We start from the raw sequence: 67,361 nt of genomic DNA on the forward strand, positions 1-67,361 counted from the left end.
CTCGTATATATCGATCTGGCCATATAATGCCGAAACCACAAGCCTACAGCAGCTCTATCTCTATCTGTGGGAGGTAGATATTGTATACTTCCTGTCGTCAAACGTTCCAAGCACAAGCATATGAGAGGACCATAATCCTCTCTGGCTCCCTGCGTTTGTTGTGGCGCAGTCTCGTCTCTGATCATTATAATTTTGAACTTCTTTGGCTTCTGTTTTCCAGAATTTGTCCAATAATCAATCACATTCAAGTATTTAGCCAAATGATCGCTCCATCTCTTTGTAATAATATCTCTCAAATCAGAAAATGGTATGTAATTCAACATACTGTCATATACCATTGTCTTCAGGGATGGGAGCTGAAGCTCGACGAGAAGCAATGACGATGTTCTAAAATAGGGATAAACACCTGTAATCATAAATAATTGCGCACATCAAATAAAATTTATGAAAACCTTTAAAATATTCAAAAAATAAATACTAACCTTATCGACCTCCCACCACGCAGGATAAAGTTTAGCCTTTCCATTAGCCAACTTATATGAAGCATCTCTCTGATCCTTCAAGTGAGCTGCGTAAAAAGATGTCGGCATAATAGTCCATCGAGTACCTATTTTCTTCAAATTCCATATTATTAGAAGACGTGACACTCATGCATCAATATGTTGTTTTATAAAAAATAAATATATTAGTGAATTTATTAATAATTTAAAAAAATTAATCAAAATGCAATATAAGAAGAATATAATACTTACATCCCCTTCGAGGTAGCCATTATCTTCAACCCCTAATAAAATACCCCACCAAGACCGATCAAGAAACAAATGAATAGCATCGTCGATTTGGCATAGGTCATAATAACACCCCTTGCTCCGCTCATGTAGATAAAAATCAACTGCGGTCTTAGCCCAAAGGGTATTATCCGTAATTGTGTCTGGTAGTGTTTCCATCTCCTACTGAGGAATGGTATTGGTCGGTAACTCATACGAAAGCCAACACGCATCCATCATATCGGGTATGGGAGGAGGTTTATCAATATGTCGACATATGATGCCAAATGAATAGGGCTCTTGAACGGCGGGGGGGACCACTTGAACGATTACAGGGGCCTCTTGAACTGTGGGAGGGGCTTCTTCGATAATGAGAGAGGCCTCTTGAACGATAGGAGGCGCCTCTTGAATGATGATAGGTGCATCGGGCTTATTCTTACGGAGTCTTGGCACTAGTGGGGTGAACGGAGATGTAATGGCACGTGCACAACGTCTGATGTGTGAACCCTGTCGTGCAAGAAAAACCCGACGTAAAGCATCTACCTTATCGGGCTGTTGAAAATAAATTAATATATAAATCAGTAAATAAATAAATAATACTGAAAAAAAATTATTTGCATTTTTAGTATAGTATTAAACAAATTTACCTCATTGCGTAGAGTATTAACCTCATTCTGCAACAATGAAACAATCTCGCGTAGAGCGGCAACCTCATCACGTAGCACACCATGGTCATCGCGTAAAAAATCCACCTTACCACATAAAGATCAAACCTCATCACGCCATACACCATTATCTTCACGTAAAGTACCGACCTCATGACGCAAAGCACCGACCTCATCACGTAATTCCCCTAACTCATCCCGTGGAGGTGGAGAACAGGGAGATAAATGTCGTGGCCTATTTGTCGGTCGCCTATCATGAGGTGATTGTGGAGAAGAGGCTCGATGATGTGATGGAATAGGTGATGGTGGAGGTGGAGAAGAGGCTCGATCAGGTGATGGCTCCGGGTGTCGAGCTATAGAATCGGCCCGATCAGGTGATGGCTCTCGAGGTGGCGGGTGCTCATCATCCGTCCCATCAAAAAACCGCTTACTAGCTTGCCACCAATCAGTGGCAAACTCAACCTCTGTGGGTGTCAGCCTCTGTAATGGATAGTTGGCCACATAACAATATAAAAGCTCAAACAAAGTTAAACTTGTCTAGTAATAACTTGTTTATATGGTATTATTTGTGTGTTAACTTACATAATTCATCGTCGTATATGGGAGTAACTCTTCCCAATCCAACATGTGGATCCTCTTCCAGGTAATAGCCCTAGGAATATCTTTTGATCTTTTTATCGCATATGTCCGCATGCTGGGGAAAGCCTCAAATATCCAAATCTACAAACAATATAATACACAAACATTATTAATTGTTAAATAATTAATTATAATTTTGGAAACATTATAATATAGAAATTCTTACCTTAAAGGCCCAAGTAAAGTCTGTCAAAGTGTATTTAGAACCATCGCCCCGCAAACTTTTTTGGTCCTCAAAGGCAGACGACAACTTCTTCCAGGTAGCTTTCCATAAATATGAACCCCACGAAAATAGATTCCATGCATTTAGGTCCTCTACCAATAATATTAGGTCCTCGGAGATTGGTTGTCTGCCCTCTTTGTCTAAAAAGCCGGTATGCAAAAGTAATAAATGGCATACTCGGACAACATCAAGGTCATCCATCTGAGTAAAACCATCTTTATCAAATAATCTCTTCAAGTCGTCGACGTGTATACTCGGCTTCGACTTTGCCAGCTCAGGAAAAACCTGATATAACCATGATGGGCGGGTGATGTGACTAGTGTACCGACCTACATCATCGTGTCCGAAGCGTAGACCGGTGATTAAGAAAAACTCCTCCCGCCCAAAACAAGTATACGCCGGTGCCGGAGGAAAATGAAACCATATCTCCTCATCACCACGTTGTACCCCCTCGGGTAGATCGTTAGTCATGGTCTGAAGAAACAAATGTGTCAACATAGCATCTCCACTCGTATGTTGCACTTTCAGCCATGGCCCGAAGCAAGTATCCTCAAACAATTTTCTTTGTAGAGGTGTAAGCGTCGACGCAATTTTAGTGGCTAGGCTTAATTTATTCCTTAAGGTCAATGCAGCCGAAAAACATTTCTACAAAAACAATAAACATACCATGTTAGATATACAAAAAACTACAAATTATACACTATAAACAGACATGATATTAAACAGTGAAAACAAAGCAAAATACGTTTCAAACTAGCACAGTATTCACCCAAGTCATTATTCCATCATAGTTCACAAAATGCATCAGATAACATTCCAGAAGTAAGCACTTATATAAACATTTAAAAGGACAACATATAGGTTTAGTGCAGGTTCAAGGACAACATAAAGAGTAATAGTTTATTCTTGAAACTTAAATTAGCAACACTGTGAAGTTAGTATTTGTCTTTGTTTTTTGGTTGAAGTAATACAATTCATTCAAGTTTCAATTTGGCGAATAAAAGAAGTTTATGAAACTTAAATTTGCAATGCTAAAATGAAAATCGCAACGCGATTTTTGTTTCGTGTTGCGAATTTGGTGTTGCGATTTAGGGTTTCTTCAACAAAAAGACAAAACAAAGACAAATACTAACTTCACAGGGTTAAAGACTAAACAGTTTAGCAGTATTGGCAGCAACCAAATGAATTTAGCAATCTCAGTGAAATGGTTAATCTAATAATAATACAAAAATTTCAAAATAAAAATAAGAGATTAAAAAACTAACCCTCGGTGGTTGATTTTCCATTTCTAACCGTGAATGGTTGTGAGAGTTGATCTGAGAGATGGAGATAGACGGATTTCGTCGGAAATGGGGACGGATTTCGTCGGAGATGGGGACAGATGTCGCCGTAGAGAGTGAGAGATGGAGATGAGACTGAGTTGTGCTTTAGGGTTTTAGGTTAGAGATGATTTACGATAATACTGTTTACATTTGTGTTGCGAAATTAATATTGTGTTTCGCGTAAAAACATTTGACTTTTACGTTGCGAATTTGGAAAATCGCAATGCGATTTACATATTCGCGTTGCGAAAATTAGAAACTGGGTTGCGAATTTATTGGTCATTTTGGCAAATTCAAAAAAAGTTGATTAAATTTTTATATTATAAGGTATTTTTTGTCACTGAGGTTATTTTATCTTTTCTGGTAGGTTATAACAATACAAAAACAAATATTAAAGACAAAGTAGGACAATATTGCGTTCTCAATTTTTATTCATTTTCATAATTACCAACCATATTCTAAATTTACTACAGATTTCGGTTTCTCATTCATCATTAGTGCTTCACACACATATAAATAATTACGGTCTGCTTGATAAGTATGTCGATATCGATTGGTACATAATAAAACAAAAGAATGAACACCAGCAGATTAATTACGTAATTCAGACTTTATTTATCTCCATTTTTTAATTTTTTTTGTAATATGACTTTAAAAGAGATGATAAATATTTTCGTTTTTAAATTTTAATTCGTCTGACAACATGTAAAGGAAGATCATGTATATTTTTTAAATCATGTTCTTAAAGGAATGTTTCATAAAAAATAAATTACAAAATATTATGCTCCTAATATAAAATAATTGAAAGTGTAGGGTTTTCAGCAAAAATAAGTTTAATATATAGATCTACGTCTTTATATGATAATTCGATATAGAAATTTAAAGATGTTTTTCTTTTCGAAAACGTTTATTCTTTAAAGAAATATGGGCTAATGTATGATGTATGGTTAGATGAACATGCTTCTTCCTTATCTAGTAAACATGTCACAATGTTTAAAATGATGATGAACCTAGGAGTAAAAATTACAAAATTAATTCATGTTAGTATTCGGAGAGTTGTCATTAACGATAAGTTAGAATCCATTATGCCTAATCACACTTGGAAGTTAGTTGATTAGTCAAAGATTAAAAACCTATTAGTAATAAACGAGCGTTTAGGAAATAAATAAATAAAAATTAAAACATACGCATCAATTCAAATGTATAAAGTAAGACTAATTGTAAAGAGATTTACTGTGTCTTGTTAGCACTCTACCTTTTGATACGTTTTTTGATTTTCTTTTTTAATCATTTGATTATTCTTTCAGTTTGAATTTTTTACTATTTGATTTGACATCGTCTCGATTGAATTGGTCTTTTCTATTTTGGGACCTTCTGATTGGATCCAGATACGCGATTTGTATTCAGAGATAATTTTCTCACGATACTCGACTCTGATTTACTTTATAGTCCATGTTTGATTTTAAGTGATTAATTAATTATGACTATGACTATAATAAATATTCTAATTATATATTTATAGCTATAAACATTCATTATAGTTTTAAAAAGTTTGTCTTTTATAATAAAACTAACAGATCCTATTTGAAAAAGAAAATCCTGCCACTAAAATCAACCAAATGGTTGATTAGAATTGTGATAGTACAGATAAAACAGGCGAAAAGGAAAAGAATAATACAATACACGTTTAAAATAAGTCACATATATTCTTTATTTTTATTGAAATTAAATCATAGGAATGATTTATCACCTACTCTTCATTAAATGACGAACAAGGAAAAGGAGATAAATTGGAGTTTAAAACAAGCAGAAGCTGAACCCGGAGAATCTACAGCTAACTCAGAAATAAAATAGCTTTAAAAAATTGTTGAAACTAGGAACGAATATATAATTTTATGTTACGAGGTAAATTTTAAAAAATTTAATAAGAAATAACTTTATAAAATTTTGGGGAGAGGAAACATATTTTTAATAAAAAATAAATAAGAAAAAAAATAAAATATATAATAATTTTAATTTTTTTTGTCCTGCTCAAAATAAAATATAGGAATGTTTGGAAGCTAAATTAAACTGAAATGGTTAATGGTCTTGATTGTGCGTGGGTTAGTTATTTACATGTGATTGGATGGTTTAAATCAATCTAATATTATACTTTCAATTTGCTCATATTTTGATCATTCAAGTGTTAAATCATAAACGATATAGTGACATGGCAACCACGTGCTCTGGTGCTAACTTTTTTTTTTTAACATGAAACTCATGTGTCATCTATGTCATTTTTCATTTTTTTTCTTTTATTTTATCTTCTTCCTCTAAAGATAAAAGTTTTACAATTTCTTCTATATCTCATGACTGCACTGCAATTATCATTCTACGACATATTCTTCAAACACTCAAAATATTGATGAACTCGTCTCCTTGTCTCCTACTACTTTATAAGTTTAAATTTTACATAAATGAAAACTCATAAAACACAACTATAAACTCAAAACTCATAAAACCCTAAATCACTTTGATCTATATCCATCATTAAATTAGTGTGAAATCAAGATATAAATTTGCTCCGTCCTTCTCTATATCTACACCACTGAAATTTGGAAGAAAATATTTAGTCGAGAAATCAAGAGGAATTCGAAATTATGATTTTTTTATAAAAAAAATAAAGAAAATTTTGAGACCATTTCATATTTTTTAAAAGAAAAATGTTCAATTATAACGTCATTAAGTATTTAACGATGGAGGGATCAGAACAGAAACAAATAGAAAGATCAATAAATAAATTTTAATTTTAATTATCAAAATAAGAGAGGGAGAAAGTTGAGTGATAAAATTCATAATTCACCCTTAAAAGAGAACACTTGTAAGCATAATTTTTACCCTGTCATGACGTTAGGGTTAGCTCAATCATACGCTTTGGTGTCTATAAGAATAGCTAGCTTATTAGAATTGAACATCAAGGAGTTAAAGTGAAAGAATGGCATTTTCAAGTCTTCCACTGCTTGTTGTACTACTTGTTTCAGCTTCCTGTGCAACTTCAACATCTGTTCAAGAAAACTTCATCCGATGCTTAGATGCCAATTCTGATCATCCCATTCCCATCTCTGCTTTTTGCTCCCAAACCAACTCTTCATTCACTTCTGTCCTCAACTCCACTGCACAGAACCTCCGGTACTTGTTGCCTTCGGTGCCCAAGCCCGAATTCATCTTCATCCCTTTGTACGAGTCTCATGTCCAAGCTGCTGTTATTTGTGCAAAAAAGCTTGTAATTCACCTCAGATTCCGCAGCGGAGGACATGACTATGAGGGCCTCTCTTATGCATCCGAGATCGAGACACCTTTCATTTTGTTAGATCACGGGAAGCTCCGGTCTATCGATGTCGATATCGATGACAACAGTGCTTGGGTGCAGGCTGGTGCCACGGTGGGTGAAGTTTATTATAGGATCTCTGAGAAAAGCAAGACTCATGGCTTCCCCGCTGGTATTTGCTCAAGCTTAGGCATAGGTGGTCACATAACAGGAGGAGCATATGGTTCCATGATGAGAAAGTATGGTCTCGGTGCGGATAATGTCCTCGATGCTCGACTCGTTGATGTTAATGGCAAAATTCTCGACAGAGCATCGATGGGAGAAGATCTTTTCTGGGCAATAAGAGGAGGTGGAGGAGCAAGCTTCGGGATCATCCTCGCGTGGAAGATAAAGCTTGTTCCGGTTCCGGAAACCGTGACTGTTTTCACCGTGCCCAAGACCTTGGAACAAGGTGCCACTAAGACCCTCTATAGATGGCAACAAGTTGCAGATAAGCTTGTTAATGATCTTTTCATCAGAGTCCTGATTCAAGTGACAAAAGCAGGCCAGAAAGGTGAGAGAACGGTTACAACATCCTACAATGCCCTATTTCTTGGAGATGCCGAGACGCTCCTCCGAGTAATGAACGAAAGCTTCCCGGAGTTGGGATTGACGCGTAAAGATTGTGTCGAAACGAGCTGGATAAAATCCGTGCTCTACATAGCCGGTTTCCCTAGTGAAACACCTCCGGAAGTGCTACAAGGAAAGTCTTTATTGAAGAATTACTTCAAAGCCAAATCCGATTTCGTGCAACAACCGATCCCCGAAACTGGCCTCGAGGGACTATGGGAAAGGTTGTTGAAAGAAGACTCGCCGTTGATGATATGGAACCCGTACGGAGGAATGATGGCTAACATTTCGGAATCCGCAATCCCTTTCCCTCACAGGAAAGGTAACTTGTTCAAAATCCAGTACGTGACGTCATGGTACGACGGAAGCGACGTGGCCAAAATAAAGCACATGGATTGGATCAGGGGGCTGTATGATTACATGAGTGCTTATGTTCCTACATCTCCAAGGGCAGCATATGTGAATTACAGGGACCTCGATCTGGGAATGAACCGCAACAAGAGCAGCAGCTTCACCGAGCCCAGTGCTTGGGGAGCTCGGTATTTCAAGGGCAATTTCCAAAGATTGGTGCAAGTGAAAAGCAAGGTTGATCCGGACAACTTCTTCAGGCATGAGCAGAGCATTCCGGTTGTCCCAGAGCAGGGCCAGGCTTAAGATCAGATCAATGATTTAAATAACGGTCGTTGTATACATGACTGCGATACCTATAATCACCGCAATAACACCTGTTATATCTGCAAGATAAACGTTACGCACCCGTAATTTAAATCCCCAGATTAGATAGATTGTCCTTGTTCAGTGCTTTCGTTGCCGATTTCAAAAAAAGGCAAATTAAGAGAAATATACAATAAGGCATGTATGTCCTTTTGCTTTATTCTATAAAGTTTTGTTCTACGTGTTTCTAAATCTTTGATTGTTTCCTCCACTATTTCATGAATTGTTAATTAAATATTTTGGACTGCTTTTCAAATGGAAGGGATTTGATTTTTGTTTTGTAAATGCAGGCCTAAAGTCACACATCAATTTCTATTCAACTCTTTTTCTATTCAACAAATGTTGGTAATGTTCAATCCCACATAGTATTGAAAATATATTATTTGGAATGGTATTTAAGGCTTGGTTTTCCCACTTTCTTGTTGAGTGATAGAAAATAAGGGGGACTCTCGCGCGCCGCCGCCGTCTCGTCTCGTCTCGTGGTCGTGGTAGTACGTGTCTTCGATACGTCCACGCGAATACTATCTTTTTAGAGAAAATTCTTAAGAAACAAATGCAAAACCACCAGTCGATCGCATTGCGATTTTGGCAAATCCAATTTTTTTTTTATATATTTTTAATTTTTCTAAATATTTTTATTGATAAATATATTTTTACCTCTTATAAAATTTTAGATATTCGTATTTAACATAAAATTATATATTCATCCTCGTAAATCCAGCTCAGTTGGTAGAGCACAAGGTTCTTAACCTTGAGGTCGTGGGATATGGAGGGCATTTCATAATTCGGAGGTCTCCTACGGAAGCTGCTCTCAACCTAGTGTTGGAGGCAACCTACTATCTTACCTCCCCTTAGCCCATTACATATGGGAACAAGGGACAGCCAGCCAACAAAACTAATAATGCAGTTTAATCACTCATAAATTAGACAAAGATCTATCTCTCACGTGGATATGAATGTGCTCTCTTAATCTATTTTATTTTGGAGCATTTTGGTTCTAATGTTTCACTGAGACAAAAAAACCCTCTTTATATATATAAAAACTATTAATTAACACAATAGTGCTTTAAAATAGGAATATTTTTTAACCTAAAATGAAACGCTGGAAGATAAAATATCTTAGGAAAAAAAGAATAAAGAATAAAGTGGTTATTTTGTCAAATATTAAGAAACATTTTACATTAAAATAAAACGTTAAAGGCTAAAATATTCAAAAAAAATAGAATAAAAAATTAGCATTTAATAAACATTAAAGACTAATTTTAACATTATACCATAATTTAAATCCTACCACATGTTTCCTTTAAATAGATATTATAAAATTTTATGTATAAGGAATAGAAAATATCTCTAAAATATTTTCTCAAATAAATATCGATCATATGGAATGAAATAACGATGAGACATATAACCACAAGAGCCATGATTACAAAATTAAACGGTCTCAATGTTATACAAAATCTTTTTCCAATCTAATTTTTTAAATATTTTTTATGTCACATTGTTTTTATAATTTTTATTTAATTCACAACAATAAAAATTTTAATATTGGTTGTTAACTACCAATGATTATTAGTTTTTTTTCATATGATGTCATTAGTTTTTTTTTGAGTTTTTTTTTTAATTTTAAATAAAAATCTTAGTTTTTGTGAAATATTTTTCTTTGATGTTGTGGTATTCGTTTTTTCTATTCTTGTGGCACGTTCCTTACCGCTTTTTGGTACATACATTTGCGGTCATTTTGATGTTCTCATAGAGATGCTGACAACATTTATTTTTTGATATTAATTTACTAGTGGCTAAGTATAGTCAAATTTTTTCTCTGGTAAAAGGTTGTTTGTCGATATAATCAGAATTGTGTAGCGAAGCAGCCTGCCAGATAGTTTGGTTTGCTCACCATTCTTTTATCACTTTGTAAATCATTTCGTTCGACAGAGACAATGAGTTTTTATGAAGGTTAATGGGTTCTTTGGATGTTGGTCGTCATTTAAAGGAAGTTGTCAGTTTTCTTCATATATTTAGATTTAATATTTTTGTTTTTATATGAGTTTTTTAGTTAGTTCCATTTTTTTAATAAAATTCAATTTTTATTGTTAAAAAAAATGAAACAAGTGTCTAATTCTCCCTTGAGTTCTTGGGTTCGAACAACTACGTTTGTAGAATGTGTATATATTGTCAATAACTAAGAAAGATTATGAACAATTATTACTCTTATAATCGGCCCAAACTACTAAAAAAAACATTCTTCTTCAATTAACCATGAATTATATCACCAAACTTGTAACGCAAGATATTTGAAAAGGTTGCACAAAAGTAGGCAAGATAGCTACTAAAAAATAAACGTCAGGAACCAAGAGGTGGAGGATGCAACGGTTAAAGGGAATGATGACATTCATGACCTGCGGATGGATAACAATATATATGTTTGAAGGTGACCAACACACAAGTTTAACTGTCTCTTAGCCGTATTTATAGTTATCTTAGGCCCTGTCTTTAATCTTTTATTTTAAGTCTTTGATGAAGGCTCAACAATCTGATATTGTAGCGTTGTCTGAAACACGCATTAATGGAAGATAATTTTATTAAGCAACAAAAGGATAGAATGACAGGAATACTTTGCTCGTTCCAAAACAAGTTGTGAGGATCAGTTGAAGTTTTCACTTGAACCAGTCTGTTTAAATTATTGTACGTTGAAGTATCTTCTTGCCCATTTGCTTGCTTCCTCATAGCTTGTACGTGGGTGACTGTTCTTCCCCAAATCAAGATCCCTGTAGTTGAAATACGCTGCCCTTGGAGCTGTCGACACATATGCTTCCATGTACTTGTACATCCTTCTCATCCACCCTATGTGTTTCTCAATTTCCTCTGCAACTTCCCATGTAAGGATATACTGTATCCCACACAAATACCCACTTCCATGAGGATAAGGAGTTTCTGAACTGCTCATTCTTCCTCCGTATGGTGTTAGGATCAATATCAACCTCTCTTCCTCCAACAACATTTTCCATAGTCCTTGTAGCCCCGTTTCTGGAATTGGTTTCTTCACGTAGTCCGACTTGGCTTTGAACAGCTGCATCGATTGTATTGTCCTGTTGAGTGAAACATCTAGGGGTTCAGTAATCGAGTGTCTGGAAAAGTAAAGGATAGATTCAATCCAACTCATCTCGGTGCAGTTTTCCCGAGCTACACCTAGCTCGGGGAAACTACATTGTATCAGAGGGAAGAGTCTTTCGACAGTCCCGAGAAACAAGCAGTCAAAAGAAACTTGAACGGTTCTGTTTCGAATCGAATTCGGACTTGTAACTTCTATAACCGCATGGATGAAAAGGTCCTGATGAAGCTTGTGTGCAACGCGTTGCCACTTTTGGACAAGTTTGGTTGCTCCCTCTTCCAATGTCTTCACGGTTTTGAAAACAGATACAGTTGGGGGAACATGCACCAACTTAAGTTTCCATGCGAAAATAACTCCGAAGCTCGCTCCTCCACCTCCTCTGATTGCCCAAAACAGATCCTCTCCCATTGAATTTCTGTCGAGAATATTTCTGTTAACGTCGACCATCTTGGCATCGATAACATTATCAGCTGCTAAACCGTATTTTCTAAACATAGTACCAAATCCGCCTCCACTGATGTGTCCCCCCACCCCTACAGTAGGACAACTCCCCGCAGGGAACCCATGAACATTACCTTTGGTTGCAATGTTGTAGTATAATTCACCAAGAGTTGAACCAGCTCCAACCCATGCATATTCATGTTTTATGTCGACGATGATAGATCAGATATGGAAGAGATCGATAATTATAAACGGAACACCAGATACGTAGGAGAGGCCTTCATAATCATGTCCACCACTTCGAATTCGAACATTCATTCGGTATTCCTTGGAACAGAATATGCTTGCCCGGATATGAGCTTCGTTGAAGGGGGTGACCAGGTAGCATGGCTTCGAAGCATTCGAGAACCTTGAATTTCGAATGGAAGATTGCAAAATGGATGAATACTCAGAACTGTTTTGACCGAAGATAACATCATAAGTTATGTTGCAGGTGGTAAATGAGATGAAATGCATTGCGGAAAACCTTCGTCTGTTGAAGAGCAAAGTGGTATGCAAAGGAAGAGAAATAATATTGGCATTCCAGACTTCGGAATCGCCATCTCTAAATCGTCTGATAAACGATATGTGACTAAATTCAGGGATCTAAATCGTCTGATATGCAAAGGAAGAGAAATAATATTGGCATAACAAATGCCATCGCGGTCAATGCGAGTGTCACGGTCAAGAAATTTTTTTAAATTTCGCATAACTTATCCTAAAACATAATAATTATAATTATAATGATTCATTTTTAATAATGTTTAGAATGTTTTCTAAACGAAAATGACATATATATATATATATAATATAGTTTAACCAAATATAAGATTTTAAAAACCTGATGATAAGGTAATATAATTAATGATGAGTTAATTACATTGTGAATACATTATTATTTAAAAGAAATAAGATGTTCAATCATTAAAGTAAGAACATAGAACTATAATGTATAATAATTAAAGCAACAACACGACTAAATTGAATAGAATTAAAATAAAAGTATAAACTTAAAGAACACAAACTTAGGATTAAATTTAATAAAAACTAAAATTTACATTCTAAAATAATGATTAAATTATAAATTTTAAAAGATAAAAGGGATGAGAAATTAATATATCCCTTAAAATATTTAAGAATTTATTTAAAAAAAATGGGTATTAGGAGCGGACAGCTGACTATGCTTATTGTTTTATTAATTAAAATTCAAACATAAAAACAAAAGAAATATTCTGAAGTTATTTAATATTCAAATATAACTCTCCTCTCAAATCCCAAGTCTTCTCATTTCAAGTTTCAACATTTTGTGACAGAGCATGCACTCTACCATTTTCTTCGCCGACGACGAATCTCATCACGCTCAAGATTTCCCCCAAAATAAATCCCTTCTCGATTTGATCTTTACCTTATTGACTGATGATTGGTGAGTCTTATCCGACGATGTGCTCTTCATTTTTTTTAGATTTGTTGAGTTTTTTGGGTGATAATTTCAATTTTTTTACTTTTTTCGCCTGATGGTGAGTCTTTTATGGTTTTATCTTTGTGTTTTTGGGTGAGAATTTCAGTTTTTTTACGTTTTTTTTTATTTTTGTCGGTAATGATTGAAAAATGACAATAGTGTTCCGTTATCGGCGCTATCCATCGTTACCCCGTTAAATTACAGGCGCGACGGACCGCTATCGGCGTAAATTCGTTACCTAACACTAAACTCAACAATATCAGTTTAGGATGGTGACGCGACCACGAAATAATGAACGTGTTTGCGTTTTGCTATTTAAATCCTTGACTAAATTAACACACGCATATATATATATGATAAATTACAAATTTACTCTATAAAATTTATTTTCTCTCATATTTCACTTATTATAATTTTAATTTATTTAGTACAAATATTGGTATTTGTTCTATTAATCGATTAATCCAGATCGGTTACAGCAGAAGAAAGGACGACCCTCCCAACCCAATTTGCTCCATTCATAAACGTCACGATTCGAACACCCTGATATTGCTTAAGGGATCTAGTGTCTCATCCCACTAGACTAAGTGATTGTTGGTATTTTTAATTTAATCGTTGAACTTTATACATTGAATTTTTTTGTCACTCGATCATTAAATTTACTCTTTTCCTTGATTTAGAGGTGCACAAAAAATCCGAATATCCGATTTTGAGTAAAAAATATCCGAAACCGGATTTTGGAAAAACCGGTTTTTTTTAAACCGGATCGGATATTTAAAAACAGGATAGTATAACTGGTTTGGGAAAAAATTGAATGACCGGTTTTTTTACCGGATTAAAAACCGGTTTTTTTCAAACCGGATAAAAATAAAAAACCGGTTTTTTATCCGGATAAAAAACCGTTTTTTTAAAAAAACTGTATTTTTATCCGAAAAATCCGGTTTTTTTTTTAAAAACCGGTTTTTTGCAAACCGAAACCGATTACACCATCCAACCCTCCAAACCGGTTAGGATCCGAACCGATTTTTTTAAAATCCGGTTTTTGGGTTGAGAGAAAAAACCGGATCGGTTTTTATCCGATCCGGATCGGATTGAAATCCGGCTTCTGTGCATCTCTACCTTGATTTGATCTAAATTTGTTTTTCTATATGATTCAAAACTACGTTGTTTTGGTATTGATTATCACATCATTAGCAAGTTAACGACTGAGTGACCAAAAAATTCAATGTATAAAGCTCAATGATTAACTTTAAAAAAAATTAAAATACAGTGAATAAAATAAGACAGAAACTAAAATTCAGGGAATAAATTTATAATCTACGTGCGTGTCTACATATATATTCATGTACGGCCACATATTCTCGAAGTTCATTAAGTAAGAAGATGGATTTGAAGATGTATTTGAAGATGGAATTTGCAAGCTCTACATAGTAAGAACGAAGAATTCAAAGTAAATTGTTGATTTCCAAGTGAACGTAAGACGATTCTCAAGATACAATAATTATCTGGTCAAGATCAAATATATGTTGTATGATGAATAAAATTGATGAAATATATACTTACATAAAACCAAAAATCAAATATGTGACTTAAATGCCATAGGGAAGGACGAATGACTCGAATACAATTACAACATATAAGCTAACATCCCAATGTACAATTATTTACCATTCGATGCATCAATAAAAACAACCAAAAGTGCAAGGCAGAAAGAGAAAATTACAGTAACACTGATTGTGGGCTCTCTTTAAAAAACGAAGCAAAGAAATTGAGTATATTAGGTAACTCTATCTGCCTACTCATCACTTATCTCAACATTACCACCCTTGAGATGCAAGTGCTTTTCTCTTTTCTGGAAATCTGTCAACCCCTTCCCACTTCCTGTCAATCTGTCAACCCCTTCCCACTTCCTGTCACACCAACCTTACCCTGAGGATCATCCGGTGACTAGAATATGCTCTCATGCTTACGACCCGAGAAGAAACCAACCTGTCAATGGAATTAATATATCTCAGTCTATGTTCTTATTAAATAATTTGTTCTCGGTTATCAGCAAACAAGAAAAAACTTGTAAAGGGCAGCCTAAAAGATCTATAATATTCACCAACACATTATCTGATACATTTATACCCTTTTCCAGATTAAGTTAACACCATCAAGAAAATCAAACTCTCACCAATGTAATAATAACTGATTTATTCAAACACTACTAAAGGGACATCTTATAAAAGAAAACGGGGTCATGCTAGGCAGGCAAAAACCTCCCTTCACCAAGGATTTGATGGTATACTATAAAATGCTTGCTATACAGACCTTTTTAGTCTTGCCTTTGGTCGTCTGAAACTGCGGCCATGCATTCGGCCGCTTATTTTGTGCAACTTCAAGTTGTTCAAGTCGCATCTTTGACTTGAAAGCATGTATCTTCTTTTTGGCAGCTTTCTACGAACCACGGGAAAGAAACCATCAAGTCAGTAGAAAATAAACTTCTTCCAAATTTTCAATAAAAGGTGGTAGGTAAAAGGGATTTGATTGAAAAATACAGCATTGGAAATCACAAATAAATGCATTACTAGCTCAAGAATTTTCAAGAGTGTCAACTATAGCTCCTCTTTAGATGTAAACCATAAGTTTAAAATCAATTCATACAGTATAACCAAGTACCATTATACATAAACTTGCATGTTAAAAGACATTTATAGGAACATCAGAAGTCGCTAAAACATGAAAATAGACTGAAGTTCAGATTCCCCTCTGCAAAATCTAAAAGTCGTATGGAAGCAGCTTAGAGTATCTAAAAGTCTTTAGATGTGCAATCTTACGTTTGATAGCTTGTTTTGTAGCTTCAGCAACCTTCTCAGCTTCCAGCAAAGCGTTGAATTCGACCGCCCTTACATTGGCAATATCCACCTGGGATTGAAGTTGAACTTTGTAAGAAGGTACATAATTGTATTGACAAGTAGCAGAAAACATAAGTTGTGCCGTTGTGGTCAAAAAATGCCAATTTCATCACATAACTTAGATGCAAAAAAATAAAATAAAAAAAAAATCAAGGAAGAAAACTTGGATCAAATAAACCATGGAGACACTGCTAAAAGCTTATTATTATGTTTACCCATTTGAATGTTAAATTAACCAAACCATTTATTTGCTAAGCTAAGAAGAAAACAGAAAGAAACCCTCTGAGATGAAAAGATCAAAAGCACAACCGCAAATCAGACATAAAGGGCTCTTCACTTATTGTTGCATCAAAAGTTTGCTGCCACTCTTTTCCAGTCTCCTTTCAGCCTCCTATATTAACTGCCCAGAGTTTCACTAAAAAGGCTCCCTATTTCACCATGTAATCATCTAAGTGTAGCTCTGTGGATTATTCACTAGCATAAATTGACAAATTATCTAGTTATGGGATCAAAGTTCAAGTAACTTAAGCCTCCCATTTTCTTTGTTTTGAAAAGATTTAACAGGATTTTTTTTAAAGTTACTCATTTGAAAAATCATGCGCCGATAAACATGTTATTATTACTTTCTTTTAAAAAATCTAATCAAATGCATGCCATTATCTGTTGCAAGTCCTTTTAATGGTTCAAGTTTTGAAAGATCCTCCATAGAAGTGAAACCAATTTTTTATTCTAATCAAATGCCTCAAAAGAAATTTGACAATTGACAAATGATCAAGGGGGAAATATACACTTTAAAACTACAAGATGGAAAGTGCAATTTGTGAGTGTTTTCTGTTAGAATATATTTGCAAATCCTTATTTCAAAACTTGTAACTAGTATAAATAGACTAAAATAAAATTGAACGACACAAACTTGTTTCTTACAGCAAGCATTAGGGGAGGAGAAAAACTTAATGTGCATTTTACTAATAAAGCTTTTTAATCAATAAATAGGTTAGTTCAACTCACTATGTTCATCAACATTTTTTATATTTCTCAATAGCACATTCAACTTCTTACTAGTCTCTTCTCTTTTATCATTCTACCTTTCTATACTAATATCTTCACCTAAACACATCATCATAGAAACGAATTTTGTTTTTAATTTTCCCATGCACGACTCATCCTTCTTTGTGGATACTTCTCACTCATTTTTTCCCTCCATTTCCCCATTCACTTTGGGACTCCCAAGCCAATTTTCCATCTCTTCAGTTTTACCTTTTCATCTCCACATCATTTTCTAGCCTATATGCATGCGAACTACTTTTTTTTTTCAATTTTCAACTTGTGTTACATTGTTTCTAATTAATTTGAGGATCTTGTTTTCTAGAATAAATTTTAACTTGATTCTTTTGTTAAATACAAATTAGTTCCAACCAAGGTGAAGCACTGCTACAGAGCTGAAGTCAAAGATACATTGCAAGCATGATTGGAACGCATACTCACAGCTCATTTTCAGTAAAATGAGCCCATTAGAGGCACAGTAAAGTTCAGCTTGGCAATGTTTATTGCATCTCTACCTGACAACCCCCTCCCCCCCCCCCCCCCCCCCAAAAAAAAAAAAAAAAACTAAAATGTCAAACCCGGTCAAGAATTTCAAATTTCATGTTGTTGTAGGGAAACTAATGCAATAGTGTAAGATGATATGCAAGTAACTAGGATAAAGAACATAATTGGAATGCTATATCTATTTATGTAAGAATCTCGTGGCAACCAGAATATAACCTCTTCCTTGTTTCCCCATCCATCATAAGTGACAAAATACCCATTTGGTGTAATAGCCTCAATAGTTGCATCATACCTAAATGTAAAACAAATCCAACAGAGAAAAGTAGGTAAAAGATATGGGAGGGGAAGAAACTACTGGCTAATATATATATATATATATACAAATCCTTGTTCTAAGCATACCATTATCCATCTTCACTCCACACAGCCTGAACTTTTGTGCCAACAGGAAATTTATCGTCATAATATGATGTTCCCACTCTTTCCTAGATAAAAGAAAAGCATTTATCAGATGTTCATAACTAAATGGATAAAGAGAGACTCATGCACCAGCAAGAATATACATTTGAAGAATGATTCAGGTTCACTGCTAGACCAAAATGAATTTTCCAATACACATATGTAATGAACTAAAACCAAGGAAATGGTTAGAGATTAGGAAGTTCAAATTCCAGTATATATATATATGTTTTCCAATTAGTTGTCCCGTCTACACAATTGTATGCTTCGACAATTATGACATCCAAGAACTTCTTGCATTAAATACATTCATATGGCAGGACGGGTTATGTGACAAAATAGAGCAGTAATCTGTCACATCCGACATTTATACATTTACAAAAATTGTAAAAGAGGAAATAAAGTTCTTGTTTCAAATAAGAAGCTTGCCTTTGTGAATAAAGCACTGCTTCTGACAAACAAAAGTAACTACAGAAGTAAATTAATGATTCATTAGGCAATTTAATCACCTTTGATTGAGCAGCGGGTGCACTAATACTAGCCCCAATATCTGATCCAGAAATCTCATTTTGCTTTGCAGTTGCAAACAGTTCCTCTGTCAGAGCAATCACCTGCATGTCAAGGTTTCAGCACAAGAATACATCTAAACAAGCCTATATATTAGTAACACAATAAAGGGTGAATTTTATCATATTTCAAACTTAGAATCTCAAGATGAACATCGCAAATCAGGTGAATGAGAAGCAGGCTGGCCATCACGACACATAGCACACCTGCAAAGGAATCAATATGAAAGTGATGGGCAACTTGCCAAAGCTATATATTTCAGAAAATTCTTTTTCTCACTAAAGTTCACATTCTGCAGCTGTGAACTCTTTTAATATATGAACCACCCTCACCTTTTCAACCCTGAAATGAAAAAAACCCTCCAGCAGTGTCATTACCATTAGCAGTTAATTGATGTTGCTTCTTTGAGCAACATGTCAATTCCTTCAAAAGAGGGAAGGAAGAGTAATGATATTTTCATCACCTTATCAAAAAGCTTCACATCTAAAATACACCCACAATCTAAAACTGATATTTAGATCACTTTTTAGTGCCGGTAAGTCTTGGATTCACTCGAAAGAATAATCATATTGTAACTATGACATGACAAAACATGGTAATGAACAAACAAGAAAAGAAGATAAAGCTACACTAAAAATAAATTAAGAAGAAACAAAAAGAAAATAGTCATAAGAAAGAATCACCTCAGCGAGTTCCTTTTCCATGTCCACATATTCAACGTTTCCAGGTTCATCTGCCAGAAGCTGTCTAACCTGATTTTTACCAAAATCAGCTAATTAGTCGGTTCTTGCAAGTCCCCTTAACCAGAACACGTGAAATTCTTCCAATTTTTCAGCAAGCAAGGTTAATCATGAAATGCCTCTTTTAACATAGTACTAATAAAAACAAAACCCTAAACACAAATTATTCATTCGAAAACAAGAATCTAATCCAAACAAAAACATGGGCCGTAATATGTTTAATTTGGAAGAAAATTGCAAATTAAAGCTAATTGCGAGTATTGAGTCGAAAATTTGAAAAGAAAAAGTCGAAACCTGTTGAAGCTGTTCCTTATACGTAGAGAGATTCGAAGCCAACTCATCTATGCTTAGTTCATCTGTTCCTTGCATCTAGAGGTAGGTATACGCGCTAAGGCCAGCAGGCTAATTCATAGAAAAAGAAAAAATTACTATAAATATGTTGTTACTTATAATCATTGTAGTTCTTAAATTTATTAAGGCATTTATCATAATTTTACCGTTGCTTGTATTTTTTTCCATTTACAACGTATCAAATTATTTTTTATTTAAAAAAAATTAAAAGATTTATATAGTATTTTAGTCTTATGAAATTTACATCATTATCATTTTGGTATTTAAAGATTTTTTTATTTAATTTTGACCTTTATTTTTTTATGAAATATGTATATATTCGTTCTTTTTATAAAAAGTCACGTGATATTTTATAATATATCACATGACACGTAATATTTGGTTTAAAAATAAGAAAAAGTAAATAAAAAATTGAAAACATACTTTTCAACTTTTAAAGGTTTTACAAAAGAAAAATTGTTAGATTTGTATAATGTTTGATTTTATTGAATTTTTCTGTTTGAAAAAAACCAAAGAAAAATTGTTAGATTTGATATGTTGACTTGTTGAATTTTCTGTTTGAATTTATGCTTGCAGAAACTTCAGTGTCTTCATATTTGCCTTGATAATCGTGTTTTATAAAAGTATAATGTGATTATTGTTTATTTGTTTTTCAATTTGATAATATAAGTGAATATTTTTTTTAAATTTGAGTTTAATTATATCGTATATATATTATATATATATATATATATATATATATATATATATATATCTATATTATTAATGATTAAAAAATTTAAAAATATTATTTTATAATCATTTCCGGCTATTTAAAATAAATTTTAAATATTATTTATTATTTTGACGGTGTTATCTTCCTTTTCAAGTTATTGAATCATTTTTAAAGGTGTAGCAAGTTAGAACATTATTTTTTATTACATTTAAAGCATTTAAAATTATTTTTATTTAACGGGCCGCGGGTTAAACGGACGGGCCACAGACCTTAAAATTTTAAACCATTTATGATTGCGGGCTTTTTAAACCGCTCCGTTTAAGCCCGCTACGTTTAAACCCGTAACGTCAAAACCCACGGACTAAACGGACGGTAGCCCGTATATCCACCTCTACTTGCATTGTAGGGTTTCTTTTTCCCTAAAATTTTCAGTTTTGCTCTCGGAGTTTTTGATGTTTTCCTCTACTTTTTCAGGGTTTTAATTTAAATTTGGCTATTCGCGAATTAGGACTGAAGTTTGGGGACCCTTCCCTTAAATACTCGGCTAAAAAAAAGATAGAAGAAGAATTTGGAATAAAAAAATAGATTTTATATTTCTTATCAAATAAATAAATTACTATTTGATATATATATATATATATATATATATATATATTTTTTATATATATATTTTTTAAAAAAGTTATTATTGATATAAATAAAGTTACAATTTTATAATTTATTTGCTTCGTATTGTGTTGAAATATTATAAATTATGATGACTTTAAGTGAAATAAATGACTTAAATTTTACAAGTCACCTATATAGTTCAATATTTCACTTTCGAAATCGTTAAATTTTCGGAATATTGTTTGGAGTGTTACAAAGTATTTAATAATCCTTCCAACAAATGATTTTCCCACCACACTGGTCTTTAATAATCCCTCCAAATATTGCCTCAACGAAAACAAAGCACAAGAGCACAGATGAAACTGCACGCACTCTATACAATCTAATTACACAATGTAAATTTAAAAAAATTACACAGATTAATAAATCATTAAATAAGTATAAATTGATAAAATTGCACAGGCCATTAAATGAATATAAATTGACGATTAGGATTAAAAGTTGAAAATGAGGAGATTTTCATTAACAAAAGATAATCTCAACTCTCAATCTACACTCATTTAGTAATCTTAAATCTGTGTACATTTTTTACATTGTATAAGTAGATTTTATTCATATATATATATATATATATATATATATATATATATATATATTCCTAGTTACCAGCATCAGTTTAAAACACAATTTCTAATAAAATTAAAACATAGCAAATGCCAGGAGTAGCAAAACTTAATAAAATCCCATCTGCGGGTCATCAACTAAAAGAGCTACTCTGTTTTACTTCCAAACTGTGACAACAAAAGCTATGAACCTTGCCTGCTTCATTTCAACTAGTTATAACTCCATTTTTGGACCTACTTTCAAACTCTAGCCCTCTTGCTAGTGCAACTTGGGCACTTATACTGCTTGATATGTTCGGCCTTCGCAGGTGTAATCTTCACGCACTTTCCATGGAACCATCTCTCGCAGATATCACAGCAAATCCAGAACTCATCGGTGCCATAGTTATCCCCACATGCACCACAGGTGGCACCCTGTTCATCATCTTCCCCACTCTCATCCTCGTCCTTTGATGGTTGAGACATCTTTACTATCTTACTCTGGGGTTCAGGTTGGCGAGACTGCAAGCAGCAAGTTACTAATGTGACATTAAATAAGAGAGGTGCATATAAAAGGAATACAGACAGAAAACAATCATTACCCCCGCCTTAACACTTGATTTGCTTTTGCTGTTGCCATTGTGATTGGCAGATTGGTCTTTCGGTTGCTTGACATTTCCTGTGACAACTTCAAATATGGTTGGAAGGTCATTTATCATCTGGAAGAGTCTTTTCCTGCAAAATAAGACAATATGTACATGTATGTAGTCTTTCATTTGTGTTTGTGTATATATATAGAAAATAAGCTTAAGATATATGATTGATAAACTGTAAAGAGTCCTCCAATTTATCCTACAAAACATAGAGGGTTTTCCTTTTCTCTTGGCAGAAATACATGATTTCCTGATGACCCCATGTTTGTTATTGAATGATTAACTATTATGAAGTAGAGAGTTCACTTACTAGTAATGGTATAACAAATATAAAAAAAAGTGTACTTATATGCATTAAGTGTGTACCTGATAAAATGTGCCTCACCCAAAAGGTTCTGAGGCACTTTTATTATCTGGCACTAAGACGCAGAATTTGACAACACTGCATAACAATATTTAAGAAGTAAACGGGAGAAGAGCATCTCATTTAGCATTTTTTTTTCATCCAGAATTCCCTCTCAGGGCCCAAACTGTGTTCTCAAACCGAACAAGATGTATTTACACAAAGCGAAAAAGACAGTCCCTTTCTCAGTAAATTAAAAATAAAGCAGAATATCTCAGAAGTCATCTATTACCAATTCCAAAACAAAAAGAAAAAAGATTAAAGCCAGAAATGAAGAACAAACAGGCTTTCCACAATTTTGTAAATGTACCATTGCAAAAGATGGTAACCTTGCAAATAAAATTTTAATACTCATTCGAAGCGAACTTTTTCTAAATTAGAATTTTAAGATCCAACAATAGTCAACCTAAGAACATAGAACTAGCATTTAATTATGGTAGACAAGGGGGAAATGCAGTTGGCATTAATTGAAAAATAAACCATTATACTGCAGCAAGAAAGTTGTGTCAACTGAGACTCAATGAGCGATATTTGAAAAAGAAAAGCCAAGCATACCTCTCATTCTTGCCAAACCCAAATCGTGCGCCAAAATAGAAAGCAACAGCAAGCAACCATGAATCACTGTGAACTGCAACCAATGATAGCCAGTCCTTTTCCTGCATTCCATCTCTAGCAAAGTTTATGCCCAATGCAGGCTCTGGAAGCTCTGGAGGCACCTCCTCAACAGGCATGTTAACTTCCCATGTCTCGTTTGGAAGTCCGTATAGGCATAAGTTCTCCTTCTCTGAAAATAAATTTAATACATTCAGGAAAAAATGTAAACCCATAAATTTGAAAGATATAAGCTAGCGGAGATGATTTATAACAAACATCTAAGACATTATCAAGTCTTAATTCATAAAGAACGAATCAGGATAGTCTCAAAATTTCTAGTAAAACATAAACATATTCAGCAACACATTCCAGTTGTGATGTGTTAAACAGAATCAGAACCCAAACTGCTCCCTGGAACTGAAATTTAAGAAGATAGAATTACACCTGAGATATCATGTGTAATCAAGGAGAATATGAAAAAGCAGCGTATTGAAGTCAAAGAGTAATCTTCACTTTTAAATTAAGAGAATGAAACATTTCATTTCCACTCTTAGTTCAAACTAAGGTACATTCATTGAAAGCAAATCTAAAGCCATGATAAGTAAGTAGTACTGAAAAGCAAATCTGAAGCCATGAAGGACGTAACCATAATGAAAACATGATAAGTAGTTCGGAGTGTTACATCAAAGAGGACAAGCAGTTCCAATACACAAGAGCAGTCAACGCTGCCGCACCTTTAACAACCAGAATGGTGAAATAGAGTGGGGGAGAGCAAAAGTAAACCTACCGGGATCACACTGTTGGTAGAACTTGCAAACATCTGCCATAAGAAAACTCAAATAAATTAATCGAATTTCATTGTAATTTCCAAAACCAAATCATAAAAGAAAAAGTAAAGTAATCGAACCAGTGGTGAGAGCCTTGATCAAGCCAGAGCGTCTGCCCTTGAAGTCATTGTAGACCTCTTCTACCGTTCTGGGTATTGGGTGTGGTATACCCTCCATTCTCTTCTCAATTTCTCTTTAAAAGTAAAACTATATGAAGGTAGCAGGTTGAGGAAACGCAAAATACAAGGGTCTTTGTTTTGAAAGGAATTAGAGAGCAGCAAATCAGAATTATAGCAAAATCTAAATTTGGGATTTTGTTGTAGGGTTTGGGTAAGAGGGGGAAATTAGGATTTGCTCTAATTCGTAAGATTATAAGACACTCTAATACTTTAATTACATTTTCTATTATAGATATCATCACTGGCGAATTTAGAAATTAAAAATGGGTCTACAAATTACTCAAAACAATAGATCTAAAAGTTTTAATACTCTTTTTTTTAATAAAATAAATATGTATTTATTTTTTATTTTTTTCTACTTATATATTAAATTATATTTAATAATTTATTTAAAAGACTTAATACAAAAATAAGTGCCCAAACAATATCTTAAGTTAATTTTAGGTGGTTGTTAAAAATTTATTAAGTGACACATGTTATGTTTGTATTTTTTTGGAAATTTTATTTTAGAAAAATTAATATTATTATTATTAAAAAAAACCTATTTTTTTTTACTATACAACCCTAAAATCTCTCATTTCAATCTATTACTAGTTGTCGTCGGACATCATCAATGTCCTTCGTCATCGTCGAACGACCACTCATCCATTGTCGGATTTCCACTACAGATCATCCCTCTTGTTGTTGTCTCAATCTCCTTAAATCCATAAATTCAAACTTAAATCCCTAAACTTAATACCCATACCTCTAACTCAAATCCTAAATTTATCATTTTCACCTTAAGTTAACTTTAGAGATTTATAGGGCGATAGCGGAGGATTTTGAATGCAACTAGGAGGAAGAGAATTTTTGCACAGGCGGAATATTTTGTAAATAATGTTTTAATTTTTAAAAAATATATGTCTTAAAAATATATATAAACACAGTTCATGTCAAATAATGATTGAATTTAACGGTCATTACAATCTAGGCACTTAAAAGTGCAACGTTAAAAATATTATACACATATTCTCAACGAAAAATTCTTTAGGCATCTAAAGCTAACTTATAATATAATTTTGATACTTATTTTTGCATTAATTTAAAATATAAACATGACACGTATCACTTAATGGATTTTTTAATGGTTGTTGCATCTAAAAATATAACGGAAAAAATAGACATATAAAATTATAACAGAGTAAATATTAGACATATGTTTTTAATGATTTTTTTTATAAAAAAAACAAAAGTTAACTTAATGTATAACTATATTAAACCTATTTAAAATAATAAATATACGCTTGATCCTTATATATCATCATTATCATCTATAATAATTTTACAAATCGGCCAACGTGGACGACAAAGTGTTGTTTGTCCCCTTAATTTCTGAATTACATTGCAACTTTAACTTTTGTTGAATCTTATTTCTTAATATTTATAATTAATTAATTAATTCAGACTAAATTTTTTAAAAAATAATCTATTTTTAGTTGTGACCAAGAGACGGAAAGTCTAATTTTAGTAGTTTTTTCACTTCTCTTTCTTATCATTTAATGTTGGTCTGTTGTGTTCCTCCAAGGTTCTGCCCCGTCGTTTCTTCCGTCTCTGTTTTCTTCTCCTTTCTAGAATTTGATTGACTTTATCTGGAAGTTACACTCTAAAATTAATCCCCCAAATGCATATGAATTTCAATGGTGAAGGTCCTTAAACCATTTCAATGTCAGGTCTGAGGTTTGCCCTTCTATTTTCTTTTGGAATTCCTAAAATTCTTTCATATGCCTTGGTCTTTGTTCCCCTTCACAAGTATTTGAAGATTGTCGATTTCTTTGATATCAAATTAATAACTTGGGTCTTTCTTGATTTCTGTAGTTTTTCTGAAAGTTGTTTCTTTTTCATAATTGAACTCTTTCAGATTTTATTTTCCTGCACTGTATGGTTTTTGGGTTTTCGATTCTCCTCTTTTGATTTTCTTTTGTTTTTATGCAAGGGTTCTTGCTTGTTTGGTATGGTAGGAAGAAAAATTAAAAGAATCAAGAGATTTACGAGGGAAGAGAGAAAATATATAATCTTTGCAACTTCTCTATGGAACTTCTTATTGGTTCAGACCCACATAAGAAAATCTGGCTAAGTTATTTTAATTTTTATATATCTGGCTTCGGAATGGCCTCTCGTTTAGTTCCTAGTTGATTTAGGATTTTATAGGATGTTTGAAAGCAATTTAAAATGTTGATTGCCTATTTGGTGGTGTCATCTGCATTCAGTGTATTGGGAGACCTTAATTTCTCATGCAAGTTATGTTTATGGATTTGAGTAACTTTGTTTTCCCCTTTTTTTCAGGTTCCTCGTCTGTTATTGAAATGTGCAGTGGGATTCATTGCTGGGGCAATGATCTTAACATTATAGTAGGGATACATTATTGTTAGCAATGCAATTAGTATCAAATGATAGTCGAAAGGAAGATATTTCAGAAAGAGAACCCATCTTAAGCTGCCCTGACATTTCACCAACATCTGAAGAATGTGAAATTTCATCTGTTTGAGGGGATGGCATTGTTGTTGGTGAAGATTTGGAAGAAATTAATGTTGACGAAACCAGCCATCTGGTGAATGCAGACCACCAACTATGCCGTATATGCCTTGATAATGAAGGTCTTACCACTTAAATACATGTTTCTATTTTATATGTTTTCTATAAGCATTTCGGAATGGTGCTAACTTGAGCCACTTGATTACTTATTTTTCAGGGGATGACTTAATCGCACCTTGCCACTGCAAAGGCACTAAAAAGTATGTCCATAGATCCTGTCTCAATAACTGGAGGTCAACTAAGGTTAATGCTTGTTTCTTTGCTGTCTTCTCTTGCACTTGAATAGAAAATTAGTGTTGGAAATTACTGTAGCCACTTGTGGAATATTCATGTTTGACTTGAGCAATTAAAGGAGGTTTGGTCACACTTACAATTTGTGTCTCGCTTTTGGCTCGTTTAAATTTCACAATCTTAAGTCTTGCAACAAGATAATACAACACATATTAGAATTACAGTGTCATGTATAATTTTTTTTACACAATATAAGTTTGACTTGTTTAAATTCTCGAGTTGTCTAAGTACTCCTTGCCATTTTGAATGTTAAATGCCTATGAGTTCATCTACTTTTGCACATCTAGCTAAATTAAATGGACACTTTACTATCTTTTTGCAGTGAATTATTTGATTTGATAAGTAATACTATTTATTGTTCTCTCTTTTGTTTCTACAGGAGGGCTTTGCATTTGCCCACTGTTCAGAGTGCAGGGCATTGTTCATCTTACGTGCGAATGTCCCACCGGACCGATGGTGGTTAAGATTAAAATTCCAGTTCCTTGTTGCAAGGGACCATGCATTCATCTTTGTAATTGTTCAGTTGGTACGGTGATATCCCATGCCATTTTACTTGTCTGGCACTTTCCTGGAAATGTTGATTCGTTTGAAATCTATTGATCTAATCACCTGCTATTGACTGCTAGATGTTTAAGAAAGTCAAGACCAAGATTGAATTCTGTGATTATTGTCAACTAAAACTTGTTTTGTCTTTATTTGCTGAACCCCGAGTCTTACACCATGTTTGATGAAGTTACCATGCTATATGTTTATTTTATTAATCTTTTCATCAGTTTTCATGATTCAAGGATACTTAGGTTGTGATTCTTGATTTAACTCTTGTTAGCCTCTTCATTCTAGAGGGAATGGAAATTATGGAATTAGGTTTTCGAGTTGTTACATGTTAATTTAATTAGTTTATGGTTGTAATGTTGATAAATTATAACTGTTCTAACTTGTAAGTTGAGTCTTAGTGGAATTCAGATAGGGTTGTGTCTATGAAACTCTTTTGTACATAACAAATGCACAGTTGAAAGAAAAGGCTATTAATAGAAGCTTTGAAACGATGTGGCATCATTAAGGTCTGATTTCTGCCATTTTCAAAGTTTATTTGCTTAAGAAATGTGACTGCCTAGGGAACTCTTTTATCGCTTACTTCCCTTTTGTTCTTAATTTATTTGCCTTCACACTGGATGCTGCAACTATAAGTTCTTGTTTGCTTGATCATTTTCTGCCTTCGAGTCTAAAATCTTCTCTTTACTAGACTGTTAAACTCCAAATTATTCCTTAAACCTTCAAAAGCATATACCAATCTGTGCTAATCTGAAGACCTTGGTCTAGATTAGCATCCATGATATTATCTAATAGTTGCATACTTCATCCATCTTTTTACTTTGAAGTCAAACCTCGGGAAACAACTTTGTGTCTAGGCATGCTTCGATATTCTCCCAGCATTCTTCTAGGTGGCGTTTGGTTGGATGGAATCCCTTGGAATTGGGGGGAATTGGAATCCAATTCCACCACTTTCCCATGTTTGGTTCAAGTTTTCCAAGGGAATTGGAATCCCTCATGGCTTCAACCATCATTAATCGTTTGGTAACTTATTCGTATATTGAATAAAAATATTTTTTTATTATTTCGGGTCGGATCGGGTTTCTAATTCATATATTCGGGTTGGGTCGGGTGAAACTTTATTTTGGTCGGGTCGGTTTTTTTAAGTGTAATATTCGGGTCAGGTTAAGTTCGGGTTTAGGGTGAAAAATACTCGACCCGAAAATATATATAATTTTACCTTATATATTTAGGAATAATTACAATAATACCCCTCTCTATATATATTTTTTCAATTAAGTCACTGTTTTTATTGAATAAAAATATTTTTTTATTATTTCGGGTCGGGTCGGGTCAGATTTCTAATTCATATATTCGGGTCGGGTGAAACTTTATTTTGTTCTGGTCGGATCGGGTTTTTTTAAGTGTGATATTCGGGTCGGGTTCGGGTTTAGGGTGAAAAAACCGGATCGACCCGAAAAAAATATATAATTTTACCTTATATATTTAGGAATAATTACAATAATACCCTCTATATATAATTTTTTCAATTAAGTCAATGTTTTTATTGAATAAAAATAATTTTTTTTATTATTTTGTGTCGTGTCGGGTCGGGTTTCTAATTCATATATTGAATAAAAATAGTTTTTGGTATATTTTTTGGTAACTAATTAACATACTCCGATTGGAATGTATCGAAATATTGCTTTATCTTTTGGTAACTTATTAACATATTTTGATTGCGATGATTTTAACTTATAATGTTTATTAGCATGATTTTTATAATTTATTGAAATATAATATCAATTAATAAAATGAAAATTTATTTTTTTTAAATTTTTTTATAATATATTACTACATGTAAGTTGTAAAACAAATTAAAATAAAGCAAAAAAAAAGGTAATTCTGTTATTTTACATTATTGAAATCAAATTCATATGGCATGTCTGCGAACCAAACATAATATGGAATTGGATTTCAATTTCATTTCCTGCTAACCAAACAGAATATGAAATTAGATTTCAATTATTGACAAATTTTAATTCCTTTACAAATATCAATTCTCTCATAAACATTCCAACGAACCAAACGTCACCATAGTGTTTGCACAAGTCTTTTGTTCTTTTCTTTGTTACTCAAACGTGGGTATTTGTTCTATTCCAATGGGCTTATCTTCCTTAAAAAAATCTTCACACCCTTGTAGTTTTTGAAGTGTCCAAAATTCATTTGATGCTGCTGGTTATCATGCAACTGATTCCTTGCTTCGAAAAGATTGTAGCTTTCTTAGGGGTCCTGGTCTACAAGTTTTATGGGGAGGAACTAAGCGAAATGTTTGGTTATGATGAACACCCTTATGGGTTCTATACTATGGCAGGTGCTTCTCTCTCTCTCTCTCTCTCTCTCTCTCTCTCTCTCTCTCTCTCTCTCTCTCTCTCTGTGTGTGTGTGCACGCTTGTGTGAGTGTGTGTGATTATGATAAAGGCTTTCAGGCACACACATATACCCTTACAGGCTTTGTGCTTAGTTCCCCTTGTTTCTAACCCTTTGTTAGATTTATAAAAGCTGCTTGAAATGTGAATTTTCAGTATCTTTGAATCTCCCATTCAGTGTTTATGATGCTTCATTTTTGTCCACTGTGCATATCATACATGTTTGCTGTTAATTTGGTTGTTTAGATCTGGGACTGCTCTCTTCTTGTGGGTAGTTGCTTTTATAATGTCGTTCTACCAGTAACCTATCGTAGTTCAGTAAGCGACGATTCTGCTCCTTATGACATGGTACAAGATTTACACAACTGGTCAGCATGCTGAGTTTACCATCTTCATGTTAATTTGGTTTGATTTGCAGTTTTAGCAATTGTTTTGGTGGGTTTGCTCTATGGTTTCTTCATCGCTATCATATGTGGTCAGAGGATCAATGAACGGCATTATCACGTTCTTGCGAAACAGGAATTAACAAAGGTATGACGTAAAAATTAGATGATAAAACTCTAGTGTTGGTGTTTGGTATGATATGGTTTCAGATTTAAACCTTAGATATTGTAATTCGAAACTAAATCTCTGGTTTCGATTAACAATTGAGAATATAGAATTTTATGACACTCTTCCCTGTGCTTTGTTTCTTTTCTTATATTTTGCTCTCTCTCTCTCTCTCTCTTTTTCCTTTCTATGCGGTCAATCCAAGATTGTAAGATATTTACTATCTTTGTTTATCGGTGTTGAAGCAGACCATATTTAGCATATCACTTCCCCTGATGATCATAATTTCAGGAATATGTGGTTGAAGACCGGGAAGATAATAAGAACACCCCGGAACTAGACCCGAGCCATGTGACGGAGCTAAGAATGTTGGGGCTCTATTAATTTGGTAGCCGAGCATTCCTTTGTTTTCCCGGTGAGCGAATTTAACATCATACTAAAGAATTCCATTCTTATGACTCTTGTTAAGAGCCCCTTTCTCACAAATGCATCCATAAAGTATCACACTCCTTTTGAGGTTGAAGTTTGTTTCCTGCGGCCATATAGTTGCCTGTCTTATTTTTATTTCAAAATGTCTGTGCCTTCATATCATTTCGTGATAGCTGAGCATGGACTTCATTCCATTTCATCCATGGTCCCCCACCTCTGCCCTCCGATTTCTCGGTATCGGATGAACCACTCGTATGTATCATAATATAGTAGTATTCAGCAGTCATTCTTGTAAATATGCTTAGCTGTTTGCTTCAGTGTCTTGCATCATGGAACGGGCTGGTCGGCATGTTGACATAAGAATTCAAACTGCTGCGAGCATTGAATCGGGACGTTAGAGAAGTTGGCTTGCTCCGTATGTTGAACTCACCTCATGTGCTTTGCATCAACCCGGTTTGCCCTTTGATGCCGAAATCCGTATACTGTCGGTCTTTGTTTGTGCATTAGTCATTGGCTTCGCTGAGAAAAATACCTTTTTTATGTTCTATTACTTGATACTTTTGTTTCTTTTTACGGATTATTATGAGAGCAATGTGCAGAATGTACCTTTTTTTTTCCTTACTGAAATGGCTAAAGTCTTGACTATTTACGTAAATCAGGTTCTTACAAACTTGATATTGCGAACGTTTCGGTGTTCTTACCAACCCTAGTTTGGTTTCTTTTTGTTTTGAGTAAATAAATGGACACTAATGTTTGAATATGTTTTTGTTTCTTCTACTGAAATTTCAAAAGTAATAAATTGGTCACTAATAAATTGAGTTATAACAAATCGGTCAATTGTTATTGCCATTAACAGCTGTAGTAAACGTTGATACGACACGTTAACTTTATGATATGGCATCGTTACTTCCTTTCAATCTGTTCCTCTTCCTCTTCCTTCCCCATATTGTCTCTTCTTCAACCGAACCCAAAAGACCAACTTCTACAATGTCTTTAGAACACTAAATAAAATAAATATCAAACTGAAAAAACCTCTATGGATCTTATGATACAACTAACGTTTTGTTAGTCTAAATCAAGATTTTAGACCTAGAAATTGTTTCGAAAATCATGGGTTACGTCCTCATCCAGATCTTGACAGATATGGATCTGTTGCGGTTAGTCTTTGGTCCTAAAACCCTTTTGCAGTCCCTTGTGTTCAAGGTTGAAACATACATAGGACTTTCTTTAACTACTTTCTCTGCTCCTTTGAACCCAATAGCTCCAACTTCAACAATTCATAAAATCCATTCCCTTCATCGTCTCCTAGTTTCACTCAACGTAATGGGTTCTTAGATTAGTTATAAGTTCCTCAAAGTTCTACCCTCAAGCATTCAAATTCTTCTCAACATCCTTTTTGTTTTGTTTACAAAGCTTGAAGCTAAGTGTTAATGGGGTATTGTGAAAGTTACACTTTTAGTGTCTGGAAATGGCTAGGCTTTGTTTTGCAGTGTGGGTCCAAGCCATTTTAGGCAATAACCATACATTTTGTAACTACTTTAATCATATCAAGACGATTATGAACCTTACCCGGCTCGAGCTCTACAATTTGTATGTGGCTAAAGATGCTGGTAAAGCTTTTGTTAATTTCTCTTCTCCCTTCTCCTTTGTGTAAATAAGTAGAAAAAAACTGCAAATTGTCAGATTTCTCCGTGCTCGGCTTAGTTCTTGGAGAAGCTAAACAGTTACAGTGAAAATGGTTCTAGTTTTGATTGTGTACGGAGAAGATCAAGGAAATTTAAACAAACTTTAGAGAGAGAATGAGAGCCTTGTTGACTGACAGAGAAAGATGTGTTTTGAATATGATCCAATGATGTCAAAAAGTAACATTGACACATCAATAATTCGTTAGGGAAACAACGAAAATTAACGGTGAATGATCGACTTGTTATAAATCGATAATGCAAGTAGAAAATTGATTATTTTTTAAATTTCAATAGATAAAACGAATTATTTGTGTAGTTTACTCTTTCATTTTTATTTCTTCATAATTTCCTTAGTTTCAATTAAGAAATTAAAAATCTGTAATTTATATTTTAATCAAAGAAATGTGTAATTTTTGTTTCTATATGGTCTCTATCGATTTCTTTCAAATATTATCAAAGTGTTTTTTCTCCTCCATTATTTCACTGGTATACAATTCTACAAAAAAACCTCAACTTTAAATCAAAATCAAACTTTTGAAAAATTGTATTGAATTCTATGTGTCACCGTTAGATTAAACTATCATTGGAGTATATTTTTGGATGCGAGTTTCTTTTTCTTTCACCATTTGAATCTAACAATACTCAAACTTCGTTTTTGTTTGTTTCTTTTGATTTTGATTTCTTATGCTTTCTTTGACTTGTTGCAAATGTCTGTTTAAATTTTGCTGGGTATGGATTTTTCATTCTATATCCCATCTCCAACTTGAAGTTGGAATAGATCTTGAAGACTCTTCCCCGCTCCCTCCCAGGTGAAAGAAGAGAAAATACCACGATAAACCCAAGAAGCTCCTCGAGGGTGCGAGGACGGCGGAGGGATAGCACCCTTCTCAAGGTTATACTTCGCAGTTGCAACAAATTTCCACGGGCTAGTATGCTTGTAACAAAACCTCCAGCTCCATTTTCCAAGAAGACCAATTTTTTTTTGTTACAAAGCTTAGGCCTCCGGCATTCACCGGTTTACACACTTCAGGCCAGCTCAGCCAATGAATAGGTTTCTTTGTTTGAGAACTATCCTACAAAAATCTGGAGAACAACCCATTGAGTTTCTTATAGACCAAAGCTGGCATCTTGAATTAAGGACTAAAATACAATATTTTAAAATAAAAGGTTCAATATCGATTCCAAGGATCTGGTTTTGATACCATACACTTAGTTTCTATACTAAATGATGATTTCGATAGTAAAAATATTCTGTAGTCACTGGTATTGATACTGATGACTAGGTTTTGGTACTAAACCCCTATAGTCATAAAAAATTCACTTTCTTAAAAACCCAATATAACCATATTTTACATCAAATTACACTTAAGATACACTTGTCAACCTACAAGCATTATTAGATACTTACATGCAAAATTTAATCTAATAAGATGACTTAAATCACATTCACAAATCATATAACACGAAATTATCACACTTAAACATAAGAAGTTTTAGTAATCTATTATTAATCTTTCAAAAGTTTAGGGACTAAAATGTAAATATTAAAAATTATGGAAATCATTCATATTCATTTTTAATATCTGTTAATATCTAAATCAATTTTCCTTCAAAAAAAATATGAATTTAAAAAATGATGATTGAATCAAACATCATATGAAAAAGTTATAAATTAAGGATTAAAATGAAAAAATTTAAAATTCAAAGCTCAATATCGATACTAAGGGTCTCGTTTCGATACCATTCACTCAATTTCTATATAAAATAACGGTTTTGATACTAAAAAATATTTTAAAATCACTGATATCAATACTGATGATTGGGTTTCGATAACCTTAAAAATTCATTTTCCTAAACTATGACATACCCCAAGTTACTTACTACTTCGCTTAGCAATTCAATTTAGAAATATTTAACATCAAACTATACTTAACATGCACTTGTTAACTAAACACAATCAAAAAATAAGGTTTCATACCAAATCAACATACAAACATCATATATGCAAAACTTAACCTAATAAGATGACTTAAATCACATTTACAAATCATATAAACGAAATTATTACACTTACCTTATGGTTTCATAATCTTATATCCGCATCTGTAATATCATCCTTCGCCGTCATAGCACTTAAAGAACTCTTCCATCACCAACACATTCTTCACAATCAACACAATAAACATGCTTTTCAAACCTAAACTAAATTGCATAAATCCTTAACTACATACTCATTACACACAAAAACATATGCCACCATTTAGGACTAATTTAATCACTTTGTTGACATTAAATATTAGTGACAAAAAGACTTAAACTTTTTTAAAAATTTAGGGACCTACTTTGAATTTAACCAAAGATTGAAACTTATAAGAACAAATCATATAGTTGACTTATATCAAACATGATATTCTTGAACATAAGAAGTTTTAGTAACCCATTATTATCCCTAAAATAATTATTAGGGATTAATAATTAATCTTTCAAAAGTTTTTGAACTAAAATGTAAATATTAAAAGTTATGAGTGTCATTCATAACATTAATTTTTAATATTTATTAGTCTATAAATCAATTTTCCTTCCCAAAATATGAATTAAAAAAATGACTGAATCAAATATCGTATGACAAAGTTATGAATTAAGAACAAAAGTGCAAAATTTAAAGCTCAATGACCAAGGGTCTGGTTTTGATAACAGGCACTCAGTTCCTAAATAAATGATGGTTTATGTAACATAAATATTCTGCAGTAACTGGTATCGATACTGATGATTGGGCTTCGATACTAACCCTTATAACCTTAAAAATCCACTTATACCCAGAGTTACAACACCACATATGAATTAAATCAACCTACAAGAAATACGGCTTAAATCACATTCACAAATCATATAAGACGTAATTATTGCACATGCCTCATGGCTTCATAGCCTTATATTTGCGTGTGTGATCTTACTCTTCTCCACTATAGCACTTAAAGGACTCCAACATCAACAACAACTACTTCACAATCAACATAATATGCTCCTTTTTTTCAAACGTAAACTAAATTGCATAAATCCAACTACATATTCATTTCACACAAAGACATGGCATAATCTAGGACTAATTTAATCACTTCGTCAACGTTAAATATTAGTGCAAACAGACTTTTTAAAAATTTGGGGGACCTACTCTGAATTAACTGAAAATTGAAACTTCTAAGATCATATATTGGACATATATCAACATAATATTCTTAAACATAAGAAGTTTTCGTAATCCATTATTAATCATAAATAATTATTAGGGATCAATTATTAATATTTCAAAAGTTTTAAGACTAAAATGTAAATATCAAAAGTTATAAGGATCATTCATAATATCCATTTTTAATATCTATTAGTCTATAAATCATTTTTTCTTCCCAAATTATGAATTTAAAAAAACAACTAAATCAGACATCATACGAAAAGTTATAAATTAAGAACAAAAGTAAAATTTTAAAATTCAGGTCTCAATATCGGTACCAAGGGTCTGGTTTCGATACAAGACACCCAGTTGCTATACTAAATGATGGTTTCGGTATTGAAAAGTATTCTGAAGTCATTTGTATCGACATTGATGACTGAGATTTGATACAAAACCCTTGTAACCTTAAAAATCCATTTTCCTATACTCTGATATACCCCAAGTTACTTAACAATTCAATATAACAATATTTAACATCAATTTACACTTAGCATGCACTTGTTAACCCAACACACAATCAAGAAATATGATTTCATACCAAATCAACTTACAAGCATCATATAAATACTTCATGCAAAACTTAACCTAATGAGATGACTTAAATCACATTCCCAAATCATATAACACGAAATTATTACACTTACCTTATGTCTTCATAGCCTTATATCTGCTTGTGTGACTCCACCATCAACGACACATACTTCACAATCAACATAATATACACGCTCCTCAAACTTAAACTAAATTGCATAAATTCTATCAAAATTTATATTCTTAAACTTACGAAATTTCCAATATTAATTCTAAATAATTATTAAGGATCAGATATTATTAATCTTTCAAAAGTTTGGACTAAAATATAAATATTAAAGTTAAGGGGATAATTCATGACATTCAATTTTAATATCTATCAGTCTCTAAATCAATTTTCCTTCAGAAAATATGAATTTAAAAAAACGACGACTGAACTGGAAATATGACAAAGTTATGAATTAAGGACTAAAATGCAAACTTTTACAATTCATGGCTCGATAATGATACCAAGGATCTTGTTTCGATACCAGTCACTCAGTTCCTTTACGAATGATGGTTCGGTACAAAAAAATAATTTGGAATCCCAAATATTGATACCGATGAATGGGTTTCGATACTCAACCCATGTAACCTTAAAATTCCACTTTCTTGAACTCTAATATACCCCAAGTTTTCTTGAACTCTAATACACCCCAAGTTGATGGTGGAGTACTTTAAATGGTCTTGCACGCACTTTACTTCTCCGTGGATGTTGGACTGTTTTTGTTTTTCTAGCTTGTAATCTGCAGGGTTGTGTTGCTACACCCAAGCTTGGTGGGATTAGTTTATTGGTGGTGTTTGCTTAGTTTAGTGTAGTGCCGTCCTACATCGGTTTTGTTATCCGTTTTGTGTTTAGGCGTGGTTTAGTGTGACTTCGGGGTCGTTTTGTTGTAATTGAAGCAGTAGCGTTTTTTGTTTTGTTTCGTTGTACTTATTCCTAGTTAAGAGTATAATTTCTCTCTATTTAGGTTTAGCGAAGTTTTTAATGAGGCTCTTAACTTGGTTTGATTAATAAAATTTATCTTGCTGAGCAAAAATATTAGCCTATGTAGAAAACGGAAACTAGCAATCAAGGTAAAATTACTTTGGTACATACCTCGTGATCTTTTTACCGTCCTCAACTTGCACAACTTCGTCAAGAGTTCAGCCTCTAAACCCTATAAAATAGATAAGTTTCATCTTAAGAACCATGAAAACCAAAAGAAAACTTCACTAGAGAAAATGCCTAGCAAATGATATAAAACCTTAAACCTTTAACTCAAATGAATGTCAAATTAAGCCACCCAAAGCATCATGGTTATTTGGAGGTTGAGCAGCCATGTGTGTACTGATGGGAGCATTAACCTATCTGAGAGTTGAAGCTTCCATTGCTGATTGAAGTAGAGCAGATGACTCGGAATCCAGTAAGTCTGTTTCAACATTGGTCGTAGCAGCGGGAACAACAGTAGCAGGGATAGCCGCTGCAACAAGAACAATAGTTGGAGCAGTTGTAGTTGATGAGAAATAGATAGAATAATTGCAGTTATAAGGGATAAATGCAACAGTGTTCAACAAGATTCCTATCTAAGTTACTCAAAATAAGGAGTTTTTCCCATACAAATCACATGGAACTCAAACCAGTAATTTCATTTTGAATTGAGCATATATAATTCAACACTAAAACAAGTCACCAAAATAGTCTCTTATGTTTTAATTTAAAACTGTCACTAGTATGTAACTAACAGCAAAAGGTTTAGCTTCCAAAAAATAATATCCCTATTTAAATGACTAACCATTTGAAAAGAAACATGTAATTCACATATAGAAAATACACTAAATCCTACCACATGAAAAATAAAAAAATAATAATAATAAAATGAAATTTGAAGCAATATAGAAAATACACTAAATCTTATCACATGAAAGATTGTCACTTGGGATAAAAGATTTGAAACATTGCTAGCAGGAACTAAGGTTGTACCTGCATTCTTCCAACTCCATGAGAGTGTACTCCCTGATCATATTTATTGAAGCAACTCTCCTATTTAAAGAATCCTCTAAGAAAAAAAATAAAAAACGATTTAAAACAATAATATATGCAATTAAAATAAAATCCACTGAGAGGAGTGAACAGCAGTTCCCAACTATCCAAAATACTGATAAGGATTGTCACTTGGGATAAAAAAAATATTAAAAAACATCGCTAGCCGGAACTAAGGTTGTGCCTGCATTATTCCAACTTGATGAGAGTGTTCCCCCTGTTCATATATGTTGTAGGAACTCTCCGATGTAAAGTATCCTATGAGATAGAGGCAAACAATGATTTAAAACATAACTATATACAATTTAAATAAAATGTACTGAGAGGAGTGAGCAACAATTCCTTGCTATCCAACGTACTAATAAAGATTGTCACATGGGATAAAAGTTTTAAAACATCACCCACGGTTTGAACTTCAAATTCCGTGAGATTTGTACGTGGAAGTATCGATTTAGCTAATGTCAGAAAATCTTCTTCCCTCAGCTTGAATTCTTTCCTCTTCTTAACATTGTGACATAATTTGTTTGAGAAGAAGGAAACACCCAAAAACAAAATAACGAAATGGTATAACGTAGAGAAAATGCTACAGGCAAGAACAATATTGGAGCTAGATGAGTTGGCTAAAAGTGAAAAAGCTTCAAAAATGGAAAATCAATGGAATATGGCAAGCAGGAGATTTATTTCCTAAAAGTAACGCCTCCGGAATTGATGTCACCTCTTGTTAGCACATAGGCTTAAAAAATAAGAAAAACAAAAAACGATTGGTCAAACTTAGCACCTATATGTGTTTTCTTCTATCATAGTTTGAGATCCCATAAACGAACACGACAATAACAAAACAAATACTACCTTTATAATTGTATAGACTCCATCTTGATGATAAGCTGAAGACTTGAGGCGATCTAGCATGGTTTGTAAATCCCTAATTTCTCTGTAGAAGATGCAAGAAAAAGTATAGTTATAAAGCAGAAATAAATGCCAACTTTTAACATTTACTTAAAAAACTTAGTTTAGATGAAAAGAAGACCATGACTAACCTACAAATTTTTGCATTCACCTCTAAGAAGGAACTAAGGTTGTGCCTGCATTCTTCTAACTCGATGAAAGTGTTCTCCCTGCTTATATCTGTTGCAACAACCCTCCTATTTAAAGAACCCTATGAGAAAAAAGTAAACAATGATTTAAAACAATAACATGTGCAATTTAAATAAGTTGTACTGAGAGGAGCAAGCAACAGTCCAACAATTCCCTGCTATCCAAAGTACTGATAAAGATTGTCACTTGGGATAAAAGCCTTAAAACATCGCCAGCAGAAACTAAGGTTGTGCATGCATTCTACAAACTCGATGAGACTGTTCTCGTTGTTTATATTTGTTGCATTTACTCTATCTATGTAAAGAACCCTGTGAGAAAAAAGTAAACACGAATTTATGCAATTTTAATAAAATGTAATGAGAGGAGTGAGCACCAGTTCCCTGCTATCCAAAGTACTGATAAAGATCTCTAGCAGGAACTAAGGTTGCGAGTCCATTCTTCTAACTCGATGAGTGTGTTCATATCTGTTGCAACAACTGGGCCTCTTTAAAGAACCCTATGAGGAAAAAGTAAACAACGATTTAAAACAAAAATATATGTAATTTAAATAAAATGCTATCCACGGTATTGATAAAGGTTGTCACTTGGGATAAAAGTTTTAAAACATCAGTAGCATGAATTAAGGTTGTGTTTGCATTCTTCCAACTCGATGAGAGTGTTCTCCCTGTTCATCGCTGTTGCAACAACTCTCCTTTAAAAGAATCATATGAAAAAAAACCCGAAAATTATGACTTAATACAAGAATATATGCAATTTAAATAAGATGTACTAAGAGGAGTAAGAAACAAATCCCTGCTATGCAAAGTACGAATAAAGATAGTAACTTGGGATATAAGTTTTAAAACATCACAAGCAGGAACTAAGGTTGTACAATATCCTTCCAAGTCGATGAGAGTGTTCTCCTATTTAAAGAACCCTATGAGAGAAAACTTAGCAAGGATTTAAAGCAAGCATTTAAGCTATTTAGATAAAAAGTATTGAGAGGAGTAAGCAACAGTTCCCTGCTATCCAAAGTACATATGAAGATTGTCACTTGTGATAAAAGGTTGCTAGCAGGAACTATGGTTGTACTTGTATTCTTCCAACTCCATAAGAGTGAACTCCCTGATCATATTTGTTGAAGCAACTCTCCTATTTAAAGAACCCTATGAGAAAAAAATAGATAATGATTTAAAACAAGAATATATGTAATTAAAATAAAACACATTGAGAGGAGTGAGCAACATTTCCCTTCTATCCAAAGTACCGATAAAGAGTATCACTAGGGATAAAAGTTTTAAAACATCGCTAGCAGGAAACAATCACCTGAATGTGTTTTCTTTTATCATAGCTTGAGATCCCATAAGCAAACACAACGACAATAGCAAAACAAAGACTACCTTTATAGTTGTAGAGACTCCATCTTGATGATAAGCTGAACACTTGAGACTATCTAGCATAGTTTGTAAATTCCTAGTTTCTCTGTAGAAGATGCAAGAAAAAGTTGAGTCATAAAGCATAAATAAAGGCCACATTTTAAATCGTAGTTTAGATGAAAAGAAGACCAGGACCAACCTACAAAGTTTTGCATTCACCTCTAAGCAGAAACTATGGTTGTGCCTGTATTCTTCCAACTCGATGAGAGTGGTCTCCCTGTACATATCTGTTGGAGTAACTCTCCTATTTAAAGAACCCAATGAGAAAAAAATAAAGAATGATTTATAGGAGTGAGCAAAAAAAATAAAATGTATTGAGAGGAGTGAGCAACAAAAATAAAATGTATTGAGAGGAGTGAACAACAAAAATAAAACGGACTGAGAGGAGTGAGCAACAATTCCCTTCTATCCAAAGTACTGATAAAGATTTTCACGTGGGATAAAAGTTTTTAAAACATCGCTTGCATGAACTAAGGTTGTGCCTGCATTATTCCAACTCAATGAGAATGTTCACCCTGTTCATATCTTTTGCAACAACTTTTATATTTAAAGAATCCTATGAGGAAAAAGTAAACAATGATTTAAAATAACAATATATGCAATTTATATAAAATGTAATGAGAGAGTGAGCGACAGTTCCCTGCTATCCAAAGGAATGATAAAGATTGTCACTTGGAATAAAAGTTTTAATGCATCACTCACGGTCTGAACTTCAAATTTCGTGAGATTTGTAAATGGATGTATCAGTTTAGCTAATGTCAGAAAATCTTCTTCCCTCTTCTCAACATTATGACATACTGAGTTTGAGAAGAAGGAAACGTCAAAAAACATAAACATGGGATAACACAGAGAAAATGCTACAGACATGAAGAACAATATTGGAGTTAAATGAGTTAGTTAAAAGTGTAAAAGCTTAAAAAATGGAAAATCAATAGAATATGAAAAGCAAAAGACTTATTACCTAAAAGTAACGCCTTTGGAATTGATGTTACCTCTTGTTAGCACATAAGTTTTAAAAATAAGAAAAACAACAAGCTATTGATCAAATAAAAAACTCAGTGCCTGAACGTGTTTGCTTCTATTCAGGTTTGAGAACCCATAAGCGAACACAACGATAATAACAAAACAAAGACTACCTTTATAGTTGTAGAGACTCTATCTTCATGATAAGCTGAAGACTTGAGGCTATATAGCATAGTTTGTAAATCCCTAATTTCTATGTAGAAGATGTAAAAAAAATTAAGTCATAAAGCAAAAATAAATGCCAGCTTTTAACGTTTACATAAAAAAATGTAGTTTAGATGAAAAGAATACCAGATCTAACCTACAAAGTATTACATTCACTTTTAAGTAGGAACTAAGGTTGTACTTGCATTCTTCCAACTCAATGTGAGTGCTCTCCCTATTCATATAAGTTGCAACAACTCTCATATTTAAAGAACCTTATGAGAAAAAAAGTTAAGAATGATTTAAAACAAGAATATAATCAATTTAAATAAAATGTACAAAGAGGAGTGAGTAGCAGTTCCCTGCTATCTAAAGTACTGATAGATAGTAGGAACTAAGGTTGTGCTTGCTTTCTTCCAACTCTATAAGAGTGTCCTCCCTCATCATATCTGTTGCAGGAACTCTCCTATTTAAAGAACCCTATGCGAAAAAAATAAACAATGATTTAAAACAAGAACATATGCAATTTAAATAAAATGTACTAAGAGGAGTGAGCAACAGTTCCTTGTTATCCAAAGTATGGATAAAGAGTGTCACTTGGGATAAAAGTTTTAAAACATCACTAGCATGAACTATGGTTGTGCCTGCATTCTTCTAATTCGATCAGAATGTTCTCTTATTTAAAGAACCTTATGAGAAAAAACTTTACAATGATTTAAAACAAGCATATAAGCAATTTAAAACATCACTCATAGTATGAACTTCAAATTTCGTGAGATTTGTAAGTGGAAGTATGTCATAATGATGAAAAGAGGAAAGAATTCAAGCTTGAGAAGAAGGAAATGCCCAAAAATAGAATAACATGGGATAACACAGAGAAAATGCTACAGAGGTGAAGAACAATATTGGAGTTAAATAAGTTGGCTAAAATTGTAAAAGCTTCAAAAATGGAAAATCAATGGAATATGAAAAACAATAGAAATATTACCTAAAAGTAACGCCTCTGGAATTGATGTTACCTCTTGTTAGCACATAGGTTTCAAAAATAAGAAAAGCAACAAACGATTGGTCAAATAAAAAACTCAGCATCTGAATGTGTTTTCTTTTATTCTAGTTTGAGATCCCATAAGCGAACACAACGACAATAACAAATCAAAGGCTACCTTTATAGTTGTAGAGAATCCATCTTGATGATAAGCTAAAGACTTGAAGCTATCTACCATAGTTTGTAAATCCCTAATTTCTCTGTAGAAGACGTAAGAGAAAGTTGAGTCAGAAAGCAAAAATAAATGCAGCTTTTAACATTTAAATAAAAACCTTACTTTAGATGAATAGAAGACTAGGTCTAATCTACAAAGTTTTGCAGTCACCTCTAAGCAGGAACTAAGGTTGTTCCTGCATTATTCCAACTCGATGAGAATTATCTCCCTGTTTATATTTGTTGCAACAACTCTCCTATTTAAAGAACCCTATGAGAAAAAAGTAATCAATGATTTAAAATAAGAATATATACAATTTAAATAAAATGTACTGATAGTAGTGAGCAGCAGTTCCCTGTTATCCAAAGTACTGATAAATATTTTCATCAGTGATAAATGCCTTAAAACATCGCTAGCAGGAACTATGGTTGTGCCTGCATTCTATCAACTCGATGAGACTGTTCTCCTTGTTTATATTTGTTGTGGAAACTCTCCTATGTATAGAACCCTTTGAGAAAAAAATAAACAATAATTTAAAACAAGAATATATGCAATTTTCTGCTAACCAAAGTGGCGATGAAGATTGTCAATTGGGATAAAAAATTTAAAACATCGTTATCACGAATTAAGGTTGCGCTAGCGTTCTTCCAATTCGATGAGAGTGTTCACCCTGATCATATTTGTTGTAGCAACTCTCCTATTTAAATAACCCTATGAGAAAAAAAGTAAATAATGATTTAAAAAAGAATATATGCAATTTAAATAAAATGTAATAAGAGGAGTTAGCAGCAGTTTCCTGCTATTGAAAATATGGAATAAAAATTAAAACATCGCTAGCAGGAACTGAGGTTGTACCTATATTTTTCCAACTCGATGAGAGTGTTCTCCCTGTTCATATCTGTTGCAGCAACTCTCATATTTAAAGAATCCTTTGAGAAAAAGTAAACAATAATTTAAAACAAGAATATATGCAATTTAAATAAAATGTACTGAGAGGAGTGAGCAGTAGTTCCCTGCTATCCAAAGTACTGATAAAGATTATAACTTGGGATAAAATTTTAAAAACATCACGCACTATGAACTTCAAATTCCGCAAGATTTGTAAGTGGCATCACTTTAGCTAATGTCAGAAAATCTTCTTCCCTCAGTTTGAATTCTTTCCTCTTCTCAACATTATGACGTACTGAGTTTGAGAATAAGGAAACGCCTAAAAATAGAAAAACCATATGAGATAACACAGAGAAAATCCTACAGACATGAAGAACAACATCGGAGTTAGATGAGTTGGCTAAAAGTCTAAAAGCTTCAAAAATGGAAAATCAATGGAATATGAAAAGCATAAGACTTATTACCTAAAAGTAACGCCTCTGGAATTGATTTTACCTCTTGTTAGCACATAGGTTTCACAAATAAGAAAAGAAACAAATGATTGGTCAAGTAAAACTCAACACCTAAATGTGTTTTCATTTATCCTAGTTTGAGATCCCATAAGCAAACACAACAACAATAACAAAACAAAGACTACCTTTATAGATGTAGAGACTCCATCTTGATGATAAGCTGAAGACTTGAGGCTATCTAGCATATTTTGTAAATCCCTAATTTCTCCGTGGAATATGCAAGAAAATGTTGAGTCATAAAGCAAAAATAAATGCCAACTTTTATCATTTACATGAAAAAACGTAGTTTAGATGAAAAGAATACCAGGTCTAACCTACAAAGTTTTGCATTCACCTCTAACCAGGAACTGAGGTTGTGTCAGCATTCTTCCAACTCGATGAGAGTGTTCTCCCTGTTCATATCTGTTATAGCAACTCTTCTATTTAAAGAAACCTATGAGAAAAAAATAAACAATGATTTAAAACAAGAATATGTGGAATTTTAATATATGTTATCCAAAGTACTGACAAAGATTGCCACTTGGGATAAAAGCCTTAAAACATCGCTAGCAGGAACGAGGGTTGTGTCTGCATTCTACCAACTCGATGAGATTGTTCTCCTTGTTTATATTTGTTGCGGGAACGCTCCTATGTAAAGAACCCTGTGAGAAAAAAGTAAACAATAATTTAAAACAAAAATATATGCAATTTAAATAAAATGTAATGAGTAGTGAGCAGCAGTTCCCCGCTATTCAAAGTACCGATAAAGATTGTCACTTGGGATAAAAGTCCTAAAACATCTCTAGCAGGAACTAAGGTTGTGCCTTCATTCTTCCAACTCGATGAGAGTGAAACTCTCATATTTAAAGAACCCTATGAGAAAAAAGTAAAGAATGATTTAAAACAAGAATATTTACAATTTAAAAAAATGTACTAAGAGGAGTGAGCAGCAATTCCATGCTATCCAAAGCACGGATAAAGCTTGTTACTTGGGATAAAAGTTTTAAAACATCACCAGTAGGAACTAAGGTTGTGCATGTATTCTTCCAACTCGATGAGAGTGTTCTCGATCATAACTGTTGTAGCAACTCTCCTATTTGAAGAACCCTATGAGAAAAAAAGTGAACAATGATTTAAAACAAGAATATATGCAATTTAAATAAAATTTACTGAGAGGAATGAGCAGCAGTTCCCTGCTATTCAACGTACGGATAAAGATTGTCACTTGGGATAAAATTTTTAAACATCGCTAGCAGGAACTAAGGTTGTGCTTGTATTCTTCCAACTCGATGAGAGTGTTCTCCCTGGTCATATCTGTTGCAATAACTCTCCTATTTGAAGAACCCTATGAGAAAAAAATGAATAATGATTTAAAACAAGAATTTATGCAATTTAAATAAAATTTACTAAGAGGAGTGAGCAGCAGTTCTCTGCTATCCAAAATACGGATAAAGATTGTCACTTGGGATAAAAAATTTAAAACATCGCTAGCAGGAACTAAGGTTGTGCCTACATTCTTCTAACTTGATGAGAGTGTTCTCCCATTTAAAGAACCCTATGAGAAAAATTTTAATAATGATTTAAAACAAGCATATAAACAATTTAAATAAAAAGTATTGAGAAGAGTAAGCAGCAGTTCCCTGTTATCCAAAGTACAAATAAAGATTTCACTTAGGGTTTAAAACATCGCTAGCAAGAACTAAGGTTGTGCATGTATTCTTCCAAATCGATGAGAGTGTTCTCCCTGTTCATATCTACTGCAGCGACTATCCTATTTAAAGAATCCTATGAAAAAAAGTAAATAATGATTTAAACCAAGAATATATGAAATTTAAATAAAATATACGAGATGAGTGAGCAGCAGTTCCTACCATCCAAAGTACTGATAAAGAATGTCACTTCGGATAAAAGTTTTAAAACATTCCTAGCGGGAACTAAGTTGTGCCTGTATTCTTCCAACTCGATGAGAGTGTTCTCCCTATTCATATCTGCTGCAGCGACTCTCTTATTTAAAGAAACCTATGGGAAAAAAATAAACAATGATTTAAAACAATAATATATGCAATTTAAATAAATTGTAATGAGAGGAGTGATAAGCAGTTCCCTGCTATCCAAAGTACTGATAAAGATTGTCAGTTGGGATAAAAAATTTAAAACATCGCTAGCAAGAACTAAGGTTGTGTGTGGCAGTATTCTTCCAACTCGATGAGTGTTCTCCCTGATCATATTTGTTGCAGCAACTCTCATATTTAATGAACCCTATGAGAAAAAGTAAAAAATGATTTAAAACAAGAATATATGCAATTTAAATAAAATGTACTTAGAGTCATCCTATTCAATGAACCCTATGAGAAAAAGTAAAAAATGATTTAAAACAAGAATATATGTAATTTAAATAAAATGTACTGAGAGGAGTCAGCCGCAGTTCCCTGCTATCCAAATTCCAAAGTACTGATAAAGATTGCTAGCAGGAACTAAGTTGTCGAGAACAAAGAAAAAGTATGTTCATGAACAATGATATATATCTCCCTCTATAAACAGGGAAAAAGTGGTCCGCATGCAAAAGGTAAATTAAGAAATCGGTTCATAGAAAATACCGTGATTTGAAAAGTAAAAGTGAATGACTCAACTAAACATTTGCCTAGAAAGTTGTTCTAGCTTATTTTCTACAACAAAGTATTCTGCAGTAGTTAGAAAACTAGCATCGGTAACTTATCCTGATTGACAAACATGCTCTCTTCTGGCTTGCAATTGTTGGTGCAACTTTGCTAATATACTCATGTCGCCTCTCTAACGATAAAGGTTTTAAGTTCTTCATAAGTTTATGGCAGTCTAATGGCAATTTGTGCAGATACCATGGTAAGTTGAAAAAGTTCCGGGAAATTTTCAGTTGTCCCATGAAAAATGCTCTTAAAAGGTGAAAATTCGAAAGATGGATAAAATGGTCTAGTAGTAAAGAAACATTGTGACCAAACCTCACAGAGGAATTTGTTGCTAGGTCAAAATATTGGGGACCGTTTTCCAAAAACATTGGGAAGTAAAGAAACATTTATCTCAGAACATTGGTTATGATTATTATTGCTAGCAGGAGGAGAACCCCCGGCAGTAGCTTCTACAAAAGTTTGGCTAACCCTATCAACAAAAACTTTAGCAGTATGCACTATCAAGCAAAACTTAATTTCAAGTAACATGTCTCTGAAAAGAAATACCTTTCATTATGGGTAGAAATCTGAATCCCTCTTAGTGCTTCTACTAACTAGGAGCACTAACATCTGGGTCAAAAAGCTACCGCTCATGTTACACATCAAGAAGCTAAAAACTAGCCAAAAGCAGAACCTAATTAAGTGAAAAAAATAATATGGATGAATGGATAATGAACATATGTTTCATGTAATACACCAGAAAGGAATATATCATATTACCTCCTACATACAGTAGACGACCGTGGCACAAATACCACCACCAACTTACACATATTTAACTAACAATTCCAAGAGCGCCCTCAAAATCTATTTCTTTATTGGATGGTCATATATATATAAACATATACATTGAACAAAAGTTTCCACTTGCTTGCCACTGCCAACTCTTTCACCCTGTCCCTGATGCATGTGTTAGTATGTAATTAATGCATGACTTGACAGACAAACACAAACCTGAAAAAAATGTCTGATGATGTTTCATTTTTTTATAAGATGATGTTTCTTTTTAAAAAAATTAAATTGGAATATAAGAAATTGGAATTAACTCATGTGAGAAATTGCTTTATGTTTCGTTATTGTCCTTTAATTCTTAAGCAAACAGAACATACCAGCACAAAGATTCAGACGTACCATATATTCTTATGCTAGCGTAGTGTATGCCAGGAGCAATCTCTGATATCGCTGCAGTATATCAGTTTCCTCATTTGGAGTTGACAATTCTAGAGGCAGAAACTGGCAATTTGTTGATGGAGGTTGAACACTATACAAGCTAGGTGCAAAGTAAGCATTGGCAAAGAAAGCTGTCTCCGATTTCACAGAAAGGGGTTAAGGAACAAATGCATTTTGCATTGTTGCAGGACAAAAGTAGGCATGTATGTAGAAATTTGTTGTGCAGACAGAACATCAGTTGAAGGGACAACTTTAAAAGGATCATCACCAAATGGATCATGAAAACCCTGAATCAAGAACATATAACATAAATATAGATGGCAACGAGTTAACTAAATTATATATATTGTAAGTCCACTATAATCAAAGAAGAAAAAGTTCAGAGTAAATAAGAGGGAGATAGGAAAGAGGAAATAAGGGAAATTTTTAATAAGTCCCTCAAATTAAAAGAATCATATTACATGATTTCCAAATTTAAATGTTGGCTGATTAGTAACAAAGGCGATCATAGCACTGGAGTTAGCACAGACATCAAATTCAGTAGCATGATTTTAAGGTGTAACTAGGACGATGGCAAATGAATCAGACTGAACATCCAGTAAGTCTATTTCAGCATCGGTTGAAACAGAGGGAATATCAGTAGTTGGAGTAACTGCAATTGATGAGAAATAGAAAGATTAGTTCCAATTATAGGGGATAAATGCAAATGGTTCAACCTTGGTCGTGTGCTGTAATTTTTGTGAATACCACAACAACCATGAACCTGCTAGTTTCTAAATATAGTTTTTCTAGTTGGTACAGGGGAAAGAAAACCAGAAGAAAAGATAAATACCAGTGCTTTTCCATAAATTTTCAACACTGACCATGTGCCGGTTTGCAGATCAAATGTCCCCACTGCCATAAGAATACAGAACAGTAGAATAAGAAAGCAAGGGAAAGAAGCAGAAAAAATAGTTTCAAATTTTCAAATAGTTATAAGGGGAAAGAACAAGTACCCTAGATAGTTTCAGAAGGACCCTTTGTAAGGTCAGCAATCGAAAGAACTTAATCAAATGTAACTGCAGAAAGACAACCGGTACGAATTCAAGAACTTTTAGCAAACAAATACAAGGAAGCGATAAAAATAATTTGTTTTTCAATATTCCATTTGTATAAAAACAATTTTGAAATGAACACAGACTTCACTCATGATATTCCTTCTAAAATCCATCAGATATGAAACAGAAACTCCTACCCATTTTCTCATAAAAATGTAAACGAGATTACTTATGTATGTAAGGCATCAAGTAATCTATTGAAACACCAAGTTTTTTAATCAAATGTAAGCAGAGATTGTAACATAACGACATTTTAAAATAATATTATAGTTAAAAGTGATCAAATAGGGAAGGCGAGACTCATATAACTAAACAGCAGCTAATGCAGTAGAAAATTCAATAAAGCATATACTAGTAAAGGGAGTTGGGACTAAAACTCACAATGGTATTTAATTCACTGAAATAAAAATTAGATTGAAGAATAACAATAATAAGAAAACTTGTTAAATGCGAAGAAATCATAATCAAAGCACAATTACCATATAAAAGTAATATTAAGACATCCAATAACATATGTGGAGAGATAGTGTAGGACCAAAATTGCCAAAAATATTCTTACACAACATCAAATTCATCCCAGATCAAGGTTTTTAGGTTAAGTATATGTAGATCATTCCAGAGCATTTGCTCTGCATCCTGTCCACCAAATATTGCTAAGATTGTTCCGACAAGGGTTACAACCACCTGCAATACACTCAAATTAGGGTGAAAAACTCAACTCTTGGGAAAGAATTTTCAGAAAAAATACTACTACCATAAAGGGGAAGAAAACTATATAAACACACATGCACTCAACCACATACGGATTGGAGCTCCTAAGATGTAAATGGAATTTAGTGAGTAAATTTTCTAAGCTACTTTTCCAAACTTATACAATTAAAACAGTTGAAGAATTACATGGCCCACCATGATACATCTGAAAAAACTATACCTTGCACAGGTCTGTGTTTTAAGCCTCTGCATATGCTAGTTCTTGCTTTTGCAGGACAGACAACAATTTCTCATTGTGGAGTGGTGATTCTAGTTCTTCCTTTTCTGCCTTGAGCATTGCTAGAGTGTGCTCACCAGTCTCCTCACCTTTGGATTTCTGCATACACTCTAAAGTGAAAGAAATAAACCTGACGAAACAGAAAATGAGAATCTGAAACTCATTAAATCTTCAATGTCAGATATATGAAACAAAAACATTCACGACATACACAAAGTATGTGTTTTGTATCAGAAGATTTCATGTTCAACCACATATTTCCAATGAAGCTTAAATATAAAATCGATATTGAATATTACATACCACAGATTTCGAGTCTCGAGTGTTTTCCTTGTTGGGACAGGCAAAGAAGCTACACTTTCTCGGCTAGTGGAATGCCTTCGAGGAAAATCTGGAAGTTAATTAAAAACACAAACAAAGCATCAGTATGTCAGAACCATAACTAGCACTGTTTGTTTCCTAGTCAAAACCATACCTAACGTTTAATTTAGGCTTCATTTTGGTACCCGTCGTTAAAAACTTAACAGTGTTGATATGTCACCACAAGGTAATACCACATCATCATTAGAAAATAAAAAATATCATGTTAGCAGTTATGTTAAATTTTTTACGGTGATGTATTGAATTAAAACTTAACTAAACAGTAAATATACTCTAGGATTTCCTGCAAATGTATAACTAAACTAAAGACTACTTTACACAATTCTATCTATTTATGTAACAATAGAACTAGAAGCTCAACGAGAAAGACAGAAATTTTTCAGTAAGAAGTAACATTTACGACAAACTATTTACTTTTTCAGACATTGTTGACAAAAGTTTCTATCCTATAAAAGAACATTTGAAAGGATATTCTCAGTGATAATGGAATCAGGCATTGTTTGAAACCTAGATTGTTGCATAATCACTCACCATTTGTTGAAGATTTTGCACCTATAAAAATCAAAGAAATCGTTATCAAACATTTATAATAAAGGAAATTAGAAACCCAAAGTACTTTCATCATGGTACAAGAATAAACATCATACTTTAAAAGTAGTTCTTTCATCTTATAAAGAAAAGGTTAGGAACTAAAAAAAACAGTCATATCAGCAGTGTTTTGCTTTGACAAGTTAAAGGATTTAAGAAGTAAAGAAGCATTGAAAACAAAATTGTCACAAATGTTGTATGAAATAAGGAATTAAAATTTAACCAAAAAATAACTAAGATCAAACATCAAATAAAAAGCTATAGAAAAGCAATTAACAAATGCAAAAATAACATAAAATTTTCTTTGGCTTACTCATAAAGATATGACTTAGACATTCACGCATAAATAGGAAGTTACACTAGGTATAAGGGAATAAAATACAGTGAAAACAAAAAAAATAAGACTAGACATACAACAAGACAAAGTATACTCAAACCAAATGATGTATATCACATTTTATCTGTTAAGGGTAGCGATCGAGAAAAGCTACAAATGTGACCGAAAAAAATTAAATGCCCATTTATTATAATATTGAAAGAAATAAAACATCACTAAGTAAATCAACTTTACAAATTGAGAATAATCTAACAAGAAACTAGATCTAAAGAAATCTTACTCGGAAATAGCGTGCCATATATCCTTGTATCTCACACTCAATGATTTGATTGATTTCTCCCTTTCATACCAGCACGGATCACAAACTGAACTTCAACAACCCAATCGTTGCAACAATCAAGAATAACCTAGTTCAATTTTTTTTATAGAAAGGGGACCTTATTAAAAATCCCCTTCATATCTATTGAAATACAAAATAGTATCTCAATGAACATTGGAAGGAGGAAAAGAGTGCCTCAATTTTATTATAAATCCAACAGAAAATACAACCGATACAAAGTCACTATGTTTGCCGATCCATGTTTATAGAGAGGTTCAATATCATGTTAGCAGTAATGTTAATTTTTTTACGGCGATGTACTTAATTAAAACTTAAACTAAACATTAAATATAGTCAAGAATTTTCAGCAAATGTATAACTAAACTAAAGGCTACTTTACACAATTCAATCTATTTATGTAACATTAGAACTAGAAGCTAAAAGAGAGAAAATTTTCAGTAAGAAGTAACTTTTACGACAAATTATTTACTTAATCAGACATTGTTGACAAAAGTTTCTATCTTATGAGTATTTACTTAATCAGACATTGTTGATGAAATTTTATATCTTATGAAAGAACATTTGAAAGAATATTCTTGGTGACAATGGAATCCAAACATTGTTTGAAACCTAAATTGCTGCAAACAAAATTCCGTCAATACAAATAAAAAAACCTAACAAAAGAGGGTCTAATTATAACTCACCACTTGTTGAAGAATATTTTGCACCTATAAAAATCAAAGAATTCATTATCAAACACTTACAATAAAGGAAATTAGAAAACCAAAGCAACTGATTACTGATTTACATCCATTAGAGAGTATTATCCAAAAAAGGCAATCTTAATAGTTCAAAGTGAATCAAAATCAGCAGTGATTATGCCATCATGGTACTAGCATAAACATCATACTTTAAAAATCATTTCTTTCATCTTACAAAGAAAAGGTTAGGATCTCAGAAAAACTGTCATATGAGCAATGTTTTGCTTGGACTCGTCCGAATTATGACCATCCTGAAAGAAAGTATAACAGTCAAAACCATCAAATATTGCTAAGATTGTTCCGACAAGGGTTACAGATTGACCACCTCGAGCCACCTACAATACACTCAAATTAGGGTGAAAACTCATTAGTCTTGGGAAAGAATTTTCAAAAAAAATACTACCTTAAAGGGGCAGAAAACTATACATCATACTTTAAAAATCATTTCTTTCATCTTACAAAGAAAAGGTTAGGATCTCAGAAAAACTGTCATATGAGCAATGTTTTGCTTGGATTCGTACGAATTATGACCATCCTGAAAGAAAGTATAACAGTCAAAACCATCAAATATTGCTAAGATTGTTCCGACAAGGGTTACAGATTGACCACCTCGAGCCACCTACAATACACTCAAATTAGGGTGAAAACTCATTACTCTTGGGAAAGAATTTTCAGAAAAAATACTACCTTAAAGGGGCAGAAAACTATATAAACATACATGCAGTTGACCACATATGGATTGGAGCTCCTAAGATGTAAATGGAATTTAGTGAGTAAATTTTCTAAGCTACTTTTCCAAACTTATACAATTAAAACAGTCGAAGAATTACATGGCCCACCATAATACATATGAAAATACTATACCTTGTACAGGTCTTTGTTTTAAGCCTCTGCATATGCTAGTTCTTGCTTTAGCTGGACATACAACAATGTCTCATTGTGAAGTGGTGATTCTAGTTCTTCATTCTCAGCCTTGAGCATTGCTAGAGTGTGCTCACCAGTATCGTATCCTTTGGATTTCTGCATACACTCTAAACATAAGTGAAATAAATGAACCGGACGATACAGAAAATGAGAATCTAAACACATTAAATCTTCAATGTCAGATATATGAAACAGAAGCATTCAAGACATTGTGAGTATGTGTTCTATATCAGAAGATTTCGAGTTCAACCACAGATTTCCAATAAAGCTTAAATGGAATTGATATTGAATATATTACATACCACAGATTTCGGGTCTCGAGTGTTCTCCTTTCCAGGATCACGCAAAGAAACTAAACTTTCTCGGCTAGTGAAATGTCTTCGAGGAAAATCTGGAAGTTTTTTTTTATAAGAAAAAATCTGGAAGTTAATAAAAACAAACAAAACATCAGTACGTCAGAACCATAACTGGCACTGTTTGTTTCCTAGTAAAATCTCTATTGCAACTCCTCTAACTATGATTCTTGCTAACTTCCTATTAGAACTCAATTAAATTTGAAACAACTATCACGGTTCAAAATTTGTATTTTCTAAACATGCAGGGGGCCCTTGGTTAAATGGGAAAACTGCAAGCTCAATCCATCCCAAAATCAAAATTTAAAACTTTAAGACCTTCTTGTAACTCTCCTTGTTAAATGAAAAATTTGTAATTTTAGCCCCTTTAAAATTAACAACTCAAATCAAGTCTTTTCAAATTTCAACTTGGTTAAATGGAAAAATTATATATTTAGACCCTCTCAAATGAAAAAAATTAACTACGCTCTTAGTAATGCAAAACTATTTTCACTTAAAAGTAATGCTAAACCATCGAAACATAAGAAAGTTTCGAACTTCAAATCTGGCCATCATAGAAACTATTAGATATAGGTTCACATCATTATCTTAGAAATAATCTTAGTCATATAGTCTAGGATTTCGTGCAAATGTATAACTAAACTAAATACTACTTTACACAATTCAATCTATTTATGTAACAATAGAACTAGAAGCTCAACAAGAAAGCGATAAATTTTTAAGTAAGAAGTAACATTTACGACAAACTATTTACTTAATCAGACATTGTTGACAAAAGTTTATATCTTATGAAAGAACATTTGAAAGGATATTCTTGGTGATATTGGAATCAAACATTATTTGAAAACCTAGATTGCTTCAAACAAAATTTCGTCAACACAAATAAAAAAAATCCAACAAAAAAGGGTCCAAATATAACTCACAATTTGTTGACGAAGATTTTGCACCTATAATAATCAAAGAAATCGTTATCAAACACTTAAAATAAAGGAAATTAGAAAACCAAAGCAATTGATTACTGATTTACATTCATCGGAGAATATTATCCGACAAAGCCAACCTTAACAGTTCAAAATGAATCAAAATCGGCAGTGATGCTGCCATCATGGTAATAGCATAAACATCATACTTTAAAAGCAGTTCTTTCATCTTACAAAGAAAAGGTTAGGAACTCACAAAAACAGTCAGTGTTTTGTTTTGACTCGTCCAAATTATGACCATCCTGAAAGAAAGTATAACAGTCAAACCCACCAAATATTGCTAAGATTGTTCCTACAAGAATCTTAACACTAGCGCTAAAAAAATGCCTGCAAACAAGAAATAAACCAAGGAAATAATTGATCAAGTCATATCTGTTAAAAGAAAAATAGTCAATCAAAGTGAAATGATTTTGTACATTACTAAAACTCATAAAATAAACAGCCAAAGTATCAATAAATATCACTGCGCCTAACTTTTTTTGGTTTGTCCTGAGCATTGATGATGAAGTCATTGGCTAAGAAAAAAATCATAATCAAACAACACAGATCAAATGAGCTTACAGAAATAAATAAGATCATATTCTACAGACTCCGACTGATATTAAATAATTGGTAAACCTTAATATCTCACTGCATATGATATGAAATAACGAGTTCATCAGACCAATTATAAAACAAAATACACTGAGGAAAGGGTTACGCATCTCCTGTTTCAAAATTCAAGATCTTGAATACTTCTTTAATAAGAAACAAGAAATATTAAACAATAGTTCGGGTCATAAAAATAGCATGCATTACACCTACCGACTAAAACCATATATCAAACATACCAAGAATTTAAGTCACCATTGGCTAAGAAAAACCTCATAAACAAACAACATAGATCAAATGAGCTTACAAACCTGCCACTAAATAACAAGAAACTGAACATAATCAGAACAAGTAAAGCCAGAGACAGAAACCAGACTTGGCTGTGGAAAATGACAAAACTTTTGCCACCCATTTTGCTTGTAATTCCATCATTCTAAACACTATTTCCTGATCGTTTCAACGTCGATTTCTAGTTCAGAAACACTTAATACCCTCGGAAATACTAGATTCAAGTGGAATACAAAGGTTTACCTGTGATGTAGTCCCACAAAAGAAAGCCAGGGGGCTAGGTAAATACATGTTTATAAAGAGGTCCAACATGATCTTCGTTCACATTAACTACTCCATTTGATTTGAGAAACGGGTAACGGTATTGTACCTGCAAGAGATTCTTTCCCACCTCAAGTATTGAAAAAAATGTATTTGAATCTAAAAGGACAAAATATTTCAGGAAATACCCAGTGCAATGAATAATGACATTTGCATCAACAATTGATCCATCTTGGAATTCCACCTTACCATCTTTATGTGCTCATTCAATCTGCAAGAAAACAAAAAGCCAGACTATTAAGAAAAAGATGACCACCTTAAAAGTTAACTTTATAAACTAACTTAATTGATAGAATGACTAAGAAACCATTGAATGCAGACAAAGATTATAATGTTTTTCCGATGATTGCCACTACCCGTCGTCAAATCATTGTAACAATTGTGTTGAGTTGTATGGGTTGATGATACTGAAACTTCAAGAATCTGTTACTATGTTTGCCGAACCATGTACAAGACTGATATGGATTTGGTTCAAAATCAAATCATAATTCAAAACCAAAAACAGATGCTCGTGAGACCCCCTATAAATCACCTAGATTGCTTCAAACAAAAATTTCGTCAACACAAATAAAAAAAATCCAACAAGAAAGGGTCCAAATATAACTCACAATTTGTTGACGAAGATTTTGCACCTATAAAAATCAAAGAAATCGTTATCAAACACCTATAACAAAGGAAATTAGAAAACCAAAGCAACTGATTACTGATTTACATCCATCGGAGAGTATTATCCGACAAGGGCAATCTTAACTGTTCAAAATCAATAAAAATCGGCAGTGTTTTGTTTTGAAAGAAAGTATAACAGTCAAACCCACCAAATATTGCTAAGATTGTTCCTACAAGAATCTTAACACTAGCGCTACAAAAATGCCTGCAAACAAGAAATAAACCAATGAAATAATTGATCAAGTCATATCTGTTAAAAGGAAAAATAGTCAATCGAAGTGAAATGATTTTGTACATTACTAAAACTCATAAAATAAACATCCAAAGTATCAATAAATATCACTGCACCTAACATTTTGTGGTTTGTCCTGAGCATTGATGATGAAGTCATTGGCAAAGAAAAACATCATAATCAAACAACACAGATCAAATGAGCTTACAGTAATAAATAAGATCATATTCTACAGGATCTGACTGACATTAAATGATTGGTAAACCTTAATATTTCACTGCAAATGATATGAAATAACGAGTTGATCAGACCAGTTATAAAACAAAATACACTGAGGAAAGGGTTACACATCTCCCATTTCAAAATTCAAGATCTTGAATACTTCTTTAATAAGAAAAAAAGAAATATTAAACAATAGTTCGGGTCATAAAAACAGCATGCATTACACCTACCAACTAAAACCATATATCAAACATACCAAGAATTACAAAGTCACCATTGGCTAATAAAAACCTCATAATCAAACAACATAGATCAAATGAGCTTAAAAACCTGCCAAATATCAAGAAACTGAACAAAATCAGTACAAGTAAAGCCAGAGACAGAAACCAGACTTGGCTGGGAAAATGACAAAACTTTTGTCACCCATTTTGCTTGTAATTCCATCATTCTAAACACTATTGCCTGATCGAGTCAACGTCGATTTCTAGTTCAGAAACACTTAATACCCTCGGAAATACTAGATTCAAGTGGAATACAAAGGTTTACCTGTGATGTAGTCCCACAAAAGAAAGCTAGGGGGCTAGGCAAATACATGTTTATAAAGAGGTCCAACATGATCTTCGTTCACATTAACTACTCCATTTGATTTGAGAAACGGGTAATGGTATTTGTACCTGCAAGAGATTCTTTCCCACCTCAAGTATTGAAAAAATGTATTTGAATCTAAAAGGACAAAATATTTCAGGAAATACCCAGTGCAATGAATAATGGCATCTGCATCAACAATTGATCCATCTTGGAATTCCACCTTACCATCTTTATGTGCTCATTCAATCTGCAGGAAAAAAAAGGTAGACTATTAAGAAAAAGATGACCATCTTAAAAGTTAACTTTATAAACTAACTTAATTGATAGAATGACTAAGAAACCATTGAATGCTGGCAATGATTATCATGTTTTTCTGATGATCGCCACTACCCGTCGTCAAATCATTGTAGCAATTGTGTTGAGTTGTATGGGTTGATGATACTGAAACTTCAAGAATCCGTTACTATGTTTACCGAAACATGTAGAAGAATGATATGGATTTGGTTCAAAATCAAATCATAATTCAAAACCAAAAACAGATGCTTGTGAGACCCCCTATAAATCACCTAGACTGCTTCAAACAAAATTTCGTCAACACAAATAAAAAAATCCAACAAGAAAGGGTCCAAATATAACTCACAATTTGTTGACAAAGATTTTGCACCTATAAAAATCAAAGAAATCGCTATCAAACTCTTATAATAAAGGAAATTAGAAAACCAAAGCAACTGATTACTGATTTACATCCATCGGAGAGTATTATCCGACAAGGGCAATCTTAACAGTTCAAAATGATTCAAATCCTTGTAGCAATTGTGTTGAGTTGTATGGGTTGATGTACTGAAACTTCAAGAATCTGTTACTATGTTTGCCGAACCATGTAGAAGACTGATATGGATTTGGTTCAAAATCAAATCATAATTCAAAACCAAAAACAGATGCTCGTGAAACCTCCTATAAATCACCTAGATTGCTTCAAACAAAATTTCGTCAACACAAATAAAAAAATCCAACAAGAAAGGGTCCAAAATTCACAATTTGTTGACGAAGATTTTGCACCTATAAAAATCAAAGAAATCGTTATCAAACTCTTATAATAAAGGAAATTAGAAAACCAAAGCAACTGATTACTGATTTACATCCATCGGAGAGTATTATCCGACAAGGGAAATCTTAACAGTTCAAAATGATTCAAAATCAGCAATTATGATGCCATCATGGTAATAACATAAACATCATACTTTAAAAGCATTTCTTTCATCTTACAAAGAAAAGGTTAGGAACTCACAAAAACAGTCAAACCAGCAGTGTTTTGTTTTGACTCATCCGAATTATGATCATCCTGAAAGAAAGTACAACAGTCAAACCCACCAAATATTGCTAAGATTGTTCCAACAAGAATCTTAACATTAGCGCTACAAAAATGCATGCAAACAAGAAATAAACCAAGGAAATAATTGATCAAGTCATATCTGTTAAAAGGAAAAATAGTCGATCAAAGTGAAATGATTTTGTACATTACTACAACTCATAAAATAAACAGCCAAAGTATCAATAAATTTCACTGCACCTAACATTTTGTGGTTTGTCCTGAGCATTGATGATGAAGTCATTGGCTAAGAAAAACATCATAATCAAACAACACAGATCAAAAAAAAGATCATATTCTACAGGCTCTGACTGATATTAAATGATTGGTAAACCTTAATATTTCACTGCATATGATATGAAATAACGAGTTGATCAGACCAGTTATAAAACAAAATACACTGAGGAAAGGGTTACGCATCTCCTGTTTCAAAATTCAAGATCTTGAATACTTCTTTAATAAGAAAACAATAAATATTAAACAATAGCTCGGGTCATAAAAACAGCATGCATTACACCTACCGACTAAAACCATATATCAAACATACCAAGAATTACAAAGTCACCATTGGCTAAGAAAAACCTCATAATCAAACAACATAGATCAAATGAGCTTACAAACCTGCCACGAAATATCAAGAAACTGAACATAATCAGAACAAGTAAAGCCAGAGACAGAAACCAGACTTGGTTGTGGAAAATGACAAAACTTTTGCCACCCATTTTGCTTGTAATTCCATCATTCTAAACACTATTGCCTGATCGTGTCAATGTCGATTTCTAGTTCAGAAACACTTAATACCCTCGGAAATACTAGATTCAAGTGGAATACAAAGGTTTACCTGTGACGTAGTCCCACAAAAGAAAGCCAGGGGGCTAGGTAAATACATGTTTATAAAGAGGTCCAACATGATATTCATTCACATTAACTACTCCATTTGATTTGAGAAACGGGTAACGGTATTTGTACCTGCAAGAGATTCTTTCCCACCTCAAGTATTGAAAAAATGTATTTGAATCATAAAGGACAAAATATTTCAGGAAATACCCAGTGCAATGAATAATGGCATCTGCATCAACAATTGATCCATCTTGGAATTCCACCATACCATCTTTATGTGCTCATTCAATCTGCAAGAAAACAGAAAGCCAGACTATTAAGAAAAGATGACCACCTTAAAAGTTAACTTTATAAACTAACTTAATTGATAGAATGACTAAGAAGCCATTGAATGCTGACAAAGATTATAATGTTTTTCCGATGATCGCCACTACCCGTCGTCAAATCATTGTAGCAATTGTGTTGAGTTGTATGGGTTGATGATACTGAAACTTCAAGAATCTGTTACTATGTGTGCCGAACCATGTAGATGACTGATATGGATTTAGTTCAAAATCAAATCATAATTCAAAACCAAAAATAGATGCTCGTGAGACCCCCTATAAATCACCTAGATTGCTTCAAACAAAAATTTCCTCAACACAAATAAAAAAAATCCAACAAGAATGGGTCCAAATATAACTCACAATTTGTTGACGAAGATTTTGCACCTATAAAAATCAAAGAAATCGTTATCAAACACTTATAACAAAGGAAATTAGAAAACCAAAACAACTGATTACTGATTTACATCCATCGGAGAGTATTATCCGACAAGGGCAATCTTAACTGTTCAAAATGAATAAAAATCGGCAGTGTTTTGTTTTGTTTTGAAAGAAAGTATAACAGTCAAACCCACCAAATATTGCTAAGATTGTTCCTACAAGAATCTTAACACTAGCGCTACAAAAATGCCTGCAAACAAGAAATAAACCAAAGAAATAATTTATCAAGTCATATCTGTTAAAAGGAAAAATAGTCAGCCAAAGTATCAATAAATATCACTGTACCTAACATTTTGTGGTTTGTCCTGAGCATTGATGATGAAGTCATTGGCAAAGAAAACATCATAATCAAACAACACAGATCAAATGAGCTTACAGTAATAAATAAGATCATATTCTACAGGCTCTGACTGACATTAAATGATTGGTAAACCTTAATATTTGAATGCATATGATATGAAATAATGAGTTGATCAGACCAGTTATAAAACAAAATACACTGAGGAAAGGGTTACACATCTCCCGTTTCAAAATTCAAGATCTTGAATACTTCTTTAATAAGAAAAAAAGAAATATTAAACAATAGTTCGGATCATAAAAACAGCATGCATTACACCTACCAACTAAAATCATATATCAAACATACCAATAATTACAAAGTCACCATTGGCTAATAAAAACCTCATAATCAAACAACATAGATCAAATGAGCTTACAAACCTGCCAAATATCAAGAAACTGAACATAATCAGAATAAGTAAAGCCAGAGACAGAAACCAGACTTGGCTGTGGAAAATGACAAAACTTTTGCCACCCATTTTGCTTGTAATTCCATCATTCTAAACGCTATTGCTTGATCGTGTCAATGTCGATTTCTAGTTCAGAAACACTTAATACCCTCGGAAATACTAGATTCAAGTGGAATACAAAGGTTTACCTGTGATGTAGTCCCACAAAATAAAGCCAGGGGGCTAGGCAAATACATGTTTATAAATAGGTCCAACATGATCTCCGTTCACATTAACTACTCCATTTGATTTGAGAAACGGGTAACGGTATTTGTACCTGCAAGAGATTCTTTCCCACCTCAAGTATTGAAAAAATGTATTTGAATCTAAAAGGACAAAATATTTCAGGAAATACCCGGTGCAATGAATAATGGCATCTGCATCAACAATTGATCTATCTTGGAATTCCACCTTACCATCTTTATGTGCTCATTCAATCTGCAGGAAAAAAATAAGCCAGACTATTAAGAAAAAAATGACCACCTTAAAAGTTAACTTTATAAACAAACTTAATTGATAGAATGACTAAGAAGCCGTTGAATGCTGGCAAAGATTATCATGTTTTTCCGATGATCGCCACTACCCGTCGTCAAGTCATTGTAGCAATTGTGTTGAGTTGTATGGGTTGATGATACTGAAACTTCAAGAATCTGTTACTATTTTTGCCGAACCATGTAGATGACTGATATGGATTTGGTTCAAAATCAAATCATAATTCAAAACCAAAAACAGATGCTCGTGAAACCACCTATAAATCACCTAGATTGCTTCAAACAAAATTTTGTCAACACAAATAAAAAAAATCCAGTGAAAACTTCAAGAAACAAGAACAATATCTTGGGAACTTGCATTGAAGTAAAGTTATCAAGAAAGACGAGAGGGAACTTATGAAAAATTAGAAGAAATCTTTTTCTTGATTTTATAGAGAATTATCATAAAGTTACCGTTATAAAGAAAAACGGTAATACTCTTGTTTCTGAAAAAACGAAGAGCTATCAAGAAAATTTCAAGAAACCCTAAATAAAAAAAAGCGGGACTTTTTTTTTAAAAAAAAAGGGTAAATTAATCAAGAAATAAGAAAACTAAATCAAAAACTTGTTCCAGTTATGCCCACAAGAAACAATAACAATACCTTGATAAAGTAATCAAGATAAAGAAGAAAAATAGAATGAGAGGGAATTTATGTGAAATAGAAAGAAATCTTTTTTCTGGATTTTATAGAGAATTATCCGAAAGTTACCGTTACAAATAAAACGGTTATACTCTTATTTCTGAAAACAGAGAGTAATCAAGAAAACTAAATTAAAAAAATCCGGGAACAATTTTTATTTACAAATAAAAGAATAAATTACACATTTAATATTTAAATTATCAATTTTGATCCGTTTTAGTGTGTCGGAACATAAATTTACCTTTGTAGACATTATCGAAAATAAATTAGTGCATTAAAATGAAAATACAAGTTAAGGTCAAGGCTAGTTTGTGAAATCCCTGCTCCGATCAATTTCGCATTATATTTCACAATTTATTAAATTATACATTGTTTACATTTTACCGAATAGGAAAAATAGATTTATTGAAATTATAATTAATTAAATAAATTTCAATATTTTCTCTTGTAATATTAAAATATGCTTTCATATAATCCTTTGTTATATTTATAAATTCGAAATAATATATATTATAATACATAAAGCTTTGATTTAATTAATGTTGAATTAAGAGATTTATAATCCGACCCTCATGAACCCATGTATCAATACAGTTAAGGTTAGCAAAACTTGATTCGACTTGAAAAATCAATTTTAATACTTGACTCGATTCGAAAAAAAACTCGACATGGATTTAGTTCTCGAAAAAATTACAATTTCAAATTGAGTTGTAAAACACAACTCGAATTACTTGAAATTTTTAGTAATTAGTAGATTGACTTTCAAGTTTAAGTCGAAGTTTGAGTTGAGTCCCTAGACTTTATATGGTACATATAAATCATATATGAAAAAATACAAAACATATATATGTATTGTATATGATTTATTATGAAAAGAAAAATAATATTTATGTTTTCATATAAATTTTTATCTTTTCAGAAAAACTGTTCCCATTTTTTTCATAAAAAAAGGGAATAGTTTTTCTGAAAAGATAAAATAATTTTGTTTTCATATAAATTTATTATGGATAAATTATGAGTTTAGTACCTAAACTATTAATTTTGTCTGTTTTAGTAATTAAACTTTCAATTTTTTTAAAATCATACCTAACGTTTAGTTTTTGTTTCATTTTTGTACCTCATCGTTAAAAACTTAACGGAACTGTTACAACTTGACATTTTTATGGGTAAATTACATCATTCATCCCTTAATTATCTTCTCAATTCTAATTTGATCATTGAAGTTTAATTTTTTAAGTTTAATTACTTCCCTTTTAAATTACTCCTAATTTAATCACTCTAACTTTCAAATTTAATTTTTTTATTTTAATTATATATTAATAAAATAATAAAAATATTATTAATAAAATAAATTAGAGTGATTAAAACATGAGCAATTTGAAAGTTGAGAATTTAAATTGAAATTTTTTTAACTTTAATGATCAAAATAGTAGTGAGAAGATAGTTAAGGGATGAATGATGTAATTTAACCATGAAAAAATGTCATGTTCAAAAGTTTTGTTAAATTTTTAGTAGCGGAGTACTAAAATGAAACAAAAACTAAACATTAGGTATGATTTTGAAAAAATTGAAAGTTTATGTACTAAACCGAATCAAAACTGATAGTTTAAGTATTAAATGAGTAATTTATCCACTTATTATATTTAATGCTCGTACTATTTTATGCCTATTTCATTTTTAATAAGCTTATATATTTTCTACGCGTCATTTTGTTTAATTTAACACGTTAATACATTTGTTTTTGTACCCTTTCATATTTTAAATATTTTTCTCATTTTATGCTTTATTTTAAATTTATGGGTTAACTACATAGACAATCACTTATGTTTGTGTTTTTATCTACTTTTGGTCACTAATTTCAAAAAATAAGACATGATCACTTTCGATTTTATTTAATTAAAATGTGGTCACCCTGTGTTAACCATCGTGAACAACAGTTAAATATTTTAATATAATCACACATTTGATCCTTGTTATTTACGTATTTTCTCAATTTAGTCATACTTTTAATAAATTAAAATAAATTTAATCTTCCAATCAAATGATGTCACATGTCATGTTAGTGTCATCATTCGGTTGGATGACTAATTTTATTTTAATTTAATATATATATTTTCATCAATCAAAAAGTAACATGTGTCCTCTCTGGTTGAAAGAAAATAATGGAGATCAAATTTGGACAAAAAAATTTAAACCTTGGTCGCTTGAGAAACTAAACATTTATCCAACCATTAAGCCAATAATATTTCTTGGTCAATAGAAAACAACATGATGTATATATTTTGTATCTTAGTATATAAATAATTAAATTCATAATATTTTATATATATTAACTTATTAAATATATTTTATTATTAACTTAATTTAAAAATATTTTATTTTTATTTTTATGTAAAAATATATATTTTATGTTAAAATTTATTTAAAAGTATAACTAAATTGAGAGAATATGTAAATAACAGGGACTAAATGTGTGATTATACCAACTATCACGTCACATATTCCGTTAACTGTTAACATAAATTAACCCGTGATGACCACATCTTAATTAAATAAAAACGAAAGTAACTATATCTTATGTTTTTTAAAATATGTAACAAAAAATAAACAAATTGAACACAAATATAAATGATCATTCGTACAATTAACCCTAAATTTATTTACTTACAATTTATATTATAATATATACCAAACGACAACATAATTAGAAAAAATATTATTTTAAAAATAATTTAATATTCAAAAACATTTAAATTGAATAGAAACCTCTATTCAATTTAAATGTAAAACACTTTAAACCAATTAAAATAAGCTGATACAGCTTGAAATGTAATGTATACCCGACTAGCTTGAAAAGTTATTTTCTTGTCAATTGGTCCACACATTGAATCAAATCAAAATAAGATTTCACGTATTTATCCAAAAGACAAGGGAAAATAGACATCATGAGACAACCTACTGAAGTTTGATTTGCATTTCCAACAAGAGATAACCTAACGGTGAAGAGCTCGCGATGGGTGTGACGGTGAAGCCCACGTCGGCGTCGAACCGCAGCAGACTATGCAGCTTCGTGGGGGAAACAGCTGAAACGAAAATGGATTAAGAAAGAAAAAGGAAAAGTGGGTTCGTGGGTAGAGGGGAAACAACTGAAACGAAAATAGGTTAAGAAAAAAAGACAATTGCGGAGTTATAATTAAAAACGCCACTAATAAACTAAAAAATTATGGCGTTTAATTAAAAACACAACTATATATTAATCCTAATGCGGCGTTTGATCTAAAAACGTAACTTTAATTATTCTATAGCGGCGTTTGTATAATAAACGACGTTAATTGTACCATCTTGTGGCTCTGGTGATTTAAATGCTGCTAGATTTATGAAATTAACGGCATTTGTTTAAAAAAAGCGGCCACATTTACCACTTTGTGACGTTTTAAATCTAAACGCCGGGATATGTTTAAACTTTGTGTCGTTTTCTCTTTGAACGCCCCTAAAACAGCCGCTACAAACCCATTTTGTAGTAGTGCTCTTAGAATTCTTTGACGGTAGAACAAGAGTCATAATGGTTGTTTCAACCTATGTCCGCAAGCGCAAAGACTATATTCTTGAAGCATATCTTATAACCTTTAAAGAAAAAACCAAGAGAAAGAACATCACACCATTGTACATCAATACTGATGACTCATCAACAGTCCATACAAAACTATTTTTTTTCTTCGTCCCATACACAGCTGAGCCCTCAAACTTGAGGCAGGTCTTTGAAAAAGTTAACTTTCTGTACAATACATAGGCGATTTAGGAATTAGGATCCTTCTTTTAATATATCACACAGAGAATAAGCCTGAGATAATTGCTACAGCCTAAAGCATGTTGCCCATTTGATTTTATTGTTTTATATAAATTAAGGGTGCGCACCTA

The 67,361-nt window shown here is 32.7% G+C and overlaps 2 protein-coding genes, 1 long non-coding RNA gene and 3 pseudogenes across 4 annotated transcripts; 2 read left to right on the forward strand and 4 right to left on the reverse strand.

The window, feature by feature from the left end:
* Positions 1-6,581: 6,581 nt before the first annotated feature.
* On the forward strand, positions 6,582-8,342 carry LOC120217884 (berberine bridge enzyme-like 15). The gene is made up of 2 exons (XM_039214907.1): positions 6,582-8,179; positions 8,306-8,342. Exons 1-2 carry the CDS (start codon positions 6,591-6,593, stop codon positions 8,310-8,312), a joined length of 1,596 nt encoding a protein of 531 aa, XP_039070838.1. The 5' UTR covers positions 6,582-6,590; the 3' UTR covers positions 8,313-8,342.
* A 2,397-nt stretch (positions 8,343-10,739) lies between these two features.
* Positions 10,740-12,401, reverse strand: LOC120217968 (annotated as a pseudogene).
* A 2,489-nt stretch (positions 12,402-14,890) lies between these two features.
* On the reverse strand, positions 14,891-21,093 carry LOC120217887 (annotated as a pseudogene).
* Positions 21,094-21,858: 765 nt separating this feature from the next.
* Positions 21,859-44,257, reverse strand: LOC120217886 (PHD finger protein ALFIN-LIKE 7-like). Of its 2 annotated transcripts, XM_039214908.1 has the most exons (7): positions 44,247-44,257; positions 39,884-39,887; positions 24,343-24,562; positions 24,223-24,255; positions 23,397-23,625; positions 22,388-22,520; positions 21,859-22,307 (listed from the first exon to the last, which is right to left on the reverse strand). In XM_039214908.1, exons 3-7 carry the CDS (start codon positions 24,437-24,439, stop codon positions 22,047-22,049), a joined length of 753 nt encoding a protein of 250 aa, XP_039070839.1. In that variant the 5' UTR covers positions 24,440-24,562; positions 39,884-39,887; positions 44,247-44,257; the 3' UTR covers positions 21,859-22,046. The 2 variants fall into 2 exon arrangements, with proteins under 2 accessions (XP_039070839.1, XP_039070840.1); XM_039214909.1 differs by lacking the exons at positions 39,884-39,887; positions 44,247-44,257 and having other exon boundaries at positions 22,391-22,520; positions 24,343-24,631.
* Positions 25,977-31,387, forward strand: LOC120217885 (annotated as a pseudogene).
* Positions 44,258-58,506: 14,249 nt separating the features above from the next.
* On the reverse strand, positions 58,507-58,885 carry LOC120217962. The gene is made up of 3 exons (XR_005525209.1): positions 58,853-58,885; positions 58,676-58,758; positions 58,507-58,597 (listed from the first exon to the last, which is right to left on the reverse strand). It is a non-coding gene; the product is annotated as an uncharacterized LOC120217962 (long non-coding RNA).
* Positions 58,886-67,361: the final 8,476 nt, after the last annotated feature.

Source organism: Hibiscus syriacus, unplaced genomic scaffold (assembly GCF_006381635.1).
Source record: "Hibiscus syriacus cultivar Baekdansim isolate YM2019G1 unplaced genomic scaffold, ASM638163v2 tig00110194_pilon, whole genome shotgun sequence".
In the NCBI taxonomy this organism is placed as follows: Eukaryota; Viridiplantae; Streptophyta; class Magnoliopsida; order Malvales; family Malvaceae; genus Hibiscus; species Hibiscus syriacus.

Coding starts and splice junctions, on each gene's coding strand:
- LOC120217884 (XM_039214907.1), top strand. CDS start 6,591: ATGGCATTTTCAAGTCTTCCACTGCTTGTTGTACTACTTGTTTCAGCT.
- LOC120217886 (XM_039214908.1), bottom strand. CDS start 24,439: ATGGAGGGTATACCACACCCAATACCCAGAACGGTAGAAGAGGTCTAC. Junction 24,256..24,342: donor GATCAAGGCTCTCACCACTG/GTTCGATTACTT, acceptor TTCTTATGGCAG/ATGTTTGCAAGTTCTACCAA. Junction 22,308..22,387: donor AATCAAGTGTTAAGGCGGGG/GTAATGATTGTT, acceptor TGCTGCTTGCAG/TCTCGCCAACCTGAACCCCA.